This window comes from Leiobunum rupestre, chromosome 7, assembly GCF_980474605.1.
Source record: "Leiobunum rupestre chromosome 7, qqLeiRupe1.1.hap1, whole genome shotgun sequence".
NCBI classification, from domain to species: Eukaryota; Metazoa; Arthropoda; class Arachnida; order Opiliones; family Sclerosomatidae; genus Leiobunum; species Leiobunum rupestre.
In genome coordinates, this window is record NC_143390.1 from 54,709,372 (window position 1) to 54,781,460 (window position 72,089).

Genomic DNA, 72,089 nt, shown 5'->3' on the forward strand with positions numbered 1-72,089 from the left:
ATGATTCAACTCTAATAGAAATGAGGAATAAAATAAACATTGAAGAATTAGAAGAACACCAAAAGTATTTATAATTGATAATTGACGAAATTCAAGTCAAACAAGATCTAGTATTCAATAGTAACACTGGAGAATTAATTGGAGCAATTAATCTAAACACCTTCCGAAATAAAATTGCAGAAGCCGAAAGCAGAATAAAAGGCAATGCTGAAGAAACTAGTTCGAAAAGACCCTTAGCTTCTCACGTACTGCAAATAATGGTTAGAGGACTTACAACCAACTTCAAATACGCATATGCATATTTCCCTTGCGGTAATTTGAATGCAGATGAATTATATTCCATAGTCTGGGAATCAATTGGAAATCTTCAAGCAGCTGGCTTTAAAATTCTGTCGTTAGTTTGTGACAAGGCATCCTCCAACCAGAAATTAATCAAGATCTGTACAGAGGTTGACCAGAAGATAAATAATAATAAAGTTGGTTTCAAATGCGCTAATCCCTTTAATGATGGAGAACCGCTTTTTTTCGTTTCGGATGTATGCCACAATATTAAAACGGTAAAAAATGGATTTGCCAACAGTGGGAAAATTAAAAAGCATAAAGATGGTATTTTGAGACTAGTTCGGTTATTTAAAAAAATGGGAAATGTATTCTTTGGAAACATCTTGTTGTCACATACAAAAGAGATTCTTCCTCGATGTTGAGGCTTGCCCCAAAACTGACATACATGTACAATCATGTGTATCCAAATGCATATAGCTGTATGAAGGTTAAGCTTGCCACCCAAGTTCTGAGCAGTACTGTTGCCAATGCCATGAAAGAACTAGTTGGTGATGAGGCTTCCGAGACGATCAAGTTCATTCAGCTGTTTGACCAATTTTTTGATATGCTCAATGTATCCAACCTTTCAAACTGTGTTTACAAAAGAAAACCAGCTTTGGCACCATACACAAGTCTAAATGATTGGCGTTTTAAAGTAAGTAGCATGTGAGATATAAATTATTAGACAAGTTAAGCTTATACTAAGAAGGTATAGGGGAATTACACAAACAATATGCTTAATATAACAAAATCTACATATCCAATCCCATAGCTACATGGCCTCATGAAGGGCTCGGGCTTACCTTATAATATGTCTATAGGTTGGTATTGTCATGGACTTGCTGTTCTATAGAAAAGGTCCACAAGTCCGTGCAGCTCTGCCCATTCCCCTATGCGTTTTCTAGCACATGGTTAATCTGTCCATTAAGAGCTTTAAGTTAAAGCCTTTAAAGTTATATATTTAAATTTAGTGGCTCGAAGAGGAATTTATTGGCTATTTGGATGGATGGGAGAAAGAAGTGGAGGAGTTAGATGATGAGGAAGAAATTGAAAAGTCAAAAATGTTGCTTAGTAGAGAGACAATGGAAGGACTACGCATAACTGGTTGGTGATTTACTAGAAAACCTTTTAACAGTATATTCATATATATGTATATATATATAATTTACAGTTTTATCTACAATTGGGATTGTAAAATTTCTTCTTCTAAAAGGAGCACCATTTGTTCTGACAGCACGTTTGAACCAAGATTTAGTGGAAAACTACTTTAGTAAACAGCGAGCAGCTTGTGGTGCTGGAGAAAATCCAACGGTGAATCAGTATGGACAAGGCGCTAAAAGACTAAAGCTCATGAAATCGATGTTGTTGAAAGTTACAAATGGAAATTGTTCTGCTACGAAGAAAAAGAGAGCGGCAAGAAGGAAAGCTGCTCGCGATGCTTTTCAAGATGAACTATTAAGAGTTTGAATTCCAAGAAAGAGAAAATCAATGTACAGTTTGTTTGCTATTCCTCCGCAGTCACAGTGGAAGCCTTGAAGACTGAAACACTTTTACTTTTGTGCGTTATTACTTTTAACTCCTTTCGAATTCCGCTGCTGTTTAAACAGTCCTTTTTTAGAGCTTGAAAGACATTTTTAACCATTTTGGTTAACCCCTTCAAATGACAATTTATTAATATGCTGAAGCATTTTAATTTAGCTTTGTTTGAATTTTTATTGGGTCCCCACAATTTATCCCAAGTTTCCTTAATAAACTGATCTTTATCTAATATACTAATTATATTTTTGTTCCTTATAGAATTTTCTTTAAACGGTTCACTGGGGTTGACCAAAGGAGAAATGAGATCAGAATTTTTTTTAAACATTTCAAAAGCTAGTTTTCCCAAATATAAAAGCCCATCTCTATCTTGCATGATACTCCACTTGTGATATTCTTCCGTTGCCTCACTCTTTCTAATTAAACAATTTTGCCAAAACTCAGGGCACTCGTAAAGGCCAATTAGTTGATCCAATGTGTAGCCAGCAATATGGTGTAAGGTTTTTAAATCCTTTTTGTGTATGTCAGTGGCACTTAGTTTGATAAATTCTGTGATTGGTGTGATGGGTGGAGCAGTTTCGCCTTCTATATCTATGTATATCTGGTTTATCTCATTAAATAGGCGATTTGAGAATATAGCAACTATATGATCTTGGTCTTGGTTAGATAGCTTTTTGAATGATTCCAAAACGTGAAACGACACTTTAATTTTTTTTTGAAAATCTTTGCTTGTTAATAACATGTGACGGTTAAAAGAAAATCTGGCTTTGTCCAGATGACCAGTCTTGTTATCAGCGAAAATAGAAAGGCAATCTAAAGCTTCTTCTGTCAGAGTTTCGATTTTCCTTTTCTTAATTTCTTCAAGTACATTCTTTGTAAAATTAGGCATTTATTAGTATTATATTGTATAATTAATATTGTACTTACTATGAAAGGAATTTTTCTCCCAATGTAAGTAACTTGATGCAAGGCAGATGCGTTTGATAGAATGGATTTCATGTTTTTGTTTAAAAACTCTTTATTGAAAATAATTCCTGAAAATATTCATACTGAAACATTAAATTTGAATGTTTATATAAACGTACCTGTATTTTTCTTCTTCTTTTGTGTCTTCGTTAGCCTTTTATAATTGTTCGGTGTACAATAAGTGTGGTCCATGTCGTTTCGAAAAAAAGGACGCAATAAAACAACATTCAAATTTCCCTGAAAACGTGTTTCCAGGTATGGCGGAGAGAGTGCGCCAAATAGAGAACGTACTCGAAATGGAGTACGTGCTTACCCCCTTTTTTGTCAGCCCCCATTCTCCTGCTGGCATCACGGCGACGCGTATAAATCGTTTCAGAAAACTATTCCTTACTCTTCTTCCATGGGTATATATAGTCTTTGGGTAGAAGCTAGCTTCTGAGGGCTCTCGGGGCCGACTCTTTTTCTTCTGTGTCTCTTGGTACCAAGTACATGTTCATGGTCTATTTCTAAATTCAAAGTATCGCGACACATGGCTAAAAAGGATAAAAAATTAAATAAGGAATGCGGTATTTTGCCAAATTTAGAAGGCCGCCATTAAAATGAATTTTCAGCTGATGATCTAGCGTCTGCTACAGACAAATTAAAAGGTCATAAGAACGTTTTTTCTTAAATAAACTTATCAAAATATAAGCAAACGATACAACTTATATAATATAAAAATGCTAATATCATAATTAAAGTCAAATTTACGAATAACGATGAGGAAAAAATAATAGCGTCTGCTTGAGCCGCTACCTATCTAGGTTTCAATGGCGAACCAAAGGGGGCGTAGCGATAGTTTTCGCTTAAGATGACGAATTGTCCCGAATGTGTCCGGGCAAGAAAGAATTCGAGTGAATGACGAAAAACTCCATAAACAGTAGCGAATTTTACTATTAACATAAGTGTATAGTATTTATATATAAGTGTGACACTTCCTACTCTTCACATGCAAAAGTTTTACTGAGAGCTATTCACAAGACAGACTGCATAACGGGCTTCGTCGCCGTTTTGCGTCCGCTTGCTAACGCGTCACACGTAGCCTTTGACAGCGCCTCGCTAGGGGGAGATTGTCTTCTTGTGATGACGCCACTCTGTTACTAGCTCTCAGTGAAATATTCCCCAAAGTGACAAACTTATGGAACCATATTATAGACTTATGCTATTAAATATACAAGAGAAATTTGGATTTTCCAAATTTTATTATTTGCGACCTGAATAGTTTAAAATGACATTATTGTTTTGTAAATACGATATTGCTTTGTATATATCTCGAAATTAATTATCTGTGTAAATATTTCATTTGGTTATAATAGAGTAGTATCACCTCGTAGCTGTCAATCAAAGGGATAAGCGTATGCGTTGGTTTTACCGGAAGTATATAATACCAATCTTTCTATACTGCTAGTGTTACTCCTTCGCCAAAAGTAAAAACCATTGTAATTTACCGCCAATTTTTGTTTTTCGAAATCTAAATTTCTAGTCCTTGCTACGATAATTGGGTTTTTAGAACCTGGAAACGCTGTACACTGGGCCCACTCCACCAGGCTATGCCACTGCTGCTTCCCTTCTACAATACAAGCTATTGGTTGAAACCAGTGGCGTAGTCAGAAATTCGTCAAGGGGGGTGGGTCGAAGTATGTCAATGATAAGATGAGGTGGAAATTTAGTACAGTCAAAGTGTGACACTTTTTAAATGAGATGGTTAATTAAGGTACTTGGTTCGTTATGTCTAGGGGTTAATTTTATATAGTAACAAATTGGTGTCACATTAGTAAATAAAAATGATTTCATTAAAGGTTCTTTAGATTTATTTGGTCGCTTAATTTATGGTATTAGTAAAACTTACATACATTTATCATTATTAGTAATAGGTGGTTCTGGCTCTGGTCTTAACTAATTATTAAGGTCTTACAGTTTCGAAGAGATAGGTTCATTTCCCTCGGAGGTAACTTCAACTTAAAACCGTGGTACCTTGGATTAATAATATGTTACTGGATATTGCACTACAATTTTTTGGCGTCTCTCAAAATTCGCCGTTAACACTCAGCGCCATCTAGCGCCGAAACATTGTTTTGGTGATACAGGCTTTACAGCGTGCTTTACGGTATAGGCAGAGAGGCTGCCACGTGTTAACTATAATTAATTGTTAGGACACGTATGAGGTATTGGGAATCCCAAACGCGAAGATAGATAACAGTCCCAGCTCCAAAAGAAATGCTTCCAATTCTATTATTCCTCTGGTAAGAAACCTCTTTTTGTTCTACACTCAGGAAATAACCTTTTATTATTTACGCCAACGAAATTTAAAACCGTTATTTTCGAAATCCCGCGCCTGCGCCAAAGAGTTTGTCACACCGTTTCCCCTGGAAATGCTATCCCGTCTGCGCTTTAACAGGCGACTATTGAGAGACGCCCTTAAATGCCTTAGCGAAGGCTGTAGTGCAATATCCAGTAACATATTATTAATCCAAGGTGGTACTAACGGCGTGGATCCACACTGCACTATTTCTTGATCGCGGTCACTCGATTTTGGTTCTCCGCGAACATACTTTAAACTTTGGCTTTTCAGCCCACCAGGGATCCGGCTACAAAGTAGCACCAACAGAGTGGCATACGCGTTTCGTTGATCAAAAACGTTCTGACCCGTAACCCCACGTGCCTCACTTTATAGCTTCGGTCATCGTTCGGTCCGGGGTGGAAAATTGTATCCGCAAGAGCGGAATATTTGGAGGAGCCTTGACGTCACACGGAGAAACCCATAAGGGGAAAGACCAGAGCCATAACAAGGGATAAGGAGTGCCAGAGCCAGTGGAATATATCTTTATCAGAGGGGGGGGTCGACCATAGATGTATGAATGATACAATTTTGTTACAAAAGGTAGGCCAAAGGGGGTCTGGACCCGAAAACCACCCCTTGTCTACGCCACTGGTTGCAACATGCCTTTCATTCAACAGACTGTGCGCAATAAGATAACAGCCATGCAGGCCCGTAGCCAGGATTTTTCAGTTGAGGGGGCCTGAAAAATTCCTAGGGGGCACGCTCAGTGGCGTACCGAGGGTTTGTGGCGGCCGGTTCAAAATGTGTATATGGCGCCCCCAATTAAAGTAAATTAGGAACAAGTATTCTTTACACACTACTTTAAAGCAAGTGTCGGCTCTAGTTGAGTTTCGTTCTGGCTCGACAGTTGTCGCCACCGTGCATTAGGCACCCAACATAATTTACCTATATGGCGTGGCCCAAAAGAATGCTTTTAGGTCATTGGGTATTCTTACTCACGTATCAGAAAAGACTATTTGTAATCACGTGCTCAGTCGACCTCGCTTGGATTGGCTTTTCGGCAAACACGTAATTGTGGACTTGAAAATAAACTATAAATCGTTTTTGAAAGTCGATACTAGGTGGAAGCACCTTCCCGGCGACCTGAGCAACCATAGCCATCTTCGATACATAGACCCAATCCAAAATAACGTAGGTAAATGATCGAGGGGTTGGTCACTCCGCGAACTCGGTCAGGGCTGGATGAAGACCTTGTGGGGCCCTAGGCCCAAGCTAATTTTGGTGCCCCCTTTCATTGACAAATGGATGGAAAATACAATTTCAATGTAGACTTTGCGTATATTTTCGTGACTTTAATCAATGCTTGCTTTACATGGTATCAGAAAATGTGGACGCATTTACTAAAATTAATCCGGAATATTTTTTTTCTGAAAGAAAATGATTGAATTTTTGTACTTTTAATTTGGGTAATCCGGCCCTGAACTCGGTGTACACTGCCGTACCTCTGACTGTGCTAATAAGAGTTCGTGAACTCTTTAAAATCCGTACCTTTAACAGTACTAAGTACGCGAACTCGGTGTACAGGTCATCCGAGAGTGACTTACCCCTCGTAAATGATTTAGAAGCCTCTACATCGGCATCTCTTTTCCTTTTCCGATAATAATCGCCATTCACTTAACGTTAAGACATTTTCTACTAAAATACTTTTATTTAAAGTTAGGAACTGTGTCAATAATAGTCCTGTTTTAAAAATTTTTAACTTTTTTTATAAATAGGACTATTACTGACACTGTTCCTAACTTTTACCGTTTGTTGTATTTTACCAAAACCAACGTGAAAGGCTTAGTTTTTTTTAATTAGTAATATGTTAGGCACATTGAATAGTTCTGCTATCATAACTTTTATAATAAACGATAATCATGTAACAATAGCACAAATATAAACTTACTTTTCAATCGATTGCCCCAATTTGGGTTTTGTTTTGATTGTTTGTTACGAACTTTAAAAATATTGAGTAACAGAAACGGACACCTAATAGATAAGTACCTATAATTATCTGCTGAATTCTTGATTAAATTATCTATAAAAGTAAGAGACTCCTTCTGTTAAATCTCTGTTAAACAACTAGAAATCTCCATAATGGCCTTTCGATATAGACTACATTCAAAATTGACGATTTGGACTAATTTCCCAGCAGAACAAGTTGTTTTTCTTCCTTACTTCTTAAGTCGTTGGTTCTGTTCTACCGATAATTTAATATTATATACTGATTAAATTCGACAGTGTTTTTTTAAAGCCGTTGTAAACTGGGAACTACGCGGAGGAAATAAAGTGAAATATGCCGCCATTAATAGTTGGATAACTTGGATACAACTGAATACACGACGACGACGACCACTAGCAGTTAGACTACAGTGCTACGGGGAATTAACCTTAGCAGAAGAAAATAGGGGGAAGTACGCTTCTAGTCAGCTTTGGAAAGGCGTCACTTTTCACGAATTTTCGCGCCAAAACGGTTTGGCGGGAAATCGCGGATGAATACATCGTTTAAAAAATCAATTTTTCTTAAATAGAACAATTGTAACATAATGTCCTTCTCATTCTCTGCTAATTGAGCTAAGGCGTATTTGCTTTCGTCGTTTATAGCCGAGTTGAATCAAAACAAAAGTGGAACTACTTTTTCAGTTTGGTTTATTATGCGTAAAAAGGCATTTTCGTGGGTCACACGACGACTTCTATGGCTCAAAGCTACAGATACGTACTTCCCCTATTTTCTTCTGACCTTAGTTAGTATAGTCAAATCAATATTTGTACCAGATTACGTTCCATATTATTGTTTCTGCTACAGCTTAAACTTTCAACTTGGCGCACGTGGAAAGGAACTAATATAAAAAAAGCTAGGTACACGAAAGGTAATAATATATTTTTTACAGTTGGACTGAACTAAATATAATATGTAAATTGGACATATTTTATTGATTTTGTTTACTTACTTTGAAATTTTTCTAGGGGCACAATAATATTTTTAAGGGGGCACCGATACTTTTTGAGGGGGCACCACGGGGCACTCTCGGATTTTTTATGAGGGGTACAAATTATATTTGAGGGGGCCAGGCCCCCTCAGGCCCCCTCGCTGGCTACGGGCCTGCTGCTGCCATGTTGACATGACGGTTAAAACCATAGAAATATCATTAGTGACGTTATGTAGAATGGATAATGTCGGAACTAATTTGCTATTTGTGGCTCCGCTATGGCACTTAACACATTTTCTAGTTTTCGGGATGTTAAAACAAAAACGCACTAAAATCAAAAAGTTTCGAAAATACTCCGCAGAAACGGTAAGGGTGATATGGATGACCATAACGTGAGGAACTCCCAATGGAGTACCAACGTCCCGGGTACTTCTTCCAGGATCATCCCTGAAAATAGTTATGACCTAAATATGTATTTCATGGCGTAAAATTGATCGGGAACTTGGAGAATAGCGGTGAAAAATATTATTTAAAAACCTAGTTGAAAGAGTTAGTTTAAATGGTGAGGCGTATTTGCGTTTTTTTTTGCGGGACATTTTACCCGTGTTATTGGATGACGTGCCATTAGCAACGCGAGCGCTCATGCCTGTATCAGAGCCCAAGGCGCTCATTTTGAACAGTTTCTGTAATTTAATTACTTTTATACTTTTACCTTGAAATCTTGAATATCAAATAATTAAAAAGGTCCAAAATATGTCGAAAACGTCTACACGTGTATAACACCTCCCTCCCCACCTATATAACTCCCAGAATTATCTCCTTTTATCCTCAGTGGAAATTGATCTCCCACAGAGTTACCTCCCCCCCCCCCCTACTACCCTCCTCCGTGGACCAAACAATGACGTTGGTCGGCTGCAGTCTGGCCACGGGTCCCCTCGGAGCGATATTCTAGCTATAATGCCCCTTCCGACTTATTCTCGCCTTTTCAGACCTTAGGGTCAAACTAGAGATTAAAACCCAGTTTAAGTCGGTTTGAATGCCAGTTTTGACAGCCGACGATAATTCTTGGTTCACACGTGGGAAATCGCTTCACCCCGGTTCACGTATAGCCAAGGCTTAACGTCATTTCAAAATTTAACCAGAATTTTGAAAATACTAAAATGTATCCCGAAACAATTAGTTAATCATGTTAACTATACATACAGTAATATTATTTGACATTATTTAGAATTTTATTCCCATTATTTTTGAAAATATGATCAATTTTACTTCCCCGCCTTGTCGTTTTGATTTGACAGCGATTCTAAGCGAACCGACTTGGACGAGTTGTTTCCCGAACCAACCCGAAGCGATTTCTCACTCTGGTATTGAAAACTAGTTACCTAAAACTAGGGTTGTTAATTTTCCGGAAAAATTTCCAGAAAATTTTCCGGAAAATTTTCCGAATTGCGGAAAATTTTCCGCAAATCGGAAAAATAAAAAATTTAAACATAAATTACTTTTCAAGGGTTTTTAATGTTTTAAACTTTTTATCGATTTAAAATGACTAATATCAGTAAACATACTACAAAACATTAATAGTGTTACATTTCAACCAGTTTAAACTAGTCTATAGGTTTAGTTTTACTTTTAGATTAAAAAAAATGAGGTGAAAATGCCGCTTTATTTAAATTTGCAAACAATATATTAGACAAATTATGGAATGAAAACATTTTTAATATTTTTCGGAAAAATACGGAAAATTTTCCGGAAAAAAGGCCTCGGTAATTTTCCGGAAAATTTTCCGACTTACAACACTACCTAAAACCAAGCGATTTTTGGGGTAAGTGTGAACCTGGCTCAGGTGACCCGCGACCAAGGTTAGTAAATTTTAGGCTATAAAAGGTTGCCTCGATACGTTGTGGTTGCTAAGGGCTAAGGTTGGTAACTTTGTTGCTAACGAACATCGTGACGTCACTGAGATGAGATCCTATTGAAAATCGAGGAGAAAATCAATGGGATCTCATCTGGGTGACGTCAGCAACAGACGAATTTTGGAGGCAAACCAAATATTCTTTCAAACCGTTTCTCGATCGAGACACCGTTGACCCGCGGCCGGTTCTCATTCCATAGAGTTTCCATAGGAGGTAAACGGATTTTACAACCATTCTATCTCATTCTATTAAAGGGAATGTAACCTCAGGTATTTGGTGTGGAACACCAAAGTCTGCAGCTCTGGCCGCTCTTGCCTTTGGCTTTAAAAATGTTTGGCGCCACTGTACAGGGTAATTTGGAAAATTGAAGGGGTCTTCCATAAAGAATGCTGTGCAGGTTATATTCCCTTTAAATACCACTAAAAGTTGGTAATAATATAATAATAAAATAAAAGTATTATTTTATTATTAAGTTAATATATTTTTATAAATACGAATTCACGAATTCTGTAAAACGTTTTTTTTTCCTAAATTTCGTAAATTTAAATATTACTGTTTTGTAGATTGGAACATCCGCGAAAGGCGCAACGGTCAGCGCCATCTACTGATTTTCTTTGGTACTAATAGTTCAAAATGCTTCCCCTTAACGACCGTCGGAAATTTGCAGAAATGCATTAAGTCGTTATTAAGCAATAAGAGTTGTCATTTCGTATAAATTCTTCTGCTCTAATTTCCTCAGCCGCATTCCCAGGGTCACAATCACAATGGCCGTTACTCAGTATTATTATAAACGTACAAAATGCATTATGTCAAATTATTCTGGGAATTACTTAATTATGGCGATAGTCGTGGTCATATTTAGATTGCGGACTAAAAGAAAACCATAACAACTAGTATTCAGTTACTGTAGTATTGCTATTTTTCATAAGAATTACAAAAATTGATTTATCTTGAAATGCCTTTTTTGGACATATTGCTAGGTCTGTCCGATTAGTTAGGCAATCGAATCGGTTATCGAGTACCAAATTTTTTTCATCGAGTATTCGAGTCGAGTAATATTGAAGTCGAGTCGAGTAATCGAGTAATTGTTTAAGGGGAAACTTTCTCTTATTCGAGTCGAATAACTAAAAACAAACCGAGTAATATTTTTAACGATTCGGGTTATCGAGTACTTGATTAGGAGCTGGTTTTATTCAAGAAATTATGAAATAAAATTTAAAAGGAGTAGAAAGTAACTTTCAATGCTGAAAAATATTCCTTTAATTTAAATAATCCACAGTTTCCACAACTTTGTAGGTACCGTTTGTGGCCCCCCAAAAGTGGTAAAACTCCTCTTTGAACTTTGAAGCCTCGTTTGAAGCAACGAGGATAGAAACAAGACGTACGATGGTCAGAATACACACAATCCATCTAATGTGTTAAGTTTGTTTGAGCTATTCACAGCAACCTGCAACGCCGGTATCGCAACCAAAATATATCCACGGTCACACATATATACATATTTACACTTATTTGTTACTTCTAGTCATACTTTGAAAGCATCGAAGATTCCTTCGATCAGTGTCACTTTTATTTTTTACTTCTGTTCACACTTATTTGTTACTACTAGTCAGCCGTTGAGTGTCACACTTATTTAGTTATTAGTTACTTCTGATCACACTTATTAGTTACTTCTGATCACACTTATTTGTTACTTCTGGTCACACTTATTTGTTACTTCTGGTCATACGCCGAAGACTAGGCCGATCAGTGTCATACTTAATTATTACTTCTGCTCATACGTTGAAAGCGCGGCCCACTCTGAACGGCCTTGAAAAACGCCAGAGGGAAACGGGCGCGTAGACCTCTATAAACCCGCGGATTTACAATGTTGGAAATTGCGGGGGTCCGTATACGCTGCCCAAAAAACCTCACTTAGAATTAAATTTAAGGCACGTATTTGCAATTCTAGGTTAAATGTAAACCACAGCTATTCAAAAATTTAACTTTCATGAAAATCGGACTTAAATTAAGGAACGTTATGTTGACTTTCAGGCGGAAATATAAAACCACGAACATTGGGGTCCCGTAAATAACCCCGAAAACTATACTTAAATTTAATATTTACTGATATAACCGAAGTTGTAGTTCAACTGAATCCTAACCGATCCAATAATTTTTTTTAACGTTATCGGACTTAATTTTAAAGAAAATATCTACCACATAAAGGAAATCACCGAAAATAGTAAATTGGGCAAATGCCCAACTTCTTGGGCTCCGATTTGAAAACTTTATTAAGGCTATCAATGGCGATGTCTGTACATTCGAACGAGATATCATTGACTTTTCTAGCCCTAACCGTTGAAGAGGTATGCGTGACACGGCGCCATCGGCGGCATCGGCAACGGCTACACTGTACGTGAGACTAATACACACAAATCCTTAGGATTGTGTGTAAAAACCAATACTCGGCGAGTTTAGAGAGCAGCTTATTCGAGTAATCGGGTACCCGAATATGCAATTTTTTGGTACTCGGTAATCGACGAGTATTCTCCAATTACTTATTCGAGGTCGAGTTCGAGTACTCGACCTCAAAAAAGACCGAGTACTCGATTATGTTGGACTACTCGCACAGTAATAGATAATGCGTTACTGAAACGTAGGGCAGATTACTCAGGAACCACAGGGTAATTCACAAACTTCTAGCGACACTACTGAAAAAGATACAAGTGGGGCAATACTAGTTTAAAAATATGACAACGATAAATACAGAAGTCGAAGTATCATGTTTCGTCAATGTTATATAACAAAATTACTTAAAAGTAAGCCCTAAAGGTATTTTCTATGACGAAACCATGTAAATTACGTCGCTTCGAAGTCCATGTCGAAAAACGCGTCATCAAATTCCATGATAACCTCTTCAAAAGGGCAATGAGAAAGTTGGAACTATCCGGGAGCACCATGGACCTGCGGGTGGAAGGAAAAACGTCACCTGTTCCAGTGTTGTTCCGAGTGGTACTTTTTTACATTTTTAATTCGTTTTCAAATTTTTAGTACGAAAATACGTTTTGGATTTATTTAATCGTATTTATTACGTTGGAAAATTTATGATACGAAAATACGTTTTGATATTTTTTTGACATATATTTAGTACGTTTAAACGTTTTGGAGTTAGTTGAAAGTTTTATAATGTGGTCTAATTTCACTATCAAAGCAGCTGGCTTTCTCCGAATTCCTCTCGTATCGCCCTCTATTGAAAGCGACATTCACGCTGTTTTCAAGGGCATTGCCATTGTTGTTAGCAGTTACAGTGCCGGATTCAATCTTTAAAAATGAAATTTGTTTCATAGATGGCGCACTAAGCGGAAAATCGAAAAGTACGTTTTTCCCCAAAAAATGCTTCGAAAATACGTTCTGTGATTGGAGGAAGTACGTTCCTGAAAACGCTCGGAACAGCACGTCAAGGCAGTACCAATGAGATGTGATACGGGGCTAAACAATATTAATAAACTTATGGTTTAACTATCTATAATTGTCACACCCGATTCGGCGGAAACCAGCCGCGTACATGATGGTGTCATTCACGCAAGGCCAATTAAGCGGAAGAGGGAGTTGTGGCTGTTCTAGATTAAAAGCAAGCCAACAGAGAGATAACGGATAGCGTGTAGCTTCTTCGTATCGGAGGAAGGGGAAACCACCCCGCGCGCTCGAGAGAGTTCCTGGTTTTGGGAGAACGGGAATCAGAATCAGTCACACTTGGCGTAGCCCAGGTGAGGCACACTGACTTTCGCTCGTATCGCCAACCAGCCAACAACTATCACCCTGCCCCCCTCCATGTATCCGCCCCCCTCTCCCTTCAATTTAATCTCCCGTAGCAGACGAAACTGCCTGGGATTTCATTGTTTTCTAGCGGTTAGTTCGAGACGGCTGTGTAATTTTAAACCAAAAAATATAGTAACTCTTTTAGAAGCGGTTGTTTTTGTTCGACGGCTATTTCCTTTATCGCGTATCGGTGTGCCGGTTACGCAGTTACTGTTTACATACACGACAACAGGAGGTGTTCATTTTGCTTAAAAAGGGAGTTCTAATTCTTCTATTCTAAGGTATGTTCTTGATATTTTTCTTATCTTATAAATTTAGATTGTGCGGCAGGCGGTTTCCCATAAGAACTTCTTATTATTGTACGAATCTGGGACGCCAGAACCAGTTTTGGCGAACATCTTGAAGGTTTTCAACCCAATTCGTTTTTTTTACTCGATATAATGACAGAGGCCATATTTCGGCGCGAAAACTCCTTTGGAAGAGACGATGGAAATTGTTGCTTTGTTAAAAAAAATTAAAACGACAATTAATACTTTGACATATTTAGAGTTAACCAATTGTTGTTTTTATGGGATGCTGAATGTCACGACAGTTACGTACGTCTTTGTAATTTATGAATTTATCTTCTTTAACGTTCTATAGTTTAATTTTAAAATCTACTATAGATGCACTAAGGTTTACATTAGAGCCTTTGAGGGTATATTAGAGACTTTAAAGGTATAATAAAGACTTTAAAGGTATAATAAATACTTTAAAGGTATAATAAAGACTTTAAAGGTATAATAAAGACTTTAAAGGTATAATAAAGACTTTAAAGGTATATTAAAGACTTTTAAAAGGTATATTAAAGACTTTTAAAGGTATATTAAAGACTAAAGGTATAATAAAGACTTTTAAAGGTATAATAAAGACTTTTAAAAGGTATATTAAAGACTTTTAAAGGTATATTAAAGACTAAAGGTATAATAAAGACTTTTAGGGCATATTAAAGAGTAACATTTCGAATCTGGTTAGACAAATCACTGTAAATATCATTGAATTAAATATGCAAATATAAGTTTACTTTTTTTTAATAATTAAAAGTCTTAGCTAATACATCCCATTAGTTTCAGCGTTTTTATCAGGGTCGGACTTAGAGATCCTGGGCCCAAAGGCAGATAAGGAGTCTGGGCCCCCTTTTCACGCGCTGCATTTACTCTTATCCCTGGAACTAGGCTGTGCCTGAATTTCCCTGATTCAGCGTAGAAGTCTGAGCTCTACGGTTATATTACTAAATAAAAGCTCTTAACAATCGTCGACTAAATATGCGATAATTATGCAACATTTCGATTTAAGGCTGCGTCCGTAAACTGCCAGGCAGAAATTTTGCTAATTTAAAAACAATCTTCTACCTAGGAATTTCTCCAATATAAATTACGATTGATATCATAGATTTATGCCTTCGAATACAGTAATTACGGTCACTGGAGGACCCCTTAAAAGAATGGGCCCCTAGGCCACACGGCCTAGGTTGGCCTAGGCGGAAATACGGCACTGGAACTTGTTATTATTAGGTTATAGCAAGAATAAAATAACGTTAACTATTCTTATCTATAGTAATTTGGCACTATAAAAAATATTAAATTAAAAATTAAAAATTGCATTCATCGGTTCTTGCGTCCAACGCACTAAATTCCGCGAATTAATAAAACCAAAAATGCGCTCCTCAAAATTTTGCCGTATAAATGCTGTAATTGGTTTGCAGTAGACTATTCGTATTCAGTTTCTGGTGCTTACATATATGTTAAGCTTAGCATGTACGCTAACTCCGCTAAGTAAAATTTTAATTTACAAAACGAATATATTTCTATAATTTATTGATATATTGTAAAATTTACGGAAACATGTCAAGAAAAAATTATAGCAGATAAAGTGCTATTGCTACAAATAACCGTTCTCTTAGTAATATCAGAGGTTTCGCAAGGAGCTAACTGAGTTCCTAGGACTTTATATTTAACTCGTTTACATGTAATAATGTAATACATAACTCCTTTATTTGGTTTTATTTCCCTTGTATCTCCCTCACATTGTACTGTTTCCCTGTACATACAAACTGTATAATATCTCCTCTGTATATGTATAATTTGTATTGTCCACTGTCTTAACGTGATGGGTCTTAGACCTCTTGTTGAGCAATAAAAGAACTAAAGAACTACAAGCCAAAACTTCCATTTTGCAATAAACACGCGTTTGGTATTCCGTTTACCGATAAGTATTTCAGACTTGCAGAAGTTGCAGGTGGTCTCCGTCACTTATAGAATATTTTTTACTTTCTGCGAGTAGCGGCATTTGAACATTTTATGAATACCTATTTTTGCTTGATCGCGAAATATTTTGCACACGACTCTTAATATTTTGGCGTTCAATGTTTTATGAATTCGCCCAAAATTTGTTATTTTTCATTCGTATCACAAGTAAGAAATCATAATATTATTTTTAAATTTTCTATACATAATTTAAATACGAAAAAATGTGTCGTTAAATATGTCAAAATTAAAATTATAACGAAAATGTGTAATAAATATTTAAATTTAGGTTTTGAAACTTTTGATTATCTTTTTCACCTAAATTAAAAGCGAAATCAGTAAACGTATGATGTCATGAACAACTCAGGCTGTCCGTTTTAAGAAATTTTACAGAAAATAATTGAACAATAAACATAATATTGTATTTTACGCATCCTGTTACTTATTACATTAATTCGTTTGACTGGAAAATCGACATCTGTGAAAAAGGATTTACGCGTATTGTTACTAGCCTTTTCAGTTTACTCAGAGCCAGGTAGCGGCCAACTCCTAAAGTACATAAACAGCTAAGCGAACGGTTTGCTATTTTAGAACTCAAATCGTCAGCTTAGCAAACCAAAATCTAGAAGGTTTTGATCTTCTCGCGTTGGCCGCAATTTCAATTGAATTTTATTTATTGATGAATCTACAGATTTAACGTTTTTGCCGCTATAGTGAAAAGTCAGTAGTAGCCCCTATTTCTACCACTTTATGCAAAACCCGTACGCGTGCGTTTTTTTAAAGGCGTTTGTCCGGGCTTTATAGAAGATGATTTTTTTAAAGAAGATGCTACTAAACAACTAAACTTATAAAGAACGGCAGTCGTAAATGGGATTTTGAAATTAAATTACCAGCTCAATCTCCAAAACATCATTATGCGTAATAAAAATGTGAGAGATCTCTTTTATCAGACGTTACCTCGAATTGAGGAATGACGTTTATATTTGTGTTCAGATAACGAATCTTCTTCAACCAAGGTTTCATTTCTAGGTTGTTATAATGTTTTGCATTTATCAGATATTGCGAGAATCGAGATAGATGTATTGAGCTCAACAGACAATGTTCACCGGGCCTTTCCTCGTATAATATAATAATAATAATAATAATAATAATAATAATGTTATCTCCGTAAGGGTTACTTCATTCCGATTCTAGAGCTACTCTCCTTATAAATAAGGATTTTTAGTGAATATTCGTATCCTGCTATCATTGTTTTTATGGGGAATCTTTTCCTTGTGAGGAGAAAAGCAAAAACTTGACCACGTGGCCTACTCTTAGCCAATGGCGTTTCCCGAAGTGCTTGTTAGGAGACGTTTGTTTTGGCGTCACGCGAGACGAGGCTTAGCCACCAAACAACGACACTTTGAAATGATAGACCTCGGAGTTTAGCTAGATATTCATTTATATCAAATTTATTTAAACGGGAGGAAATGAAATGACCTCTAATCATTTCTATTTTCTAATACTAGTCGGTGGTTTGTAAAAATATCTCTTACGAGAAAAATATTCATTTCCCTAGAGAATGACATAACTGACGTTAGGCAGGTTTGGTTTTTCCAAAAACCGTTGCTGAAGAAAAAAATACGTGACCCAAAAATACCACTTTTTTCGAATATTGTGAATATTACTGGTAAATAGTGGTAAATAATGAAAAATATTGATTTATGTTGTATGATAATATGTGAAATCAAGAAAATAATTAAAAAAACTAAATATATCAACTATAGATCTGAAACTTTATTTTCATTACTGTACAAGTCTGTTCTAAATCTTAGAGGTTTTATCTCTATAAATGTAGGTTTAAGTCTTAAAGGGGCTCAGGGCCGTAGGAACGTTTTAGATGTTGGAGGGGGCAAAGAGAAACCAAAAGGGGTCTGGAGAATTGTTTTGAATTTTTAATCGAGTGTAGCTTCTCCGAATGCATGTGTACCTTTTACTACTGTGTAAATTGGCGGGAAAAGACTGAAATTTAAACACAGTTGAGGTTCTATAAGCTTTTTATGCTTTTAAAATGAAAATTTGAGACTTGTGAAGATTTCTACTGACCAAAAAGTTGGAGGGGGCAATAACATTAGTTGCCCCTCCCAGCAAAATTCTAGGGAGGGGCATTGCCCCCCTTGCCCCCCTGGTTCCTACGCCCCTGAAGGGGCTCCAAAGTTCGGTGGCAAAAAAAGAAAATTGAGCAGGCTTTTCATTCCCCCCAACCCCTCACTCGGCCTTGGCAGATGCGGGCAGAGTCAACCGTAAATTTCGCACTTTACTGACTTTACACACATTTTGCCACTGAACTTTGGAGCCCCTTTAAATACTGTAAATAATTCGTGAAAATATATTAAATATCATTATTAACCACCTGTTAAATATCACTACGGAAACCGTCATATATTGATTTTCTAATTCAATTTCATGGGTAAAATATGGTTTTTATCAAGAGGTAATTTTAACATTTTACATTTTTAAGCGAAGTAAATTTTGAGCCGTAATAATGCGGCCAACGGAAACTGCGAATGTTGATGTTTCGTTTAATGGCGTGTATGAAGGTGTTCTTGCCATTATTGAAAATTTATGTTTCCTAACACGTCATCGTTTGAAAAAGATTTTTTTTTATTCACGGCTAAAGCCATATGTAACTCATAAGTATGACAAAAATCATTTTCTTTCATGAAACCTTGTTCACGGGATATTAAAGGCCTAGGTTTTCTTCTGCCTGCCCCCCTTTAAATTAGGCCAATATGTTCAGCGGTTGGCCTACCACTAGGGTATTTGTACTCCCCTAAGTTAATTTAAAGGGGGACAGGCAGAAGAAAACCTAGGCCTTTAAGTGAATCGGACGTTAGTGAAACGGATTTTGAAAACCTGCGATTTTCTAAGAGTTCTAGCGTAAGTATACAATTATGTGTGGAGTGACGTCGCACCCAAAAAGGTTAGCTCGTTTAGCGATAAAATGCGTAATTTAAAAAACAACTTATCAGGTCAGTCATCTCAAAATTTGCATAAATTAAACCGGAAATACACGCGGAAATTGTATTTTAAAACGTCAAAAATCAATTTCGGATTTCCGAAATCACCTTGAGATTCCCTCTCGTCTGACTCAACAGAGTTTCACTCGTGATTTCTTGACGTTTCTCTCGAAAAAACCGGCAAAGAAATATTAAGAAAAAACCCATTACGCTTTGGAAACACCTAATTTCGTATTCATTCAAAATTGACAATGAACTTTGGCTTCATATCATTGTTTGCATATATACTATATGATAGTAATATAATAGAATAACATGTTTAATGCGCAGATCAACAGTACAGACCTTCAAGGATATACACAGCAATTAGACAATATTTAGAAATTCATACCAAGTACAATATAACATTTAAACATTTATAAAAAATAAACTTTGTTATATGTATAACTTTTGACACTTCAATTTTTATGCTTTAAAATATCTTAGTATTTACAGGAGAGAATATCAGTTTGGTCACAAAAATTGCAATACTTGATTTGAAATGTTATTGTTGGAAAATGTTAACTTCCACCTCGTTTTTATAGAGGGTACGTGAAATTTGAAAGATAGCGTTGGATCGGAAATACAAACATTTTGTTTTCGAAATATTGATTATCGTTTTTTAGCGATTCCAAGCATAAGTGGTAACCAACTATTATTATTATTGAATTATTATTCAATTAATAATTGGGGTTAAAATGGTGAAGCTAACAAAGGCCTACAGAAATGGATTTTAATTTTCAAATAATCCGAGGGGCCAACCACTTGTGTGAAATCTGTACTTTGGTAGTACAGAGAGTACAGCCTTTGGTAGTACAGGGAGTACATAAAAATTAACACGAATAAAACCTTTAAAAATTAAAATAAATAATTCTGTAATAGTTCTTTGATGGGCATTTTATGAAAACACCTAACTAGGAGATGGTATACTCTAGGAAGGGACATGTAACTGCTGTAGTCTTCGGTTTTAATTGATTTTTCGGAAAACGTTTGCAGCTTGTTGACGTAAATTCATGCGAGCCGCGCCGACGGTTTTAGAACTGGAACGTACTGAACTGAACTCCCACCAAAGACTGAGGTTGCAGTTTTTGTCGGGGGGGAACACACATAGCCGGATTTTATGAAAACACCTATTGTAATAAATATTCAGAATTTAAAACTTTTGTTTGAAAAAGAACAAATTTAAAAAAAAAACCCGTAAAAGGGTAAAATGTATTGTAAATCTCAGGTGGAAGCTCAGAGAAGAGTTTTTTTTAGAGATTAGAGCGTATGGTTCAAGTGATCAATCAGGGGGGAGATTAGTGTCAAGGCCACGGTGACGGGGATACTTGGGCTTTCTCCATGCTTGGGGATAGGGACGGGACACCCGTGGCGGAAGTTTGACAACCACCCGTTGAGGGGTCGTCGTCACCAGGCCCAGATGCATGGGCTTACAGGACTACGCCATTAGCCGTGGCTCAGAGATGAGTTGCGCGGCTTAAAGAAAATATTCTCTTCGGTAGGTCAGCTCGGCCGGGTCACGAACACTGGCCACACTGGCGACCTCTGCATCTTGGGTTTTTTCCACGACTACTTTATCTTACCTTCTGGGATGCGCCAAAATTTCCCAGAAAACTGGAAACAACACAAATTGTTAGTCGGAGAGACTTATCCGTTATCCCCCGGAAATATTTTTTGTTGTAAATACTACTTCTATTTAAGACCCCAAACGAAAAGGGTCACTCAAAAACTCCGAGCTTCGAATGATAAATTAAAAACCAAAAACGTTTGTAGTCATTTTAACGTAGCTATCGGGGTACTCCTAGTAAGTCCAATAGAACTCGCTCTCCCCAAAAGTAAAATAAAATCTTTATCCCCATGAGCAAGAGGAGCCGGGTTCGATCCCAACTTGTGGCACTGGGTGAAAACTCGGAACTACTCCTTCCGCGTTGAGTTTGCAAGTTCTCTCCCCACTGGTTTAAGGGGTTTTCCCCCGAGATCTTCGGTTTCCCCTTCCATAAAAACTTGTTGAGGTTAACGGTAATAGTTAATGTAGGGAGCTGTTGGCTCGAACGCGTGGCATGCAGGGCTTGCCACCATCCTCCTACGCATTGTAACCCGGCCACCTGAATTAATGGCTTCAAAAGTCGCTTGACGACTTAGGCCTAAGGTGGTGCCTTGGGTATTAGCCTAGCTGATATTCTAGCATAATTCCAAAATCGGATATCTCAAAAAAGTTTGAGTAAAACATTATTTTATTTAAAAAATAGTATTAGCAATGAAGTATTTCGATTACTTTGAAAGTATATGAACATTATTTTTAATATGTTTCGAAAAACGGCCGAAAAGGGAAATTCGCTTAAGTCGAGTTACCTGATTTTGGAACTAAAGAACGCGAAATGTTAGTGTTTTATTGTAGCTCTTACTTAGGCCTTCATGTCTACGAGGAATTTTAAATTTTCTATACTTGGAAAACTAGGTCCAACTGTGACGTAAGAGCTACATTTTGCATTTCTAGTTTTTATTATTTTATTTTACAGAAATATATTTTGCTTAAATATGTCCAATATTTAAATTCATCTTATAAAAAATGTTAGTCTGTCAGCTAAACAAGATACCACAATGCTTTTGCCGATTTAACCCTAAATTAATTTAACACTTATTTTGTAATTATTTCTAAACGTATACGTAATTTACAATAACAAATAAGGGAAATAAGCCAGAATTTCGCGACGTAGTGAAGTTATTCCGATTTCATTAAAGTACATCTTTTACTGTACCAGAAATACATTATTCCAATAATATAATATAATATAATATATAATAAAAATATTCCCGATAAAATTAATCACCGCTTAACATTGTAAAATTAGGATTTTATCTAAGTTGTGGGGTGGAAAAGTGGTTAGCCTCGCAGCAAGAAGAGCCGGGTTCAATCCCATCTTGTGCCACTGGGTGAAGACTCATAACCATTAACCACTCCTTGATTTTATAAGTTTTCTCTCGGTTTTCTCCATGCTGGTAGAGGGGTTTTCCCCCGAGCTCTTCAGTTTCCCCTTCCCATAAAAACTGTTGGCTTAGTTAGTGTAGGGAGCTGTTGGCTTAGTTAGTGTAGGGAGCTGTTGGCTTAGTTAGTGTAGGGAGCTGTTGGCTTAGTTAGTGTAGGGAGCTGTTGGCTTAGTTAGTGTAGGGAGCTGTTGGCTTAGTTAGTGTAGGGCGCTGTTGGCTTAGTTAGTGTAGGGCGCTGTTGGCTTAGTTAGTGTAGGGCGCTGTTGGCTTAGTTAGTGTAGGGCGCTGTTGGCTTAGTTAGTGTAGGGCGCTGTTGGCTTAGTTAGTGTAGGGCGCTGTTGGCTTAGTTAGTGTAGGGCGCTGTTGGCTTAGTTAGTGTAGGGCGCTGTTGACTTAGTTAGTGTAGGGCGCTGTTGGCTTAGTTAGTGTAGGGCGCTGTTGGCTTAGTTAGTGTAGGGAACTGTTGGCTCGCGTGGCTTGAAACGTAGGTACTGTTTTCAAGCGAGAGTTTCGCTACCTGAGATCCAAAGTCAAGAGAATTTAAAAACCACTATTTGAGAAAACCGGTTATGGTTTTAAATCTTTAATTAGCCTAATGACTAATGTAAAAATACTTGACGAATCTTTCTTTCGACTTGATTTACACTTGCTCTCGGGTAAAGATTTGCAGTGTACTTCCTTCTGATAGATATTCTATACATCCGCTTGCACTTATCTACCTAGTCAACTGCACACTAAAATAGAAATAACGTTTCTTCGTTATTGCACTGAATATTTTTTTACTAAGAATAAACAGAAAATATATAATAATAATAATAATAATTAAATATATGAAAATAATATTTTGTGTGGCTAATTTTTAATGCAATAACATGTCAGGGACTCAGGGTTGACATTTCTATATTTTCTTGGTTGATTTATAATTATCTTTATTCTATGTAAATGATGAAACTTTGATCGTATCAGTTAATTAAAATATAATATAAACTAGGATTTTTTTAAGCTAAATTTATAAATAAACTATTGTATACAGTGGAATAACGATGTTCTATTTATTGTGTTAGTAATCCTATTTTAGTATTGCTATATTTTGAAATGTGAACGCTTGATGACGGTTATCTTAGCTATATATTATAAATATATGGTAGCCCGTTACCAACTTTTTTATCTTTTCCAAATAACCGATTAAATTTATTAATACCTCTTTTATAGAATTGTAATATTTCTTGGGAAGTAGAAATGTCCAACCCGTATTTCACTCTTACCTGTATAATCATGACTTCATTTATTTGGCAAGGCCGTTTCTAAATACCTACAGGGGGAGTAAGTGTGCTTTCTCGGAGAGTCTTTCCTGGCGCGTTGAAATAAATGCAAAATACTTTGAAATGAGGTATTATCTCACTAATGAAATATGTCGAAGGATTCCTGGAAAGGGGAAAATACATTTTCGTGTTTTCAAACGTCTTAGCTCAAGCGGGATTCTTCAAGAACGAAGTAGGACGTGACTACGTGAGCTTTCTTAGAGAGGTTGAAGTCTATACCAACAACGGGTCGAAGCAACTGAGAACAAACATAGTATTAGGGTGTAGTGGCATTAGATAGTACTTATTATTCAGGCTAAACAATTTTAAATATTAATATGTTAAACAGTTTTAACGTTTATGTTTAATATTAAGGTTTACATATTAATAACACACTATATATTAAAAATAATTGATATAAATTATGTTAAGTACTAGTATAATTTTGAAATATATAAATATATATTATTAAAATATTATTATAACTATAATATAATTCATATGACTGTTTTGTAAATTTCAAATTATCATGGATTCATAGATGGCAATTGTGGCGTATATTTCTCAATTAAGCTCCACCCACAAGATTTTAGTTTATCATGGAAAAGAAAATTAACTATGTTTTGTTCTCACTTGATTTGATCCGTTCTTGTTCAAACTGAAACTTCAAAATGCTTCGCCAACACAAGTACTGTAACTCGCAGGGCACTTAATCTCTACAATACCTACCGCGGTCTTACGTGCAATTTTCTAAAAGAAATTACTTCTATTAGCCTTTAGTTGAGAGCAAAAGTCAAGTATGTCTGAAAATTAGAGAAAAAGGAAAGTTTTAATCTAGAATAACGGAAATAATAATGCCACAATAGAAATGCACTCAAACAGTTTTAAAACGTTAAAAAATAAGTAATGATTCAGTCTGATGAAAAATCAATCTAAGATTCGTTTTTCAAATTTATTTCAAAAGTCGCTTATCTTGACTTTCTTGATTTTTTTGCTCTCGGGTAGCCTATTGAAATCATGGGCAGCGTGCTGTCTATTGAACTAACGTTTTAAAATGCGTGTGATTTCAACGAGAGTGCCATTTCATCATATTGAAACAGTTTAACCATCGTAAGTTAAGATGGTTAAGTGACTCGCTTTCGCGATTACAAGCATAATTAAATCAGGTTATTGAACCAAGTTGTGAATCTTATGTAATGGAACAATTTCGAAGTTTACCCGAATTTTATGAATGAAAATGACACAACGTTGAAATGTGGTTTAGTGTGTAAATGTAGCAATGGTTGCCAATTTGGCAATTTCATTGGCTTTCGATTGTATTTGAAAATCGATGGCTAGACCTAGTTTTGCGCAGTGTTTAGATTAGGTTAAAGTTAAAGGCAATGTAACCTGCAAATCAATCTTTATGGAAGACCCCTTCAATTGTTAAAATTTTCCTTTACAGTGGCGCCAAACCTTTCGAAAGCCAAAGGCAAGAGCGGACAGAGTTGTAAACGTTGGTCTTCCACACCAAATACCTGAGGCTAGACTGTATTAGGGTAATAAAATTAGCAAATAAGTAGATTAGTTCATTAAGAAAAGGGATAAAAAAGCTAAACCCTAAACAAATTTGAAGAAATTTAAAAACTTACAAATTATAGCTCGTACCGATAGGTCTTCGAGCAAACAAAAAGACGCGAAACTCGGACCAAACAGATCTTCGAGTGAAAAAATAAATTTAATTAAATAAAATAGCTAGAATTTCCAACGGTAGACGGGTTTCGTCCTATTTGGGACGTTACATTTCGTATATACTATTCTCCACCACTCTCCCCTATTCGGCTTTCCGTTGCTACGCAACTCGTTTTGAAATTTTTAATGTTTAGGCTTAGTTTCTCTATTCGGTGTTATAGTCGCAAGCCAGCCTTCCCGCACGGTATACTGACGAGTCCCAAATAGGACGAAACCGGTCTACCGTTGGAATTTCCGGCTATTTTATAGAGTGTTGTCGTCTGAAACCCCGCGACGTCACCATTGTAATTTGCCTATTGATAAAAACGGTAACTGTCATGGCGGCCACTATTAACAGCTGTGACGTTACAAGTTTTCAAAATCGTATCAGACGACAACACTCTATTTAATTTAATTTAGTTTTTCCCTCGAAGATCTATTTGGCCCGAGTTTCGCGCCATTTTGTTCGCTCGAAGTCGAAGACCTATCGGTACGAGCTATTTCTAAGTTTTTAAATTTCTTAAAAATTTGTTTAGGGTTTAGCTTTTTTATCCCTTTTCTTAATGGACTAATCTAATAATTTTATCATCCTTTGCCTTGCAGTCCATAGGTGGTTCCTTTTAACGTTACGATTTGTATTAGGGTAAGGCTAGGTTAGGTTAAAGTAATGTTAGACTAGGTTATGGTTAGTGTTCGTACGGGGTCAAAATAAAGTCGGGGTCGGGGTCGGGGTCGGGGTGGGTCTAACCCCGCGAAAAACAAGTCGGGGTCGGGGATGGAAAATTCTTTGTATTTATTAAGAATAGAAAAATTATAAAAATACCCCAATTTTACGGGTTAAGATTAGATAGTGTATCTTGTGTAAGCCAGCCTTTGAGCCTAGGGACTATTAGTAATAGTCTTAGTCGATAGCTATGCCGCAAAATTTTCGTTTTCAAAACGAAAACATTTGAGAGAGTTGGTTGTTTTCGATCTATCTAAATCTGGCAGCATTGCCTGCCTTCCGGCCTGTATCTCCATACCGAAAATGGCCGACGATTACGCCGCCGAAAATATTTTACTAAACTGATCGGCGGCTTTTTTTACCGTTATTTTGAATTATCGACTAGGACTATAGAAAAAATAGATAAGATAGGTAGATTTTAAAATAGAGGTCTCTAGCTTAGGCATTGTAATTGTTTAAATAAGTTGTTTTATAAATTCACAAGTTATTTCCAAACGTTGTAACTCCACACTCCTTAGCTGAGACTGAGAGAATCTGAAACAACGGCAATTATGAAACTAAAACTTAAAAAAGTTACTCAAGTCGGAGTCAAGCGTCAGGCGAGAGCTACGTCAGCGGCATCAGCCGAAGGTCATTCGGATCATTCTATTGTCGCCCACGAAAAAAAAAGAGAGAAGGAACCTATCTATTTTATATTTTTAGGATTTTAGCGGGGTGCGTCGGCGCGAAAATTTAAAATTACACTACGAAAACATAACCCCGAAAAATGGAAAACCCCGACTTGATTTGCGACAGTCGGGGTCGGGGCCGGGGACAAAAGTCGGAGATCCCCGACTTTCGGGGTCGGGGTCGGGGTCCCCGTACGAACACTAGTTATGGTAAAGTTAGTCTAGGTCGGGTTAGGCTAAGGTTAGATTAGGTTAATGGTAGAATAGCTGAGAGAAAGGCTAAGTTAGGTTAAGGCACGGTTAGACTAGATAAGGTTGTTGGACTATGTCAGTTTAAGGCTAGGTTAGGGTAAGGTATTACCAGGAGTCATGTCTCCTGGTATTACTAGACTAGGTTAAGTTAGGTAATGTTAGACTAGGATAGTTTAGGTGAAGGTACTGGTCCTGTAAAGACCAGGTCACGCTAGTGTTTAAGCTAATGTTGTTAATTTTCCGGAAAAATTTCCAGAATATTTTCCGAAACGCGGAAAACTTTCCGCAAATCGGAAAAATAAAAAACTTTTTATCGATATAAAATGTCTAATATCAGTAAACATACTACAAACATTAATAGTGTTATATTGTTTATCAGTTTTAACTAGTCTAGACGTTTAGTTTTACTTTTATATTCGAAAAAATTCGGCGAAAATGACGCCTTATTTAAATTTGTAAACAATATATTAGACTAATCATGGACTGAAAATATTTTAATTTTTTTTCGGAAAATTCGGAAAATTTTCCGAAAAAAGGCGCCTCGGTCAGTTTCCGACTTACAACACTAGTTTAAAACCTAGTTTAAGTTGGTTTGAATACCACTTTTAATCAATGATATCATATGTAACATAATGACTCATAAGTATGCCTCTGTATAATATTTCCATTGAAAAAATTCAATGAGACCTTGTTTCACGCGGGACATACATTAAGCGAATGCAAAAATGCTTATAATCCTTGCGCCATTGAAAAGGTTACCATGGAAATGAAATCTCGTGATCGTGAGATACGAGCTAAACTTGACATGGGCAAACCCAGAAACGCGCGAGGAATTATCACTAATTTCCGTTTCCCATCAGTAAAGTTGTTGACGCGTATTTCGTCACGGAATTGTAAGTGACGTAATCTACGTCATATCCCGTGAACAAGGTTTCATTAACGAAAATACTTTTATGGCATACTTTTATTATGTTACATATGATGATATTGAGCGAAATTTGCAATGAAAACTGGTTTCTAGCTTTAGACTATAGGACATAGGATTTATGTCAAATGCATGCTTGCAATATAATGGGTGGTTAAATGAGAAATATTGAGTAGAACCTTTATTTGAAAGTAGAGTTTAAGGTGTATGTGCAAAAGGAATTGTTTCTAATTCTTTATCTCGAGTCGCTACAACGAAAGTAAGTCTCTTCTCACGCAATTAAAATGCGACAATCTTGCTGTTAGATAACGTTGTGGATAATTATGATAATAATACGACATTGATTACCATTTTGAACTTATCAACCCCTTTGTGTTCTTTTCGGTACTACACCAATGAAAACCACGTTAAGTATTTTAACGTCATCACCAGGCCATTACTCAGTTTTAACACGTGAAGAAAATTACTTCATTGTGTACCTTTTAATATTAAAATTTACGATTACTATGTGACGCTAAGCCTCGGCGATAAGACTTGAATAGCGACGCGCACGGCCCGTTGCAAAATTACGCCATTCATAAATAAATAATAGATTAATAATAACAGGGTTGCCACACGTCAGGGAAATCTGGGAAAAGTCGGGGAATTTAAAAATGGGCCTAAAAAGTCAGGGAAGGTCATGGGACTTTAAGAATTTGTAAAAGTCAGGGAATTCAGTCTAATCTGAACACTTTTTTAAGGTAATTTTACTCTAGATTTATGACAAATATTGCAATTATTATTTAGATCTTTGAAAGGTTTTTAACGTTGAAATAACTTTGGTACTGAAATATAAGTTTATTAAATTTATTAGCTTCTGATAAATGTAAAAGTTAACAAGTTGGCAAGCCAAAATATACCTCTCCTCGGTAGAATTGTCCCTAGTGGTATTAATTTCTCGAGATAACCCTTAAAGATATATCTCCGCAATTTAGAGTTATTTGTTAAAAATATTAACCCATTTCTATCCCGCCCGGTATAAAATTTTAATTATAATATAAAATAATTGAGACGAAACGACCAATTTTAATTTATTCAGAATATCATAAGTTAAGTAGTTACAACAGTAAGTTAGACGTACTATAACAATGCACAATTGAATTAAACCCTTTTACAGAACAAGTTTATCAGTTAAATATAATACGAAGCAAATTTTAATGAAAGAAATATCTACAGAGGCTTTTTGGAATTACTCGCTTACGAAATACTTGCCGCATCTTTAACGCTCATTTTATTTCAACACTCGCCCTTGATGAAGATACCGTAGATATCTGGTAGTGGACGACTCGTTCACTTCCTGTTGACGTTGTGACGCATACCACATGAAAAAGACCAATGCCGTCCAATTTCCAATATCATATAATGACTCGCACACCCAAGAAATCATTGACTGCGTTAGAAATCGTAGATATCCAAATATCCACACCAAATGTATTTACAAGAAGCAAAAACCTTACCATCAACAAAGCACAGAGAGCCACTTGACTAACCGCCACCTCTTAAAGCAATTAACGTTAAATTATCTCCTTTGAATTAACAGAACTATATATAGGTCGTTAAGAAAGTGGACCACCCACAGGGTCTACCCTTTAACCCTCTAATGTCGGCTGACTGCGCTAAAACAAGATTTAACCTTTAAAAAATACCAGATTAGGCCTTCATAAATTCATTATTAAAAAAAGACTTTATTACCTATTATGCTTACGATGCCTGTCTTAATTTCAGTGAATCTAAGCAGCTATCGGTGGTTCTGTGGTAGAGCGCTCGACTGCCAAGCCGAATGGTCTGGGTTCGAAACCTGGGTGGCGCATTTGTTTTTAATCAATAGAGAAACGCTAAATTAGATTTTCTTCGATGCAATAATTTCAATTTCAATTCTATTTCAATTAAACCAAAATTTCGTACTCTATTAAATACGCTTCCGATAAAGCTGAAGGTCTAATTTTCAATAAGGCGTAACAAGTGTCGGTGGTTCTGTGGTAGAACGTCCGCCTGTCAATCAGGAGGTCTCGGGTTCAAATCCCGCCCGATGCGATCGCAAATTGATACTAAGACGAATACCGTGTACAACTGGTGGAAACCCTGCCATTGGACGTTGAGAGGTAGCATTACACTCAGCACTCGGTCCGTCCCAAAGTCATTAAGAAGAAGTTGGAGAGAAAACGCCCATATAAACACAACAGACTCAACATGCACAACCATCAGAACACAAACACAACAAATTCAACACTCACAACCTACGCATAAACATTACAAAAACGTAATACACCAAACCGTCACGACGGTGAGCGAAAAAACACCATCCAAACCAAACCGCAAATGCATCCGTTAACGCTCACCGTCACACGGTGGTTTTGCCAACCCTTTGAGAAACTGCGTACGCAGTGATTACACTTTGCACCGAAAATGCGAACGCGTTCGCAGTCCTGACAGACAGACAGACCCACCCACAGACCCACCCACAGACCGACCCACAGACAGACACGGTCGTTGTATAACCCCTCCTAGGGGACTTTGTCCCCTCGGAGAGGTAAAAACTGTCTAATTTTGGCCTTAAAAGTCAAGGAAAATAACTTAAAATGGTCAGGGAAACAGGGAATAGTCAGGGTATTTGAATCTGAGAATATTGTGGCAACCCTGAATAATCAGCTCGGCTAATACCCAAACTTAGACCTAATTCATCGAGCGAATTTTCAATCCATTAATTCAGGTGCGTAGGAGGGTGGTGGCAAGCCTTTCATTCCACGAGAACCTACAGCTCCCTGCACTAACAGTTATTTAGTCCCCGTTCGTGACGGTTCGTCAGCTTTTGAAACTACCTAAACGGGCCTAATACTCTAGATTGGAGGAACTGCCGAGAACGACATCTACACTATGATAATACGTAATTTCCAGTTAAACCGTGTGTTTTTTTCAAGCACAGATAGTGCTAGTAATGCCAGAAGAAAAATAATATAACCCTATAAGTTAAATACCGACATAGTCTCATAGACGTAATGAAAACGGCAATTTCTTCCGCCAATGTTTATAGCCGTTTGTGGCGTCATCTATTAGCGGTACAAAGTACTACATTATTATAATTTAATAAAATATTTTATAATATTATAATTAATTCTTTAAATATCTTAAAGTAAATTATATGACATTTAAAATTAATTTAATGTTAGTTAAATAATGTGTGAGTTTTATGTATATTACCATAAGTGGCAGGTCACTTCCATTTTGGGTGCGTCTTAATCATAGTAAAATGATTAAATCAGGGTAATCAATATTAAAAAATCTAATCAAGATTAGTAAATCTAATCACGATTTAAACGAGATTTAATCATTCTAATCATGATCCAGTCTTTTTAATCAGGATTTAATCATTTAAACGAGATTTAATCATTCTAATCATGATCCAGTCTTTTTAATTAGATTTAATAATTTTAATTAGATTTAATCATTTTAATCACGATTTAATCAATATAATCGGTCGAATCGATAATTTATCATTAAAATCAAAACTAAAGTACGATTTAATCATACTAATCACGATATAATTTTTTAATCATGATTTAATCATTTTAAACAGATTTAATCATTTTAAACAGATTTAATCATTTTAATCAGATTTAATCATTTAATCATGATTAAATCAGATTTAAACATTCTAATCATGATTAAACGTAATTTAATCAACTTAATCGTGATTAACTTGAATTTAATCAAAATAATCACGATTAAATCGGATTTAATCTTTTGAGGGGTGCGTCGTTAATCAAGGAAGTGACCTGCCCCTCGTAATAAACATATGTATGACACTTCCTATTCACCCGATGCAATTTTTTTAATGATAGTCTGTTTCGCCAATGACAATGTAAACCATAACGTATCGACATACTGCTCCTAGTATTTGGAGGAAGCCCGAAAATCGCCGGAAAGGCCTATTTAAAATTGCAATGCTTTCAAAAGTGTAAATAACGCTTACTTTTGGAAAATAATGATGAATTATTGAATCGAAAGATAAAAATAACTATTATAATCATTAACTCCATTTAAGAAGTTAGTTTTTTTCGAATTTCCAACCTAAACGCGTGTACACTCGTATTTCTCGCCATCAAACTAACCAACTATTTTGCCAACGGAAAGAGAAGGAAGGGACGAGTTTCCTATTCTGAAACTTCCTATTTCGCAATCACTCCCCGACAGACGATCATTAACCGAATTCGTTCTGTGTTATATTTATGTTAATTATCAGATGTTACTACAGGTGATAATTGAATGGCCCTTATTATGAACCTTTGGGTTGTCTTGTCTGCTGCGATGGTTTCCGAATACAGCTGACGCGATATATTTGTAGCATTGATTGGCTTTTAACCTAAATAAATACTATTTTTCTAATGTTTAATCTAATTACTGAAACCGAAGTAGGGATAATGTCGTACTTGTTAACTTAGTTTTTAATACCAATGCCTACGTTATTATATATGACTTCTATGGCGAAGTGGCGAAGTTTAACTTATAGGGATTGTTATTTTTCTTATGGTGATACTTTTACGAAGACCTTTTAGTGAGGTACCGTGAATCTGGTTTCACCCACTTCTGGTACATTTTTTGGGGAATATTTGAAACCTCGGGAAATCCGAAGAAATAATGAAACTATCTAAAACAAAGAAAAATATTTGTGAAATTTGGGAAATATTTGAGAAGCATCGGTAATGTTTGAGAAATGTTCCGAGAAACGGTGCAAATATTTAGAAATCAAAAATCCGGCGAACATTTATTTGGGGTGCTAACCGTTTAGTCCAAATCTAACTTCGACTGTACTTCAATTTGTTTAAACATATTAGAAAATGTTTTCATTTTACGGCCAAAATCTGGATTTCGCAAATAAGCACTTCACTATGACATTTACGATTAGTGTCAGTTTTCGCTTTTGTCCTTAGAACTAAATAGATACGGCTTTAGGTACTCGCGAGATATTTTCGAATTACAGCGATAACGCGAAGGTCGCGACTACCAACTTTACCAAGTAGGCCTAGCTGGCCAGATCAGAAATTGCTAAACTTTCGCGAGGTCTAGCTAGATTATCTTATCGGAAGAGTTTGAGTAGGAAAGCAATAAAGGAAGAATAATTGTAAGTAAATATTCCGAGAGGGGAAATGTTTGGGGCGTCAAGCTGGCATGGCGAGGTGCTAAGACCCACTCGAACGAAGCATTATCGCCACTGAAATAAAAACTTTGACGTAATTGGATGGTTTCGTGATTCTGCATTTTCTCGACGAAATTATTTCCCTCCTGACGATGTCGAAGCTGCCGAAAATAAATAAGTCGGAATCCAAATAGCAGCGTTGATCCTAGACGGGTTGAGCGTAGATTGTACACGATAAAGACGTCTACACTCCTACATGCGATTTTAATTATTTGTTTTCATATTTGATTCACCTTTCTATTAATGTCTATTGTTGTTTGTAAACGGTACATTCATGCTAATACCTAAATATCGATATGATACGGATATATCGATGCTTTAATCGATATCATATCGATATATCGATGCTTTAATCGATATCATATCGATATATCGATGCTTTAATCGATATATCGATGCTTTAATCGATATATCGATGCTTTAATCGATATATCGATGCTTTAATCGATATATCGATGCTTTAATCGATTTGATATCGATATATCGATGCTTTTATTAATATATTATTGAACAGATGAGTAATTTTCGAATAAAATCAGTATTAGGAAAATTAATTTTTCTCAATCAATAATATAATTTATAATCGGTAATAAATGCTTGAACGTATTTTGGAGATTTTCTTAAAATAATATTTTAAAATAAAAGGATAAATACAGGTATAGGAAATTTTATTAATATAAAAATCTATTTAAAGTATTTCAAATAGTACTTGAAATACTAGCCAACACTATTTACCTCATTCGACAAAGCTTTGAGAGGTCCGATATTTGCAAATCAAAGTGATTTCAAAAGGCAGAAACTGATTTTGATTTTTTTAAAGAACCATTTTCAGGTGGATTTTTGGTTTTTACGGCTGATTTCGAGATTTTCTAACTGATTTTTGCCGGGATTTCACGATTTTCAAATTGATTTCAAGTTTTCTAAAATCATTTTTATCTGATAGTGTTCGCGATTTGTACGAATGTCGGACCCCTCGCAAAGTTTACCATTGAAAAAATGACCGGATGAAATCTTTTATTTTAGTGAAAATTATTTAATAAGCCACTAATTGTTGAATTAGGAATAAAGTAAAACAATGATAATAAGACCGTTAATTTTGTAACTATCTCGATGGCATATTCAGCCGAAGTGCTGCGTTTTTTTTAATTAAAATTACGTTATTCGTAAGGCCATAAGTTAATGATACCTCTAAGTACACAAATAAGCCCTTTCAAGGAGGAATCTTTGTCCAGAAAATGTGATGTCAAATCTTGTCCCTCCGATTCCCGCAAAAATGAAAGATTTGAAAAATATCTCTGACCCAGCGCCGCTGTGCGGTCGAGAATGAAACTATATTGGGAGGGGCTACTTTTACTAGTCGTACCTTAGTGGGGGTGCCTTAGCGGTGTGTAGGGGGAGAGGGAGAGGGAGAGGGAGAGAGTTCATTCGTTATAATTTCAGTCACATGAGAGAAATAAACCAATAGCAAAAAAAACGTTTTTCTGCCTCTGCGGGGGGAACGAATTTTCTAAGGGAATATCGAAATTTACCTCTTTTGGGGAAGTTCAAGCTAGCCTTGCACCAAACAGGATTAAAGAAACGTAAGCTTCGGCAGTTCCAAGTGTATGTTAAGGCTACTTTGATACGCAGTACGGAGATACATAGGTCGATTTGGACAAGCATTTCCGCCATAGGCAGCATAGCCATTTGTGTACTTAGAGGTATCATTAACTTATGGTAAGGCCAGGAAACTATAGAGGTATACACTTGGAATATCTAAGGTTCCATTGGGGCGGTGATACGAAAGCGCGTCGAGAAAAAGGCGGGGCTTAACTACGTCAAGTGTAAAACGTAACACGACATTTCAAATTCATTGGCTCGAGGTTTGACGCGAAAAGAATGCGTCGTCATGGTAACAAATAGGCGATCTTCCCGCGCAAAATAGGCTTATAAAACAACAGATTTAAAAACCTCAATTTGTTATCGTTCTTAACATTTTAAAGTAATTATAACGTTCTTCGCGAAAGAAGTGTAGTGATACCTAATTTCAGGTATTTGTATGGTTATAAAAGAGATAATCAGGTAAGCTAATAATATAATAACCATGACTAGGCTTAATGACGAGTTTTCGTCGAATTAGGGTAGCGAGGCGCGAGAGTTTTTCTCGTGAGTTTTCCCGCTTTAAGACACGCCTATTTCTACAAGCTTCATCGCGGCCGTAAAAATCTTCCTTAGACATGCCAAGTGTATACCTATATAGTTTCCTGGTAACACTATATATAAGCCAGGGATGGCTAACACGCGGCCCGCGAATGTAATCAACAATTAATGGTATTGCCGCGTGTAAGACAATGCGATTGTCTTTCATAGACAAAAATAGCAGGGCTCCCACCAAAATCTCAAAACCAAATAGGGAAATAGGGAAATAGGGGATCTTTCAGGCTAGATAAAGGGTGAAATAGGAACCAAATTTTGAAAAGTAGGAACCAAATAGGGACCATTTAAATAAAAATGAGATCTTTATTTAAACTTCAATTTTTACAAAAATGACTTTTAAAATAGAATATTTCTATCACTGAATTAGTTTTAATTTGCAAAAATATTTTATCACAAAAATGACCTATTTTAAGTCATTATGAATTTTAACGAATTTTTCAATTTAGCCGAGCTCGTGACCCCACCTAATGTACATTATAGGAAACGTGAATCGATACAATTCTGGTTCAATATTATAAGCCGATGGTACTTTCACCAAATTGACTAGAAATACGATGATTTAGGAACCAAATTCCGATTTTAAGGTGCTTTAGGGACCTCGAAAAAAAAGTAGGGGCTTTTAGGTATTTTAGGGACCAGGTGGGAGCCCTGAAATAGGTAAAAATCAGGCATCGACGGAGCATCAACTGAAGGGAGATTAGCTTGGTCTTTGTGGTCCTTGCTGAAGTTATCTGCAAATGTGGAATGTCAGTTGTTTTGCAATCAGGTAGTTTGATGTTAAGACACGAAGGTGTTGTTCGTAGTTTCTTATTAACAAAAAGATAGAGAGCCCTGAATTTTTTTTTAATAAATTTTTGAACATACGATGGCGAGATTTTGAATTGGCACTTGAGATAAGGACTTTGACCAGATTTGCTTGATCTTTGGAGAGAGATTGAAGAGTGTCATGAGAGGTAGTATTTTTGGTGGGAATGGCATGTTGCTGTTTTTTCCACAATCGCTTTTTTTCGGATGCCACACTTGGTGGGTATTGAAACGATGCCGCAAATAATAGTACAGTGGCTTCCACAGATTGAAAAAGAGAGTCCTTGAAGAACGGCCAGGCGTCTTCAATCCCCAAAACCATCAACGGGTCCCAATTAGGTTCAGCAAGCTTTTTACTTAGGGCTTAATAATAATAATAATAATAATCAGCTAGGCTAATACCCAAGGCACCACCTTAGGCCTAAGTCATCAAGCGACTTTTGAAGCCATTAATTCAGGTGGCCGGGTTACAATGCGTAGGAGGGTGGTGGCAAGCCCTGCATGCCACGAGATCGAGCCAACAGCTCCCTACACTCGAGTAATCATAGTTAAGTTGAAAATCAGTCAAAGCGGCACTAGCCGTAGAATCCGGGACGGTATAGCTAATTGCCGCGAAAATATGATTGCTACCCACGAGGGGAGGAAGATCTTTAATTGATGGGAGGATATTAGCTAGGGATGTACCGATATATCGGCCCATTTTATTAATATCGGTATCGGCCGATATTGGCCGATACCGGTATTAGAAAACAATTTTAAGTAAAACATTTTAAAATAAGAAAATTCTCGATAAACTAACGAATGATAATATTTTATTTAATTAATATTTATTGATTATATTTATTACCATTATTTATTATGAATAATAATTAATAATATAATAATATATTTTCCAAAACATTTGACGTAGCTTTGGCATCATTCTAGACCGAAGAAATCACGCGTGACAAAAATGACAACTCGACAAGGGCAAATTTGAAATTCAAAAATGTCCAGCTCAATGGCGAAATGTGAAACGCTTTGAATTTCACATGGTTTTAAGGACGACTTTTGTCGAAACTTCACGATCGATCACTAGAAAATAGGGTTTCGTAAGACGCGCTATTTTCACGGTATTTTAACAGGAGCTCCATTTGAATATTATTTGATTCCTCTGGAACAAATGCTTCTGCCCGTGTATCGCGTTCCACTTGTGTTGTAATATTTGTGTGCAAAGAACAATACGAACGGTATTGTCATATTTGACTTGTCTCTGAAGCTGGATTTGTTTGCGTAGTTTTCGTGAAAGGAGAGTGTTCTCGCGAAGGAAATGGCGCAGCTTGAATCAACAAATTTCACTGTCGATCGGCGCCGGCGGAACTCGTACGGGGCCACGGAACCATCCAAGTTCTCCAATGGTATTCTTCATATTATTGTTAAAACGTAAATATTGAAAAGTTCTTTTATAATATACGATCTTCTTTAAACTTTTCTACGAGTACGGTCCTTGTTGGGTATGAAGTGTTGTTGTTCCACACCAAATACCTACCCTCGCCTACCAGTGATTGCAGGGTCGTCGCTAGGGGAGGAAGATATTTTGCCCCACCTTCAATTATTTGTGCGCCTTTTTGACCTACAAATTATTTACTAATAGGATATTGACTTAGTTATGTTTACGATTACGAAATAAATAATTAACAATCTTACACTACAATAAAAAAATTGTGCCCTACCAAAGGTTTTGGGCTGGCGACGGCCCTGACAGGGTTCATACAATATTTCAAAAACCATTTTCCCTGATATTTCCAGGTTTTCCAGAGTAGTTTTGAATATTTTCCAGGTGAACTTTTTAAAACAATAGGGGTCTCTAAAATGTTAAAAGCATGACTATTACACTTTCTAATATAATATAGTCAAGATTGAACGTATGAATTCAATACTAAGTAATAATTTCAGTAATACTAAAACAAATTGCACATAATTTGGAGTTCTCATAATTATTTTCCCTGAATTCCCTGATTTTTCAGGAAAATTTTTAATTTTCCCTGATATTTCCCTGACTTTTTTGCTTTAAATAAATTTCACTGATATTTCCAGGTTTTCCCTGATTTCCATGTTTGTATGAACCCTGCCTGAGTGATTGTAGCTGGTGGATAGCGCTACGCCACTGGCTAAAGTGCTTCCCCACTTTTAAGATTAAAGGCGCGAGGGTTTGGAATTTTTTTCTTGAAACAGGGATGCGAGGAGATAATTAAGCAGACCCGCAAAACTAGTTGTTTGGTTTGAGAGCGAAACTTTCCCAATTGATCAGCAAAATGATTAAACCAACCCTTGGGTGCGTTCAATACCTCTCATCGAGGACACCCTGTAGTCATCGCTGACATCGGTTTCAGAAGTACCGTTCAGATTACACAACTTTTAAAGGCCATTTAGTTGGGCCACCAAACGTGGGCTGCCAAGGTTATTGGTAATGAATTCGAGGGGGTAGCCCCTTTCAAAATATTCTATACCAGATTTCTGATTTCCAAATACTTTCTAGATTTGCGGAAATAATTATTTCGATTTACGTACACCAGATTTATCAAGTGGCTACAACCACGAGTGAATTAATAATTATTATAATCGGCTAGGCACCACCTTAGGCCTAAGTCATCAAGCGACTTCTAAAGCCATTAATTCAGGTGGCCGGGTTACAATGCGTAGGAGGGTGGTGGAAAGCCCTTCATGCCACGTGAGCCAACAGCTCCCAACACTAACTAACTATTACCGTTAACCTCAACAGTGGCGGATACAAAAAAAACTCAAGGGGGGGGGGCGCTAAAAGACATCTTGAGCTATGGGTGTAATAACAAATCATCAAGTCACATGCAAAGTTTAAGCGCCCCCCCATATGTATACGCCACTGAATATCTAAGCCGTATAAACAGCAAACGTTTGTTCACTTTTTGTTAAAACAATACGCAACTTTTTTCGGTGAGGTGACCGATTTCTGCGTGTACAATTTGTTTGAGATATACAACTATTTGAAATTCAACCAATGACGTGGGAATTTTTAAACATTTGACCCATCGAAATAGCAGACGTAAATAATTTTGACATATATATTTTATATAGAAAACATTATAGCAGACGACAATAAGAATACGAATAACTCCATTGAAGGACCACCAAACGTTAGTATTGATGTCAACATATGTCGTACGGTTGCGACCTACAAAAATTCTACATAAACGCAATGTTTGGGGGGAAAGGTGGACCAATTATTGGTATATCGGATATGAACAACTAATTTGATACCAATAAAATAGCCTGGTTTGAACGGTACTTTACTGAACGCTTTTTGAAGTTTCGACCCCCATTCAGCAATTCAAAAATGCACAAAAAGATGTTTAGGTTAATAATTTAATATCTCATTGTGTTGATATTTTATTTGCGATTTTCGTCTATTTTGAAATCTAGTAGCTTAAAGTATGCTACGTTAGCCATATACCAAAAACATTTACCTTCTGGCTGGCGCTTCAAAAAAATAACCATAATGAAGTAAGGAATAAAATTTGCATTGCTATAACTTGGGTTCAAATAAAATGTACTGCCTCCTAGTACAGCCAACTTTGATTTCTCGCATCTCTCGCGCTACAGCGGCCATCTCATTCGTTGACGTTTCTGTGTTAACCTATGAGCAAAAGATGTGTATGACGTCAGCGCCCCTAGCGGATTATTATTTTTAGTATAGTTTTTACATTGAAGACTATATAACCACCGAGCGTGGCGCTGACCTCCTACACATTATAGTACAGTTTATAGGGGGAAAATCCTTGATCGCGGAATTTCGACGAATGTGTTGGCCGTAGTAGCGCGAACAGCGCGTGATCAAAGTTGGCCGTGCTCCTAGTAAACGAAACTTGAAAGCAGTGTTGCCACTTATGGTTTGTACAAAATGGCGGCGACCACAGTTGGAGTCAAACAGTCTGTTACAATAATATAATTTGATTCAACTTTATCTATCGGCGGAAGCGGAAAATCCACCGATCATTGGCTCTCCCGCTAAGCCTACTTCCTATGGATTATTTTCACTATTTCGTCATTAATGAAATGCGAGGTGTGTTACGCTTTCTTCATTCCAACAATGACGAATTAAAATCTGTTTGAAAGCGTACGCACGTTCAAACCGTAAATATAAAATTAGTCACCGAAAAAAATAGTTTTAAGTTTATCGTATTATCCGATTTATCACGTTTTCTTATATCATATGTCGTGTTAAATAAACCTCTAAGCATCTATAATTTGATTCTTCAGTACATAATTACTTTACTTAAAATTAAACTCAGTTACAAAACAACAAAATCCGAACACGGAAAAGGTTTTTAGAAGGCTTTAGAAGTAACCAGACTTTCGCGTTATGAAATTTCTTAAAATCGGAATAGTGTGCTTTCAGTTCGACCTTGAACTATTTAATATAGGGACGTTTAGGCTAGGAGGATTGAAATACTGGAGGGGAAATATGGGATTCATAGGCCTGGTAATGTGGGAAATTCGGACAAAAGATACTAGAGACACCTAGCGGACACCGTAGTCAAAATTCCATCCGCGTGTTCGTTGAGACTTGGTTAGAAATGTGTGCCGGTTTTAAAATCGTGTTAAAGATTTATTTATTTTTTCTTCAAATTAAATAAACATCTCCGAAATTAGTTGCGTAGAATCCAGGTACAATATTCGTGTTTCAACTTGTACAAAAAATCCTTGTGAATAGCATGAAAAGAAGCAAAATTTATAGAGACAAAAAATTCCGCCTATTTATACGAAATTGTATAGCTCTCGCGTTGCCGAAGCTAAAATAGCGAGTCCGTGATGGGGGAATACAAATTTCTGTTCCAGGTACGTCGTATTATATTCCTAGGTTTAGGCGCCACTGAATTTCTTTAGCAAACTCCAATTCTCTTATTCCTATCCCTCTATCGGGATAGATATGCGTAACTCACTCTGCGCAAGAGCGAAGTTATCACAAGGATCCGTCATGTTTCAGCCAATGAGGTAGAATAAATAGAGATCCAAACAAATCTGGGAACAGCGGGACACGTTTTATTTGAGTCGGAGAATTAGGCTTAAGTTTCAACTTTATCCAATAGTGTTGGCTCCATCTGTTTCTATAAGCAGACACTCTTGCAAAATATGTTAAGGTTTAGTTTTCCAATAACACGGTAGATAGCGCCAACACGATTTGATTAAGTTCATTTCCTAGGCCTAACTCTCTAACTCAACAAATACTGTCCCGCGGGCCGCGAAACGGTAGGTACTGGAAGGCGGATTTGGATCTCAATTTATTATACCTCATTGGTTTAAGCAGACACTAATTCTAATTTTTAAAAATGGCCGGTTCTTGTGCTACTTTCGCGCAGAGTGACTTACGCATTTCTTTTTTTTTAATAATAATAATCAGCTAGGCTAATACCCTTGGCACCACCTTAGGCCTAAGTCATCGAGCGACTTTTAAAGCCTTTAGTTCAGGTGGCCGGGTTACAATGCGTTGGAGGGTGGTGACAAGCCCTTCATGCCACACGAGCCAACAGCTACCTACACTTACTATTACCGTTAACCTCAACGAGTTTTTATGCAAGGGGAAACCGAAGAACTCGGGGGAAACCCCTTAAACCAGTGGGGAGAGAACTTGCAAACTCAACGCAGGAGTTGTTCCGAGTTTTCACCCAGTGCCACAAGTTGGGATCGACCCCGGCTCCTCTTGCTGCGAGGCGAAAGTGCTAACCACTCCTCCACCCCACTAAATCCCAGCATTCAACGAAACGAAATAACGAATACGGTTCAAATGGAATTTTAACACTTTTTAGATATACTGCTACACCAGGGTACACGGCGAAAGAGTAAATGATGTTTAAATAGTACTAAAACGCGCCTTATATGTGACCGTGAGCATTGTGTAATGTAATCCTTTAGGTTCACATACTTAAATTTTTTACTGGTCTTGACCTCCTTGTTATGGTTATATTTGTTAATATTTCATCCATTTATTAATAGTTACTCTTGAGTATCCCTAAAGTTCAATTTGCCAAAAGTCTTGGAATTCGAAGATCTAATAAATAAAAATCATACCCACTCGTTAAATATCATTAAAGTTAACGTTAACTTAAAATTAAAATAACTTTTAAATGACAAAGGAATTGAATATGACCGTGGTGCAATACATACTCCTTCAAAAATCCCAGATCTTTCCAAAAACTTTCCCGATGTATGCGCGGGACAAAAGACAAGACCAGCTCACAGCGATCCCATGAAACCGTTGTCATGTTCGCGGGCGTCAGACTTAAACCCAGGTAACGAGACTCCAACCAAAAGCGCGATTTTCCAATCCTGCAAGGTCAAGACAACGTCACTCGCGACAGGGATAGTTACAACCGGCTTCCGCGTTCTCCCCCGGTTAGACTCAATGTCAGAGACCAGGGTGCGTAACGAGTTTCCGCTTGGAAACGAAACTAAAAGTAACCGCCAACCCTCTAAACCCCCCGCAACCACGTAGCACCAACCACGAGCGACTTTTCCCCGGATCAGACCACGTCATCAGTATAGCATCAGAAAACATAGGTTCAAAATTAACCAATGACCCATGTAAAAAGAGAGGTCACTAATTGTTTTTGTTTTCAACTCCGCCCAACAATCCCCGGAACAAAACAGGAGGACAGACCCCAAGGGAAGTCATGTCGGAAGAAATATAAAAGTACTATTCATAGCAATCATAGTAATTAAATATAGATAATAACTTTAGTCGTGGTGGCCTAACCATCACGAGTTACGAAGAAATAGAACTGTTCCCCTAGGTTTAAAGAAAAACTACAGTAATTTTGCCCCATTTTTTGTGTATTATTGTGTATATTGTTTATATGGTGTTAAATAAAGATTTTGTGATTGGTTATGGACAAAGGGTATTCTGAATTCGAATATCTCCTCTTTCCATTTTATGTAACCCCTCTCTTTGATTTGATTCACCACTTGAAGGCCACGACTCGCATTTTGTCGCCATCTTTCCTTCGTTGAGCAAGGGCTAGGAATATGGTCCATAACGTAATCGTTATCCCCACCCGATACGATTCGCGTTAGGAATTGTTTCGTTTTCGTGTACCCTGCTTTACGCCAAATGTATCTCCTTGTGTAGCAGATGTAAGAAGTTCCCGCCCCTTTTTTGGGGGACGAGGGGCTAGTTTCGTCAAGGTTGTAGTTGAATTGAATCGCAACCATATTAATTTATACCAGTATAGACAACATGTTGCTAGATAAAGAACAACTTCACATAACTCTCTCTCGATTTGGTTGACCTGATGAATGGTAATATCAGAGAGTGTAAAGATTATGAGAGGCGTCTCTTCCTATTCCCGTAACGTTAAAATTTCGTACAAGATTTTGAGAGCGCGCGCCCATAGGAGAGGTTACGATACTATCCGACACACGATGTCGCTACTGGAATTTTTTTTAATTTTGTAAACATCCGGAAAGTATTTTTCATGACTGTTAAACATAGTTGAATTATGCTAATTTTAATTTAAAATTAATAAAATTCAATTCCATGAAAAATAAAGAAACGTAAGTACAAGAAAGCGGACTATTTATAATATTTTGATACTAAAAGAATTAATTTGTTTGATTAACCAAGGAAATTCATTGGAAATTTTATGAAATGGCCGAGGCTTAACGAGAACAGAGCGGTATAAAAAATAATACGAGGAAACATTGAAGTTGGTAAAATGAGATTCTGATTAATGTTGTATTTTTAACAGTTTCCTATCTATCTTTTCTGGGTTTTCATGTATTCATGGTTGATATCTTGTTTTTTAAGGGAACTATGTATGCAGAATTCTATGAAAAAAGATATCATGTTTTGGTATGCAGTTGCACATGGAGAATCTTCATTAGCTTTAAAATATTTCTTGTCAATTCTTTGAATGATGAATCTCTCCAAACGTCCTTTAATATTTGTCATGTGCGATAAAAGATTAAAACTGGTGTCAAATACTTCATTTGTCTCCATTACAAATTTGAAGAAACTATCAGTTGGTACGATGAGGCTGCCGAAAGAAGAATTCTTTGCTGTTTTGAAAGCTTTAAAGTAAAAGAGCAGATTTGTTGGGTCAACAATTGGATTGTCTTTTTTGAGTTGACTTATGCAAGAAGAGCATTGAAGGTTTGAGTAGCAGCGGTGAATTAGATATCCTGAAATGTAACTAAGAACATTTTGTTTTAGCAGGTTTGGACTTTCAATAGAATTACAAAATTCTAAGTCTTCATCGGAACATTGCCCCTGGCTTTGCGAGACTACAAGATTTTCAAAATTGGAGAAATCTTCATCCGGTTCTGGAGCTGCAGTTTTAAAAGTGTCAATGTTTAAAATCATCAATGCAATTAGAATCCGGTGGTTTCAAGAGATTATTCACAGAGGTAGCCCGGTATGCAGCTCGAAATTGTTGTGGATTGGGATGATCACGGTTGCCTCCTTTCTGTCTTATAGATCCAAGAAAATTAATTATCTACAAAAGATTGGCTAATCCTGTCCGATAATAAAAACTTAAAACCAAAATTATCCTTTAGATCTTCCCAGAGGAGTAGCAAAGCTTGAATTGAAATTACCATTTTCTGAAATTTCCAATGTTGTAGAGTCTTTAAAACTGAAAATTGTTGGCACAGCGGATGGTGTGAGTCTATTTTTAGTTCTAATATTCATGAAACTGGCATCAATGAAATGATTCGCGCAAATTCTATGGTTAACGTGTAAATATTCCGTAGTTTTATTTGTAAGCCCATCATTATTTACATTTTTCAGCCACAAAATAGAACTAAAATTTATATTAAGTTAATATGCCAATAAGCCTATCTAATGAAAATGCGAATTTACCAGTCTTTTTCCTTTGGAAACTTAAAAAAATATAAACAAGGATTTCTTGTTTTCGATATTTTACAATTTAAAACGGAACAATATACCCCAGACATACTAAATTATTTAAAAACCTTGTAAAACTAGCATTAAAAATCTGGAAAGTTCTTGCGTCTCTTTTAAACCTAACATCGAAACGCACGCGCTGTGAGAACGGCGCCACTGGTGGCGCCATCGCTCTTACGGTAGTAGTGGACATTATTGAGGAAAAAAAAGTTAGTACGCTTTTTTGAAAGTAAGACGCCTCTCATAATCTTTACACTCTCTGGTAATATTCAGCATTTATATATATTTTTAACAATTTGTATTATACGCAATGTTCACTAACAAACCGCCGTCAATTTGCCGAAAAAGGTTTCACGGAAGATATTTTTGAATACAGCAGAACGCACGAAACTCAAAAAAAAATTTATTCGAATGTTAGACGATACTAAATCTCGTATAACTTTCATAGATGGCGCCAATTTAACTATTCAAAAGCAATTAGAACTAAACTAGCTTCATATAAAAACAAAATGATTAAATCAAAGCCTGTATAACGCAAAAACTATGAAATTAACAAAATAATGCTAAACAAACTTTACAAATATTTAAACAAATCTTTGTTCTTCATACAAATTGGTTACGTAATTGCGCGTCATATTTCGCTAACGGCCAAGTAGATCTCTTCCGCATTAATATATGCTACTCTACGCTATTAAACCTTTCGATTAAAAGCAAAACTAGGCTGGTAACTCTTATATTTCTAGAGAAATATCGTCTTAAAAATCGGGGAGAAAAACGACAAATCTATGTTTTTTTTACGTAACCAATTTATATGAAAAACATAGATTTGTCGTTATTCTCCCCGATTTTCAAAACGATATTTCCTAGAAATATAAGAGTTACCAGCCTAGTTTTTCTTTTAATGGAAAGGTTTAATAGCGTAGAGTAGCATATATTAATGCGGAAGAGATCTACTTGGCCGTTAGCGAAATATGACGCGAAATTACGTAACCAATTTGTTTGAAGAACAAAGATTTGTCGTTTTTCTCCCCGATTTTCAAAGACGATATTTCTCGAGAACTTGGGTGTAATTAATGTTAATTCGTTAATATTATCTTTTCATTATATTGTTCATTTCACTTTTTTGGTATTATTCAGTTTTTAATTTTATCAATTTCTGTCTGGTTTCGTGATATTTAAATATTTCTCAAGTTTGTTTATCATTATTTTGTTAATTTCATAGTTTTTTGCGGTATTCAGGCTTTGATTTAATCATTTTGTTTTTATATGAAGCAAGAATGTATTTATTTATACTCGGGGAGAATGAATATGTCGAGATTATTTTTAGCGTTTCTCCAATTCCACCCGTTGGGGCCCCGGTATGCTGCAATCTCATTGGTTCTTAAAATTTACGTTTTTCGACGCGATGAACGCTGCTGCGAGGACGCAAAAAATAAGACCGCCTCCTTTTTTCCTCCCCCCCCCCTTAGCGTGACGGGGCTAGGGCCTCAACATGTCCGTCGATAGTCTCGACATATTCATTCTCCCTGAGTATAAATAAATACATTCTTGATGAAGCTAGTTTAGTTCTAATTGCTTTTGAATAGTGAAACTGGCGCCATCTATGAAAGTTATACGATAATTAGTATCGTCTAACATTCGAATAAATTTTTTTTGAGTTTCGGGAGTTCTACGGTATTCACAAATATCTTTCGTGAAACCTTTTTCGGCGAATTGACGGCAATCACTAAAAAATATACGGCGGCCATTATGAACCTTGTACGGCGGCGTCTTCAAGCTATAAAAATTTTCGACTCCTAAGCATAAACACGAAACTAAATAGTCGACTCTCAATGCTGTTTTTCAAACCTCTAGAGCGCTCTAATAAATAATTAATTAATTTTCGTGCGTATATTACTTACGAAGTAAGCATTCACCTCAGGCCCGTACATGGGGGGGCGCCAGGGGATGCTCAGCGCCCGCAAATGAGTACTTGAGCATCCCCAATTTACTAATTTCATAGGTGGGGAGATAAAAATGACTCAAGGCATTGGCACCCCCAAAAAGAATTTGAGCGCCCCCGAGTTTTGGCGGCTATGTACGGGCCTGATTCACCTAGGCTTTTAAAGTTATAGATGTTTTTTACTTCTGCCCCCAAGATATTATTGGGAGTAGTAGGCGACACGACTTCGCAAATTTTGTCTGGATAATACTGCATTGAAAAGTACGTTAATATAGTAATTTCGAATGTCATTTAGAATGTTTGTTGGCAAATTTGTTCGTTCGATATACCATTTCACTAGGTCCCATATCACAATTTCCACTGTGAATAGCTAGGGTGCGGTTGGTATGGGAAGCGACAGACTCCTCTGATAAAGGAAATACACAACTCTAGCTTAAATTTGGAATGTCTTCGTGTATCCTACTACACACCATTATATTATGGGGCAAAAGTAAAGAACTTCCGAAGTGAAATATGTAAATTCGCTGGTTCAAGAAAAAGACACTGTAAACCTAAGTTTAATTCCCAGCCCAATTCGGAATCACGTCGGTTACGACGCTTCACGGTGTAAAACGTTAAAATTACTCTACGAATAAGGGAAATTAACTTACACCATTCCAACACTAGTATTTTGAACTGAAATGAACTATTTTTGTAGATGTTACGGTTAAAAAGTGACTGATATTGAGAGAGTTTTAAGGTGCATGTTACTTTAAAAACTATAATGTCTCCATCATTCTTGGCACAAGAAATTCATCACAACAGTAGTTTAAAGCCACGGTCACACGACTGGCTAAATAGGTTCAGTACTGCCGCTACTGCGTAGGGCTGTGTGATTAGTGTTTTTAGGCAATCGAGTCGGTTATCGAGTATAATTTTGTTTTCATCGAGTATTTGAGTCGAATATAATTGAAGTCGAGTCGAGTAATCGAGTACTTAATTTAGAGGAAACTTTCTCTTATTCGAGTCGAGTAACTAAAAAAACCCCCGAGTAATATTTTTAATGAGTCGGGCTAACGAGTACTTGATTAGGAGCTGGTTTTATTCATGAAATTATGAAATGAAATTTAGAAAGAGTATAAAGTAACTTTCAATGCTGAAAAATATTTATTTAATTTAAATGAACCACAGTTTTCAAAACTTTGTAGGTACCGTTTATTGGCCCCAAAAAGTAGTAAAAACCCCTCTTAGAACCTTGAAGCAACGAGGATAGAAAAATCAAATACTCGACGAGTTTAGGGAGCAGCTTATTCGAGTAATCGGGTACCCGAATATGCAATTTTTTGGTACTCGGTAATCGACGAGTATTCTCCAATTACTTATTAGAGGTCGAGCTCGAGTTTATTCGTTAATAAAGCAGGATACACGACGACCATCGACAATCAAGTAGTGAGAATGGACTATACACCTATGATATGTCTTTTAAACATTGTTGCAGTAGTGTCCAATCCCTATTTTCGTCTAGTGTAGAAATATAATCTTCGCAACTAGTTTAGATCACACTATAACTAGTTTAAGTATCATATCCGAGGTACCAATAAATTGGTCACCCTACGCTGTTCACACTGTTCCACCACACAATGAATGTGTTTATATTAAGTTTTTGTGGTTCGCAATAGCACGACAATTCTTCATACGAGGAGTAAAGTTTCTAAAATGGGATTATTCGTATTTTTTACTGTCGTCGGCTATAATGTTTCTTAGCCTTTGTCTATTACTTCGATAATAACAATATTATAGTATAAGCAGTCGAAGGGACAAATGTTTAAAAGTTCACGCGTCAGTGACGTTACGAAATAGCTTAATTTCATTGGTTGAATTTCATATAGCTGGTTTTAGCCCACCAAAAAATTAATCAACGTTTGCTATTTACAAGGTTTAATTAACAGTCAATTAGTTGGACAAGTTTGGTAGTTAACTAAATTAAGAGTTGTATATTCTGAACGCCCCTTGAGCTATTTTTACATTTTAACTTTGTGAAAGCTAAAATGTAGAAAATAATGGGAGGGTATTTAATATTATTTAGCGACTTGCACAAGTTATAAGTTAGAACAATGAGTAAAAACAACGATATTTAAAAGTGCACAAAAATTTGTTTATGGGAAGAATAAATTTAAAACCCGACTAGTTTCGGCTGCATTATCGCTCATGTCTGCACATTCGTAATTATACCCAACACTACTGTTGAAAGTAAAATATTATTTTATGTCTACTGTATATACCATTTTAATTTCTCTAGATACGACGCGTTAACCAGTGTCATTCCGAAATTTAAATTCAAAAAACATTTCATCACGTGGAATATATACGTATGGCTTTCACGAGATATTAGGCGGCTATATCCCATGGACGCATTGATGGACGTACTTAAAGACAATGTTTTGCACTGCTCATCTCATTGTGAGCGGATTTGTTATTATGAGCGAAAATGAGCGGTAAAATATTTTTTTAAAAGAGCGCCAAACCAAAATGAGAGGAGCGCCAAATTTACAGCCCAAAAAAAGAGCGGAAAGAGAGGAGCGCCGATTTTGCCGCTCAAAAAAAGCGGAAAGAGGACCGCCGATTTTACCGCTCTAAAAGAGCGGAAAGAGAGGAGCGCCGATTTTACCGCTCGAAAAAGAGCAGAAAGAGAGGAGCGAAAATTATACCGCTCATAAAAAGAGCGCAAAGAGGAGCGAAAATTTTACCGCTCAAAAAGACGTGAGCGTGAGCGGCTCTTTGACGAAAATGCCCAACACTGACTTAAAGTTAAAGGGCAACGCAAGTTCTGTGGCAAAAAAAAGAAAAAGCATCGTGCTTTTTAACCCCCTACACCCCCACTCGGTACTAGCGAGACCACGCAGAGTTTACCGTAAATTCGCACTTTGCATACATAGTCACACAAATGCCAGGTCACTTGCGTTGCCCTTTAAAGAGCAACGAAAGTGGCGTGGGGGGAAACTAAGCGGCAGAATCTGCTCTAACTGACACTGGCGAAACGGGGAAAATGTGGCATGATCTAGCTCAAATGAAACGCGCCTTTGGCGTTGTACTAACTTTAGTGTCACGGTGCAGTTTGAGCAGGTTCTGCCACGTAGCTTTCCCCACGCCATTTTTGCCCTACAAATTTGTAATATCAATCGCTTCTAGTTAAAAATAGGTTTCTAAGTTACGGGTGAGGATAAAATGCGTTGTTCAGTAAAAGACCAAAGCCAGCCTTTTCAAATATAGTGCATGTATGAAGTAATTTAACATGATGCTTTTTTCGCGGGGTAATAGGTCTCAAAGTACTAAATTGCGTTTACGCTATTTTCGCTTCTCCTATTGCATAAAGCATTATATGCGTTTCTGAAAATAAGTGGATTCTTTTCGCCTGTTCACGGACTAAAAGGGTACTCTTTTTACCCTAAAACGTTTTTTTCGACTGTTCCGGGGATGATAATTACTCGGCCCCAGAAATATTCGCTTTTCCCGGAGTATTAGGGCTACTCTTTTTACTGAAAAGGAGGTGTAAAGGAGTAAATCAGATTTTGTCGTCTGCTAGCCAGAATTTATCTGCTAAAAAGGCCAATGGCAGCCATTTTGAAAAAACGTTTTTACTCCGACTCAACTATTCGCCACCACAAAAGCGGAGTAAAATGACGTCATAGCTTTACTCTTCTTACCCTACTTCGAAATCCCGGAACAAGCGAAAAGATACCCCCTACTAGCGACCTACTTGAGCAGACGAATTTAAGTAACTATGCGTTTTTGCAGATTATTTTCGAAATTTTTCGGTTATAATATGTTTTTACATCCGCGTATCTCAGGGCTCTAATTAAATTGATTTAAGATTAGAAATTTGTGCTTATTTAAACTCAAAATGTCAACATTAATTGATGGATGGAGGCAAACAAAGAACGTTGATTAAGAACAGTGTCTTTCAATTTCAGGAATGAACGACGCGGAGTCGCAGATGGCGGGCAGCCCTCGCCACCGTCGATCAGTTCCGGTTCCGACGCCGACATTCCCTGTTTCGGAAAAGGGATTGGACGGCTCTGGCGGAAGCCGTAACAAGTGCCTGCGTTTCATGATGCACAACTGGCTGACGATCGCCACCTTCTCGTGCGTCTTGCTGGGAATTCTGGTCGGTTTCCTGGTGCGGAACTCTTCGGACGAACCCTTCAAAGCGCGGACGGTCATGTACATTAACTTCCCCGGAGAACTGTTCTTGAGAATGTTGAAGGGTCTCATCTTGCCCTTGATCGTGTCCTCGCTGATTTCGGCCATCGGGAGCTTGGACACGTCGCTGTCCGGTAAAATCGGAGCCCGGGCCATCGTGTACTACATGGCCACTACGGTCATGGCCATCATCCTCGGGATCATCCTGGTCATCACCATCCGGCCTGGGAAAGGAGGCCACAACGAGGACTCCGAGAAGCTGATGACCAAGGTCGTCACGACCGCCGATACGTTGCTGGATTTGTTAAGGTAGGTTTTATTATAGTATTTAGTGCAACCCTTTAACGTTATTTTACTCAAATAGGCCTTTCTATAAAATAAGGTACGCTTGCTGAAATTGTTTTTTATTTAGCTCATTCGTCACGAAATACGTAGAAGTTCAGTTCAGTTAATGCTTAAAAACAGGGTGCCTCGTCAAATTTACTCTGTCCACAGATTTTAGTGGTAAAAAGACATCGATACATCACCCGTGCCGCAGCAGCAACAATAAAACAATATAGACAATATTACTTTATAGGAAGGCCTATTTTGTCCGTGGGGATAGTTTGTGTAATGTAGCTGGGATAAAATATTAACAATAAAGAATAAGTAGATACAAAATTCTTTTCGCCTGTTCTGGGATTTCGAGTTAAGGTAGCTTGACGTCATTTTATTTTAATTATGTCCTTACGAATAGTTCAGATTGGTGTAAAATGGTTTAAAAAAAGTTTACACTTTTTACTCTTTTAAGCAGATCAAATTGAATGATGCCTCTTCACTTTTGCTGTTGAGGAGAATTACCAAGTATAGCCTTTGGCCAATACTTTACGGTAGTGTAATTTTCGCCATCAAAACAGGCAAATTGTTTGATGTAGCGTAAGAAGTGTACACTTTTATTTCCAAACAAACAAAAGGTATCCCCCTTTTTCGTTTAAAAAGCACTCAAAGAAATTAAGAAAGAAACTTGTATGATTGGTTTGAAATTTAGTTTGCTACTTAAATTAGTCCGCTGCATTAAACAGACCGGCCTATAAATTCATTTCCGAGTGCTTTCACCCTTTTTAGTATGAAGGAACGAGGGTTTGGACAGAATTTTCTTCAACCAAGGAGGCTCGAAAAGAGATAATCTGGCAAACCTGCAAAACTAGTTGCTTGGTTTGAGTGCGAAATCTTACCGATTTATCTGGTAAATTTATAAACAAACCATAGTCAACAGTGAAATAATGATATATGATGGATTGTTTTTTTTTATTCGATTGTAACGTGTGGGACAATTCAGTCCTCTCGTCCATCTGATTAATCAGGGCGAGATACTGTAACGGCCACGGCAACGGGGGGGTACGTGGGGACAGGGGTTGGGACACCCGTGGCGGAAGTATTCCGACCACCCGTTGGGGGATTGGTGGTCGTCCTCACACGGCCATCCACAAACTCTGCCTCCCGGACGCGTGGGATTACAGGAGTGAGCCACTACTCCCGGCTAATGGATTGTGTTGGCAAATCCCGCTGAAGTTGCGTTAGTCTTTGTGAAGGGTTAGGCCGACTTAGCTCAAGGTTCCTTAAGAAGCTAGAAATTTATAAAATTTTCTATTGATATACGATTGTGTTTATTTTTTCTTTAGAAACATGTTTCCTCCAAACTTAATTGAAGCTTGCTTCGCTCAGGTATGTTTAAGACATTTTCAACGAACGATTCATTATTTTCCATAAGTGTGTCAATTACTTGAAAGAATTACTCGTAGCTATGTGTGGAGGGACGTCATACCATGGATTAAATAATTTAGTCCCGTACGCATCTAGCCAGAGAAACAAATTACAAATTATTACAAGCCGGTGGCTAAGTGCACGTATTAGGGCATCCGTTGCCTACGTTATTATACACTCGTTTTTGCGCCGTTTGAAGAATGGGGGTTAAAGGGGAAACTAAAGATGGAAGCGCCCGGCGATAAAGAGTGTATAGAGTAATGACAGTGCTACCTCGCACGACGTCACCCATGCTTTTTCCTATTCGTAAAAAATTCGCGCCGACAATGGCGATCACGGCCAAAGCTACTACTCAATAGAGGCCCGGCACGGGATAATTCTAAAATTAATTTCTGTAATTTTAGTTCAACAATTCTGGCCACTAAGGTATCTCGTATCTGGACCCCGTTGCCTAGGCAATAGCAAGGTTCAAGATCCAAGACCCACAAAAAATATGGCGTTGCAAAGTGTAAACTTGCATTGTAACAAATTTGAGATGTATTTTACTTTTTTAGCAACTTTAAAGATTTTAATTCTCATATCTCATTAAATTAAACGGTTTTAATGTTAATTGTTGTTATGTCTCAATGGAAAAGGTTAAGCTTTACTTGTTGAAAACACATTATTAGGTCCAGATCAGAGAGCCCTCTGTAGTGAATCATTAACAAAAAAAATCACGTCGGGCGTCATCCCGGTGGCCTTTAAAATAACGTAGGCAACGGTTAGGCTTAATGACTATCTCTGTGTGGTCATTCTAGAAATGACTTCTTACTAAATGGGTAACACTCGGAAGATAGGGAATTGTCACACTTATGTGAAACGAAGTTATAAATTTATGAACCAATTTACATTTGCTCAAATTTTAGTATTCAACGTTACTAACGATGCCGAAACCCGGAGTTAACGATACCGATAATTTCACTAGTAAGTGTGCGAAAGTTATATATTCGAATTCAGTATTTATTGTGGCGCCATCTATAACAGTTTTTCAAAAGTGGAGGGAAGGATTTTACCAAGAATTAAATGTATTTATTCCTACTTCTGGCTAATGATTATATGTTGAGACCAACACAGGATATTGAGGGAGAAATTTCACCAACCAGGGTTTTACATAAGGCACTAGTCACGGCATTTGACTACTAAAATAAATGCCCTGATTACTAAAATTAATTTAAAACTGGGCGCTCACTAATCAATTTGACTAGTAAAAAATTTACTTAAATATTAATAAATAATGGCGAATATGGCGTATCATAAATTCATCATTCATCAATCGCATTTTTTAAAAATCACAACATTATCAACTCAATTGATAATAAACTCCTATTTTAATTCTGACGAGTTAAGCAAAATTTGACTGTCATTCGAGTTTTTATACCCCCACTTGTTTGTGACTTCTAAAATAAATTAGGATAGGAGGCTCATTAGACAGGCTGACTACTAAAAAATATATCCTTGTGTCCAACCAACGTGTGCGTCAATGGCGTCGAAAGATGACCGTTTTGGGGAACCAATGAGATACGGGGCCGATTTAATTTTTTACGGGGAAGGAGCTTACTCTTCGAGCATGATTGGGATATAGTCATTCTCCCCGAGTAGAAATAAGAACATTCTTGGTTTTGGTGCATTAATAAATAAATGAGTAAATGAAAATGAATTTCAGTGCCAGTGAACGATTGGAAAATCGGTTCGGAGATCGGAGGAGGGACGAACATCCTGGGGCTGGTGGTGTTCAGCGTTGTGTTGGGAATCGTCCTGGGCAAGATGGGCGCCCAAGGAGAACCGCTGTTGAACGTCTTCACCTCGCTCGGAGACGCCATGATGATGATCACCAAACTCGTCATTTGGTGAGTTTGTCACCAAAGAACGGGCACGGATTATGTCCAAGAGATAGACAGCAAATTTGAGAAATCTCGGGAAATCCCGATAAATAATGATAAAAATCTGAAGAAATTTGGAGAAATAATGGGGAGATATTTGGGGAAGTAATGGGGAGATATTTGGGGAAGTAATGGGGAGATCTTTGGGGAAGTAATGGGGAGATCTTTGGGGAAGTAATGGGGAGATCTTTGGGGAAATAATGGGGAGATCTTTGGGGAAATAATGGGGAGATCTTTGGGGAAATAATGGGGAGATATTTGGGGAAATATTATTGTCTTCTGGTATCAAAACTTGATTTTACCTTCATAAAACATTTTCCAGGCTATCGCCAGCCGGTGTGTTTTTCTTGATTACGGCTAAAATCGTCGAAATGGAAGATTTGGGATTTTTGGCTGGTCAATTGGGAATGTACACGCTGACCGTGCTGATCGGACTGCTCATCCATGGACTCATTGTCCTTCCCATTCTCTACTGCATATTCTTGAGGGGGCTTCCATTCAAGTACCTTTCCGGGATCATCCAAGCTTTAACCACAGCCTTCGCCACTTCATCCAGGTAATCAAACTCATCAATGCTAAAAATTTCGAAGTGAAGGAATATTGGATTTATAATTCCAATTAGCCTTTTCATTTCGCTTTGAGCCACGTAGCGGCCAATGCGAGATATTTATAAACTGCATAATTTTTGTCTGCTAAGGAGACGATTTGTTAGCTTAAAACCAAAGGCATCTGCTTAACAAATGCAAATTCAGTAGTTTACGAACTTCTCTCGTTGGCCGCTACGTGGCTCTAAATACACTGATAATTATTATTGAGTTTTATTTATTGAAAATGGCTTATTAGTACTGCGGTTATTCGTTGGATGCTCATAGCGTCGTAGCTAAGCTCCGCCTCGACATATTTCTACGTCACAAATCACGAGGCAAAACACCACACGATTCTATTGGGCAAATTATTACGTGACCACGATGGACCTCTTAAGGTCATGGCCGAAATGAATCTGTTACCATGACAACGAAAAAAAAGGCCACCGACCACGCGGTCTAGTTTTCTTCCAGTTTAAGAGGGAGAAAGAAAAACCTCACCGCCGAATCCTGATTCCCGTAAGAGCCACCACGCCCTTCCACCTTTCCGAGTGTACTCTAAGAATATCTGGAAAATAAAGGCTTTAATTTAACATTCTATAAAATCCCAGATAAGCTGTCGAAACCCTTGGCAAAGACTTTAAAGCTATTGCTATAGGACTGCAACTTTCATTATTCTTTGGTTTTAAGAATTTCGCTGGGAACCAGAGTTGCATGTTTGCCAGATAAAAGATAATATGAGCCGCCCTGGTTCATGAAAAATCGGTCCAAACCTTCAGCTTCTCTATGTACAAAAGTAAATAACTACATAAGTAGTATTTTATAGAATAGTCTATCGCGACACACACTCTGTTAACTTGAATAAGTTCTATGTTTTAAGGAACCAATGAGATTATTGTGTTTTAAGGGAGGAGCATACTGACAGACCGTGAAGTGAATTGGAAGAAACATTATAAATCGCCCTAACCAAAATGTATTTATTACTACATAGTGAGAATAACTATGTGTAGACGATTATTAGTGATATTACCTCTGCTCCCAATCGCCCTCATGCTCCTTCCCCTTAAACAAATTCCTTAAAACTGAATATCCCGCGGATAGTTATTCTCTCTGAGTATAAATATATAGAATCTTAGTCCACCAATCTGTTCCTCCTCAGCTCGGCGACCTTGCCCGTGACCTTTTCGTGCTTGGAAGAGAACAACGGTATCGACCGGCGAATATCTCGTTTCTGCCTGCCCATCGGAGCTACCATCAACATGGACGGAACCGCACTGTACGAAGCCGTGGCCGCCATCTTTATCGCCCAGATGAGGGATGTCCCCATGGACGTTGGCAAGATCGTGGTCGTCAGCATCACCGCAACCGCTGCCAGCATCGGAGCCGCTGGAATACCCCAAGCAGGTACCCCTCCACCCCCTGAAAACAGAGTTGCCAGTTTGACGAAAAATTGCCTAAAATTTAAAAAAAATTCCATCAAGAAAGGAGCCTATTTTATAACCAATATTAAAGACTCCACCAATTTTTGTGGAAATTTTTTAAAGTTAAGTAGGAAGCAGCACTCAATATAGGTATCCTCTAAGGGGGGGGGGCAGCAACACTAGAGCAGGGTGCCATTTTCAAGGCTGACAACGCCCTGTTTATCGACGTTAAGCAAAATTTATAGAAGTAACTAAGAACTACGAAAATATTAAACAATGGCACCATGAAATTATACTTATCAAACTCTGGGAATTGACTGGCGCCCTCTAGGGCTTACATTTTCATATAGTCATCGAAAATGGAGTTCATAAATTGTAATTTAATATTTTAATTTTAATTTTTATAATTGTAACAATTATAATAATTAAAAAGTTATCTTCCCATTTTTTAATTTTCAATCCGAGTTGGGGAAAATTTTCTCAGTTTCGCATTTTCCAGATGTCGCTTCGGACAGGGTATTACGCCTTCGCTCCGCGCGTATCGTTTGTATTACGACGTTGCAGTGCGTTGATGATAATAAGTAAAAGAAAGATGATGATAACGGACAGTAATTAGGATACTCAATGAAATTCTCGATTGAAATGCTTTTATTGACATATAATAATAACACAAAAATGGCAATAATAAACAAAAAATTAAAAATGGGACTTCTTACGTAAATCTGGCGTATCCTCGGGATACCTGGCAGCCATGGTGAGGGTTATACGCTTAAATTGGGGCGGTAAAGAAAAATAATAAAGAAAAAGAAACTTGCGTTAAGCGCTTAAATTTACTTGGAGATTTTATGGGGAGAGTAGCTCTAAATTTAAACTGGCGTCGAGAAGGTAGAAATCGTTTAAGATACAGTTCGGGGCTCTCGACACGGGGCTTTTCTCGTTCTCGGAACAGGAAATTGACAAAACACTCCAACTTGGTATTAGAGGAATTATTGGGGAGTATCGATTTAACATGGTTAGACTCAATCTTTTAACCTGTCGGGGATTAGCGTATATTCTTCAACGTAGTTTTTTCGTTTCAGGGGATAGTAAGGGGGGGTTTTCAAGGAAATTTTCAACGTTACTGGTTCGCTGTCAGGGGATGTTGTCTTCTTTTCGCTGGCTCTGTTTCTTGGTGTCTCGAATATCTGGATACTGCAAAAGCGACTTGGACGACTTATTTCTCGAAGAGAAGGGGACGGACGCTCTTTCTTATTTAGAACTGTCGCCTCATGGTGCAATCTGACCTTCTCGGTGGATTTTCTATTTTTTTCCCGGCGCCGGATTGTCTATCTGGGGGAAGGTAACACTAAGGTGGGACAATGAATAGAATAGGTTCGCTAAATTATGGTTTTAAAGAAATTTTTCCGTTTTATGGGTTTTTTAATTTAATTTTAATATTTAGAATTTTAAATTATGTCTATTTTCTGGGAATTTTTGGGGCTTTCTAACCATACCACGCATGACATACCAAGTATAGTAGGGGTTAATTAAGTGTATTAAAGGCTTTTTATTAATTGGGGATTTTTGATTAAACTTAATGTATACTATGGAAAATTATCGTATAAAGGATTATGGGATACACAAATGAGAAACAATCTTAATTCTATTAACATTCATCAATGGGATACATAAAACGAAAAATTTCATAAAATAAACAAATATATAAACCAAAAAAACTTTTTTTTTCGCCATATGGCTCCACAGGGGTAACAAGGGTTAGGTCGTTTCCCTTCTGAGAAGTATAATCATGAATATATCTAGCTATGAATATCTAACCCTACGATATAGCCCTTCTATCATCTATGATTGATCACGTGACTAGATAAGCCCAACCCAAATTTTAGCGGGAGGTTAGAGAGTCTATTGCTATTGTATATTCATAGCTAGATATATTCATGGTATAATGGCAGCATGAGACAATGTTATACATAGTTCTTAGTTGTTTCTATGCGTTCTTGCAGGAATTCATACCTCTACTTGGAATGCTTATCCTGGCGTATCGCGTATGGTAAAATCACTGACGACTTTGGCCCCGAGTACGGGAGAAAAAAATCCCCTTTGCGCGCGCTTCCCTCTCACGTAGTTGTTTGCTAAGTTAACATAGTGACGTCAAAAAAACCGTCAGCCACATATAGACGAAAATCTGCCGCGATAAGCATTCCAAGTAGAGTTATGGATTTCTGGTTCTTGGTATAAGATATAATATATTTTCGAAGTGTATATTTGGAAAGTAGAGGAGGTTAAGATCGTCCATTTGGGCATCCCTGTACTAGAGGGTATTTTACCATTTAAGAAATGGATTAGAAACGCTCAAAAGAGCCGATCTGGCAACCCTGACCGCAAACGCGTCTGATGATTTTCCCGCTTCTTATGTTGGTCTTATGCCATTGCAGGTCTGGTGACGATGGTGATGGTTTTGAACGCTGTGGGACTACCCGCCGACGACGTCGCTTTGATCTTCGCCGTGGATTGGTTGCTGTAAGTGCGCTATTTATTTGGGTTCAGTGTTACAGATTAAAATTTTAAGACTAGGTCAAAAATAACAAATACTCCCCTGATAAAGTTTAAAAAAAAATAGGTGCTTCAATAAAACATCTTCAAGGATATCGCCTAGAAGTAATGTTTCCGAGAGCCAGGACCTGCAAGTTAATGTTTATATAGTGCTTGTAGAAATGATGGAAATCTTTTTTCGCTGTACGGTATGCAACTAGTGTGTCCTAGGTATCTTTTTTTGACATATTAAGGTTAGCGAAAACATGGCAGGTGAAAAGTTTATATTATTTCAATAACCATTATATAAACAGTAGCTTGGCGATTCATTAGATGATGTTTTATTTAAGCCCCTTTTTGGAATTTCAGTTTACATAGTCACATAGCGGCTAACGTGAGAAGCTCAAATCTGCTGGATTTTCGTCTCCTAAGTAGGCGATAAATCAAGAAGCGTCTGTTTAGCAGACGAACAACCAGCAGCTTTTGAGTTTCTCGCGTTGAACTCTAAGATCTGCCTCGAATTGTGTTACCCTGAAAGGATCCCTTATGAAATATTAAACCCCTTTTCAGTTTATATTTAGCCACCTAAACTGCAGGATTTTCGTCTACTAAGTGCATAATTTGCTATTATAAAACGCAATGCGTCTGCTAGGCAAATTGAAAAGGCTGATTGCCTTCAAAGATGGACATGATAAAATATGATATATTTTTCTTTTAAAACAGAGATCGATTCCGAACGGTGGTCAATGTCCTGGGAGACTCAATCGGGGCCGCCATAGTGGCTCACTTAAGCAAAGATGACCTGAACAGAATGGACGAACAAATGCAGGAGATATCGGACAAGCAAGCGAGAAATGCCTCGATCACATCTTCCGGTTACGCGGCGGAAGAAAAATTAACAGCGCTACAAAATGGCGACGATAAGCCACAGTAAAGACAGAAAACGCACGATTTCACGCGTATTCCATCCACATTGTTTACTTTTTTATTCAACGTCGAAGAAGATAACTTAAAACTAAATTATTTACGATTAACAACAGAATATTTTCTCTTGATACTGATTGTAGCCGTTTTAGAACTTGTAAATAAATTTGTGCAACCAGTTTTTTACGTTTTTAATAAGATATGTAATGTTTTTGAATATTGACAACGCCTAAACTGTGTTAGTTCAAAATTTAAGCGCGGATAGCAAGGTAATACAGTAGTTACCTTTTTAGCCTCATCCCCTCTAGTTAGGTGGTGGTGGTGATGTAAGTCACTACAGCTTTGATTGTTTCCCCGCTAAACATTAAATTATCTTTAAAAGCATTTGCTAGAGATTTAGTTGGGGTATTGTTCTGTTGGTAATAGTTCCCTCGATCTAACCATGTCAGTGCGGCGGCGCGCAGTTTCATATAACCAAAGGGGAGTTTTCTTCCATCAAATGAAAATGCGACGTAATAGCTGAAAACTATTCGTGAGTTCTGAACCGTTAAGAGAACGGCTTAGGACTAGGCTGTGACGTCACGCAAAAGTTCTGGATAGTTCAGAACTTTTGTACGAATAGTTGTGATTCGTACGATTTGACGTACGCAGCCCGATGTGCAGACGAATTTTAGAGATTTCAACCTTGAGTTCCGGCCAGTACTTGCTCTTGAGCAGGTACCATTTAGAACGGCTCCGAACGGTTCAACAAGAGGTTCTTGTCTGCGAATAGTTTGCATTTGGGTAGTTCTAGAATTTTTTTTTTTACGAATAGTGCGCATAGGGACTGGTTGAACGGTTCAGAACTCACGAATAGTTTTCAGCTACAGGGGTCCGAATGGGACGCCGCTAAACATTCGAATGTCCTCAACGGCAATTGCTAGAGATTAAGTTGGGGTACCGTTCTACCGGTATTAGTTTCCTCTAACTAACCATGTCAGCTCCACTTTACGTCACATTTTCATTTGGGGGAGAAAAATCATCCCTTTGGTTATTAAAAACGGTGCGGCACTGACATGGTTAGTTAGAGGAAACTAATTGATATACTGATAGAAAAACTAGTTTCTGAAGTTATACACGTTAATTAAAATACAGCCGAGGCCTAGTGGGTTTTTTCGCAGTACTTGGTTCCCCTTTGAGACATGGCATTTTAAACTGATATATTGATAGAAATAAGAAATCTGAGGTCTGATTCTACACCTCTCCTAATGATTTGTATGTCGTTAAAAAATGAAATTATCTTTATACTCGAAATTTCGTTTTCTACTCTTATCCTTAGTAAGGAGCGAAAATAGTCTTCAAGATCATAGCCCCCTGAATGAGAAGGCCTAGAAATATATTTTGCTTTGGAGGCGGCACTCTAATTCGAAGAGATAGCGATAAACACCATAGATGGCGTACGTTATTTTAGCGCGGGATATTTAAATGTTCCGCTAACCGTTCTGGTAGTTATAAACACAAATTAATGAAAATAAATACATTTGTACAAAATAATGCGTTCAAAAAAATAAAACATTTTAATCTTATTTCACTAAATATAAAAGACTAGTACAGTCTCACAAATCATAAAACTAATTTTTGGTTGAATTTGTTCAGTATTTACTTTTTAAAAATATTTTAAGTTCGTTCTCATTTGGGAATTTTTCATTATCTTTTTGGAATTTAAGACAGTACAGCTGAGTGGTTTATTCGTAAATATTTTCAGGTATTAATTTGCATTATCACAGCATTTAAGCTTGACTAACATCAATAAACTGCTTTTGAGTTACAAAACAATTTAGGTACTTTTTCTAAAAATTTGAAGCACTAGTTTAATACATCAGAAAAATATTTAAATTAAATCTCGTTTTGGAAACTAAGATAATACAGTTGGGTGGTTCATTCTTAAATATTTCCAGTATCCATTTAGATTATCACAGAATTTGATAAAAAGACTGTTATTTGAGTATGTAAAGTTACAAAATTTTATCAGGTACTTTTTCGTAAAACGTTTAATACACAAGCAAAATATTTAAATTTTATTCTTGTTTCAAAAAATAAAACAAAAGAGTTGGGTGGTTCACTCTTAAATATTGCAACCATTTATTTTCATTATTACAGCAGTTAAGTTTAACAATCTTCAATAAAATGACAATTCCGGGTATGTAAATTTAAAAAATTTTATACAGTACTTTTTCGTCAATCCTTTAATGCACAAGAAACGATAATTTCCCATTGGTCCGAAATCCCATTCGACCGAATCCCATTCAACCGAAATAATTTTAAAATGTAGCCCATTTGGCGGTATTCGAAAATTTATTATTATTATATTTATAGTGCGCGTCATTCTGTTCATTGGGACTTTTCCTATAATTAATATAAAAATTTATTTAAAAACCGAAAGAGAGTGGATTTCGAACCACCGTGGCGTCGAGGAAGAGCATCGGACTATCAATCGGAAAACCCTGAATCGAATCCCCGTTGGTCAAAGGTAAGTTTATGAAATATAATTTAATATTTTATAAAGCTTTGTTTATAATTCAGTGTAGATGGAGGTTATTACATGCAATTTAAGCGGGACCTGGGTTACAAATAGGGGTATTGGGTCGGAAAGTTATTACTGTAATGGAAATTTCATGATTTAAGGGTTGAAATACCGTATTTTACTAGGAATAGTACGGTTTTTTAGGGCCAGTAGTAATTTTAGTGGAAAATGCGCTTTGTATTTCACCAACTAAACGGGGACCGGGGTCAAAAAGGGGCTTTGGGTGGGGAAAAAGGCTGTGTTAGGTTAGGGTAGGTTAGGTTAGGTTAGATGGATTTACTATTTCATTTTTAGGTTTAGTTACTTTTTCTTTGCTTGATTAGATGAAGTTAAAAGTACAATTAATGCAAATTCCATTGTGTTTTCAAAATAAATAAATACATTCTAGATAACACTACAAAGATATTAAGTAGACATTGCTAAATTCATAGCTACTGCATCTAGCAGCGAGAGTGCTACTTCTTTATGAGATTTCAAAGTATTCTTGCGCTCTTCGTAGTAGTTGAAATTGAAAACATCGTACAACACAATTTATAAAGCATAGAAAATGAATGCAAAATTCAATTCGCATTAAAAAAAATTATATAAAAAACAACTTCAGTGAAAAAAAAAAGATTTACGTCTAATTCCGAAGTCGCAATTTTGGGCGGCGTTCGGTTGAATGGGACACATCAAAAACCACCGTCGGTTGGATGGGATTTCGGTCGAATGGGACTAAAGCCAAGAACCATTTAACTATTTTCCTATATTTTTAAAAGTTTCCTTGATATTTGCTTTTTGTAAATTTTATTTTACAAACTCTTCTTTTGCCAAGTTGTCCAACATAGGTCTAACATACTTTGTTAACATTATGTCAGCTAAATTGACATAGTTATTGCAAGTGCATTTTAAGACACTACAAAAATATGGATAAATAGCTTGCTTGAGAATTTTAAGTGTGACTTTCCGAGGAAAAAATGGTATAGCTGCTTTTACAAAAGCCGCAACTGCCGATAATAAGTTTCTAAAAAAGCGTGTAGGGTATCGAAACCCACCATTATCTTGGATTCTAATTAAACTTAAAACAGGTGCTTTGGAACGGGAGAGTTTCGTTTTTCTGACTTCTCATTTGGCCGACCACAAAATACTCGTTACGCCGACTGTCCATTTGGTCGACTGCACATTTGTCCGACTTCTCAGTCGGACAAATGGACAGTGCATTAGACCGACTGCTCATTTTTCCGACTACTCATTTGACCGACTGCTCATTTGGCCGACTGCTCGTTTGGCCGACTACTAATTTCACCGACTGCTCATTTGGCCGACTGCTCATTTGGCATTTGGATGATACTAGGTGCGTTTGGCTAGGTACTGTACTCTAGGTCGCGTTTTAGAAGGCCCAGCTTGGTTATAAAGAACGGGGCTGGGGGGGGCGCTGGTCTGGCCCCCCAGAGCTCGAGCGAAGTGAGTGCGTGGCGCCAATACTTAGAATACATTGCCCGTTCTATAAGTCAACCTAATACTAAAGGATGGTCAGGATGGTATTTCGCAAGACTAAAAATATTACATGGTATTTTAATTTTCGCGGTATAGTTGGTATTTCGCGCCACCTATCAATTAGGTCTTCCAATCTATAACAATTTTATGGCGTAAATCGTAAAGGCGTCAGTTTTGGAAGCGGAGGGCCATGAGTTCGAATCTCGGTGACGATGGTTTTTAAAAAAATTGGCCTTTCTGGTAAAATCTGGTAGGGGATCCTCCCTTGTGGTCCCCCTTTTCCCTTCCTGCCCCAAAATCGGTCCTACACTGGGAGCGGCGGCGGCATGACCCTCTCTAATATTTCATTGCCACATATGTGAGGCAATGAAATAAAAAATGTGTTGTAATGTGTGTTGGCATGTTTCGTTTATTTTCTTTCTGTACTTGATTATTAGAGCTTACAAATGCTTAAAGACATAAGATTGGAATATAATTTAAAAAAATTAATTAAAAAAAGCAAATAATGTTGACCTTCCTTCTAAAAAAATTCACCGCAAGTCCCCATAAGGATAAATTTTGCAAGATCTAAGACCCCTCAACAGCTTAACTAGAAGGGTGTATATTCCCATAACAACTAATATTAAGGTGCCTGTTAGAAAATGTATACAAATCCGTAAATCAATTTTTAAAGATAATATTTACTTTCAAATCGGGTATTACGTAAAAATCTTTACAAAGTTGATATCAAAACCAATGTAGGTGCCGGAAATAATACTTAAAAAATTAACAATTAGGAGAATGCATTATATTAGTTTTATCATGAATTTTTGTGCATGTTTTTTTAAACGCTTTTAGTTCAATTATGAAAGTTACTAGTTTAAAATGAAAGAATTGTTTTCGTATTAATTAATTTTTTTCTAAATTTATAATATATTACATCGCCCTTCAATACTAGAAAAACCGCAAATCCCCATAAGATAGAATTTTGCAAGGTGTGAGTCCCCATAAGATAGAGGTATGGGGTTTGAAGAGGGGAAGCAGAAATAATCTAGTTATCGCGGTATGGGGTTTCAAGAGGGGGGTCTGGGGGAGCATATATAATCTAGTGATTGCGGTATGGGGTTTGAAGAGGGGGTATGGGGTTTGAAGAGGGGGTCTGGGAGAGCAAGTAGATTCTGGTAATTGTGGTATATGGTTTGAAGAGGGGGAAGCAGAAATAATCTAGTGATTGCGGTATGGAGTTTAAAGACGGGGTCTGGGGGAGAATATAGAATCTAGTGATTGCGGTATGGGGTTTGAAGAGGGGAAAGCAGAAATAATCTAGTGATCGCGGTATGGGGTTTAAAGAGGGGGAGTCGGGGGATCATATAGAATCTAGTGATTGCTATATGTGGTTTAAAGAGGGGGAGTCTAGGAGGAGAAGAGATAATTGAGTGATTGCGGTATGGGGTTTAACGAGTGGAATGTCTGAGTGGCGCAGAGATAATCTACTGATTGTGGTATAGGGTTTAAAGAAGTGGGAGACTGGGGGAGCAGAGATAATCTAGTGATTGCGGTATGGGGTTTAAAGAAGGGGAAGTCTAGGGGAGCAGAGATAATCCAGTGATTGCGGTGTGGGGCGAGGGGTAAGTCACTCTCGGACGACCTGTACACCGAGTTCGCGTACTTAGTACTGTTAAAGGTATGGATTTTAAAGAGTTCACGAACTCTTATTAGCACACTGTACACCGAGTTCGCGGAGTGAACAACCACTCGGTATGGGGTTCAAGAAAATATATTAGACTGATAATTTTGTACCTAATATCGTAATCCTTCTCTCTAAGGAAATTCATAGGGTGAAGATATTTCAAGTCCAATATGCTATCTTGATTTAAGGATTTTTTAAGACAATTGATGGTAATAGACCCCGACGCCACCGAAGTACGCGCCGGCGCACCGCCGACGCCGATTTTTTTTCAACGCCGCCGCTGATTTTAAATTTTAGTCGGCGTGCCGCCGCCGCCGATTATTTTCCAGCGCGACGCCGATTAATTCTGTCTAAAATACTTCCACGCAGTTTTTTGGTTTTTCAGCAGTAGCGAAGCTTGGAAATACTTTGGACAATTGCAACGTTATGAAGACGGAATTATTATATGCTGTTAACATATGAAACATAATTACTCATAAGTATGCCACTAGCTCTATTTCTTCGCTAACGGGGTACGTTCAGTAACAGTCAACGGAAAAAACCCGATGGATTTATATTTTGCACCGATGAGCTTTTTCGTCGTAATGACGTCGTAAGTTGCTGAACGCTTTTATTCAGTCATCGGTGTTTTTTTAAAATGGTGTTGAATTTATAGTAGTTTTACTTCAGTAATGACGAGCTAAAATGATCTACAATATACTTTCAAGTGCTGTTAAAGCAATTAATATGCAAATTAATGAAATTTTCGGAAACTCAGCTCTAAAATATAATTGCATTGTCAAATCTGGGATTAATAATCCAAGGTCAAATAAAAAAGCAGGTTTACTGGAAAAAATAGTTAAAATTCAGGTTGAGCTTTTCTGGGGCATCTACAAGGTTGGGGGTCTTTGCAGATTCTTTTGAGCCTAGGTATAACTTTTCTAGACTTGGTATGGGCTTTAATAAGGCTGGTGGAATCGACTTGTTCCATTTTCGGAAAGCGATCTCTAAACCGTATTGGTCATTTTCCCCAACATTTTCTTTTTCTAAACTACTCATTATTTAACTTCACCCGCACAAACCGAGCGAGTTTATAAATTTCAATAAAGCTACATTGAGCTGACTAAAATTCCGACGCAAAAAATTCCTTCTCAATTTAGAGGTTTTCCATTGGCTTAAATACATATGTCAGTAGCCAATAGTGTGACTCCCAAAATTACTTGGATGAATAAAAAGGTTAAAATCAAACGTACTCCACCTTTTTACTGGTTCGTGGTGAAACAAACCGTTAGTGAAGATTTTTGAATGGAATAAAGGTACAGTGGCATACTTATAAGTAATTATGTTACAGATGCTGTTTATTATTATTCTAAACTAGCGTAAATAAAATAAGCCTTTACTCGGAATAAATTAAACCAGGAGCAGGACTACAGGTAGGTTGATTTCTACTTTCTAGTATAAATAATTTTTTTTATAAATAAACGCCGGCTCACGCCGCCGCCGCCGATGTATTCAAAGTCAACGCCGCCGCCGACAAAAAAATCGGCTCACGCCGTTCGCACCGCCCGCGACTAAAATTGACCAGCTAGCCGCCGCCGACAAACATTTCGCGGCGTCGGGGTCTAGATGGTAATGGGCTACGTTCGTCGAAACAGGTCAGGTCATTGTTTATATTATTGTTTTGTTAATATAAATATGGAAATGTTAACGAATTCTTATAATAATGTCCTTTATTATTAATATAATATGTTAATAAGAACCGCCTTTTGACTTTAGTGAAAAATGTACTAGAAACTTGAAAAGGTAGAAAAGTACTTTATTAAAATGGGGCTAAGAATCTTACGAATTACTTTAAATTGGTTAAGCTTTTTTGTCCCCTTTTATTATGTATTTTGTTTAATTTCGTGTATTACTTAGTTTTTAGAATATTTAGAGATTTTTTAATTTTTCCATATCCGTCCTACTCAGTGAATTTCAGTGTTTGCGTTTTTAGTAAAAACTTGGTGGACATATAACTCGTGTATTTATATTTAGTTTCGTTTGAGAAATATTGAATTCATAATAAGAACACGGAATTTTGTACACAATACCATATTTGTTTTTAAATTAATCAATTTAAATAAAAATGTATACTTAATTGCTACTGTTTATTAATTGTATATCAGTAACTTATTTATTATAGTGTTTGCTGCACGAAATTTGGTATTTAAAATTACTAATTTATCAGAAAAAGCATTTTATAGCAATTAAGTACAGAAAATTTCATCAAAATCGTTTAAGCGGTAACCGTGACGTCAGAAATTGCGAAGCGTATCATTGGCTTATTGTCTGTAATACATTTATTTACATCTGGCATGAAAATCAGGTGGATTTATCACCCAGGAAAAATTCCTACGCAATTGTAATTGAAATAGGCATACAGAAGGCTACGAACATGTAGTTTTTTTTAATAATAATAATCAGCTAGGCTATTACCCAAGGCACCACCTTAGGCCTAAGTCTTCATGCGACTTTTGAAGTGCTTAATTCAGGTGGCCGGGTTACAATGCGTAGGAAAGAGGTGGCAAGCCCTGCATGCCACGCGATCGAGCCAACAGCTCCCTACACTAACTATTACCGTTAACCTAGACAAGTTTTTATGGAAGGGGAAACCGAAGAACTCGGGGGAAAACCCCTTAAACCAGTGGGGAGAGAACTTGCAAACTCAACGCCGAAGGAGTTGTTCCGAGTTTTCACCCAGTGCCACAAGCTGGGATCGAACCCGGCTCCTCTTCTTAAGAGACGAAAGTGCTAACCACTCCGTCACCCCACCAAAGTTTCCTCGCGCAGCACGCGCGTTAAAACAAGATTTTTTTCGATAATAAGCCTAATTTTATGATTAAAAATCTCGGGTTTCAAAACTTCTACAAGTAAACAGAAAGAGGAGGATTCAGGGGAAACCGAAGAGCTCGGGGGAAAACCCCTAAGCCAGTGGGGAGAGAACTTGCAAACTCTACGCAAAAGGAGTGGTTCCGAGTTTTTCACCCAGTGCCACAAGATGGGATCGAACCCAGCTCCTCTTGCTGCGAGGCGAAAGTGCTAACCACTCTGCCACCCCGCTTTTGCTGGTACTTTAGTCTTATTACATAATGCACCGAGAGAAAATTCTCGAAAATGGCCAGATTTGAATTTAGTTAAAAGCAATAACAACTTCAGCAATAAAGAGTGAAATGGATTGACACAAGCTAAGGCAGCGGCTGCCACGGATCCAATTAAAAGAAAGAAGAACGAGAAAGCTAGACCTTTAAATCTGAGAGGCTCTTGCTCGTTTTTATTCAAATAGTCTCTATTCAAATCTTGAAATCTTTTCAAATCTCTGTCGTAGATATGAAAAGCAACTTTCGAATGAAACATGATTGATGTCCTAGAAAATAAATATGAGGTTTTATAAATAGTTTATTTCCTACAAGTAATTTAATGAAAATCTGCTACCGTAAAGACGATTATATCATTAAGAGAAAAATATATAATTGAATATAAATCAAATAAGGGTCAAGGGCTTTTCTTTAACAATGGTTTCCAGAATATTTCTCCGCTAATGACTTAATTTTTTAAGTAAGTGAATATTTGAAAACTGTTACATTTGCAAAACTGCAATCAGTAGATTTAAAACTCGCAATTCAACCTCACACGGTTTTACATTTATGTTAATTCGAGATAAACGAAAATCATAATGACTACTTATTAGTTGTCTCAAAAATTTAAATTAAGAAAAATCACTTCATCCTATAGAGCAATAGACTCTCATTTTGGTACCGTATACACCAATCTTATCATCTTAAAATTAAAAATAATAAATTGATCTTACATTCTTTTCAGACCTTCCTTTATACTTTCTGAAAGCTGTCGACTAAAAACCATATAATATTGTTGATTTTGTATATCTTTTTTTGGAAAGTATAACGGAGTCTCCGGGCCTATTGCAGAACATGCTGTCAACAGCATAAGAGTATAGTCGGCGTTTGCTAAGAAAACGGTTTTTTTATGTTGTAGTGGTTTATAGATGTCTATGTACTCAATCCCTGTGATCCAATGAAGATGGTTATTTTCCAGCATTTTCGACATCAACGTGTTTCTTTTGTTCTGAAAAGAAACTTAAGTACACTTTGATCGAATTCACGAGAAAAATATTTCATCTATTTGTTGACTTAGTTTGGCGAATTCAGGAAAAGTACCACAAGGATTCAATAAAATAAATCCACGGAATGGGGCCTTGGTTATTAGCCTAACTGATAATTATTATTATTTTTTTCATAAGAAATTTTTTCGATTTCAGCATATGTATAGAACTGTAATTGGTTTTCCGTTTGACGAGCTGGGTGCTGTGATCAATACCAAATCGAGTGAATGAATGTATACGTACTATAACAGAAAATTGAACAAAAGAAGAGACGAGATACCCTTTGACAGTTTTCATAATTTAAAATATAAGATAATTGGTATGCTATGGACGATTACTTAATATTGCCGCCTACTAAACTTTCCTGAAACGCGTCTTTATAGATGGTTAAAAAAGGATAGCACATTTTTCGAGTTAACTATGTTTACCGTCAAACCGCAAAAAACACACCCCGTCATGAATCAACATTTACCGCGTGTATTAATAAGAAGGGGTAAATATTAGAAGCCAAAGGGATATTTTTACCGTACTTTTCTTTTAAAATAATATTACATTTTTGTCATTATATCCATTTCTTGCAATAATATGTTGTCTTCTGTAATACGTTTTGAAAATAAGAAAACCTCAACATGATTTAAAATCTACAACACATAATAGCCTATATATCCCACACAAAAAGCACTTAAATAAACTGCTGCTTTAAAGACAGCGAGATTTAATCATATAAAACAATGAATTACCGCTGCCAAAATTATAATAACACTTAAATTTAAATGCTCATGTTTAAAAAATTAACCCTTTTTTTAACACATTGCTGTTTATGACACGAAGAAAACCGATTGGTAAACTTTTCGCGGCCTATATAGTGGTGAAACTGGAAAAATTATTTCCAACGGTTTTTTAGCATATCCAACATTTTAAAAACAGTTACAATATAAATTCTTACAGCTATAACGTAGAGCTCGGGGTTTGGATAAGAAATAACCGTTTTATTTGCTTTTTCCACAACCGAAATTATCCGAATTAAAAGTTATTTTTCACATATCAAATAGTTTTATAACCGCCAATAATATCCATAAATATAAAGTTAACCGAAATTTTTATGAATAACAAAATCTTCACAGTTAAGCAATCTGTTCCGCTGAGCTCTAAGCTAATAATTATTTGCCGTAAGTTGCACAACACACTGCTATTAAACACGTGAAATTGCACTTTTCTGTAATTTAGCAGATGCTGCTCTTGCGACGGTATTCTTTGAATGTGTTGGAAATTTAATAATTTTACCAAACAAATATTTTATAGTTCTAATGTTATGAGCTTTGTTTTAGAATATATGAATCTTAAATGCATGCCTCAGTTTCAGTGGCTTTCTTTTGAATTGTTGTAGGATTTACATTTATTACTACGGATTGAAATTTCCGTTCGACGAAGCTTTGCAACTGGTTTTGGAACTGACAAAATTCCGAAAAATTGTTAAAATACTTAAAGCACTAATTTAACATATACATTAAATAATTAGTGGTCTACTTTACCATAACCACTTGATTTTCGTTTGAACCGGAGCAAACAAATATTTTACAGTTGGGAAAATTTATTAGGTCCTCGAGAGTTTCGTAGTGTCGGAAAGCACTTGGTAGAGTCAACTTCGAAAGCCAAGCCCCAGAGAACGCAGCTAGAATCCAGAATGATCCCAAAATATAAGTCATCCAGCCAAATCGTTCACCATTCCACTCTGGTTTGACCAAAATACCTGATGGAGTATATTTGAAGTTTTGATTATTATCAAACAAGAATATTTTTGAATGGCATCTATTGGATTTGCAGTTTATATAATTTAAGTATTAACAAATACAGATGGAATAAATAAGGCTTAGGAATTAAAATTTTCAGGTAAATGGTGATGTGTTTCGAACATATTAATCTTTTTGTTTGATTTATTTTAAATTAATCTTTAAAATGTCGTTGGTGGTCAGGCTTTTACCGCACTTGCATTTAGTTAATGAATTGAAAGAGGATAGAGATAAGTGAGTGCGTATACCTATCCGTGATTTCCCCCATCCCACTTTGGGGGTGAAACAGTCCCCCTTTGGGGATATACAGTCCCACCCGATAGCCCCCCATTTGCGAACATT

At 36.9% G+C, this 72,089-nt stretch overlaps 1 protein-coding gene and 1 long non-coding RNA gene across 4 annotated transcripts; both read left to right on the forward strand.

Annotated features, from left to right (window-relative positions):
• Positions 1–13,695: 13,695 nt before the first annotated feature.
• On the forward strand, positions 13,696–60,309 carry Eaat1 (Excitatory amino acid transporter 1). 3 transcript variants are annotated; one of them, XM_090181657.1, is made up of 10 exons: positions 13,696–14,110; positions 37,230–37,350; positions 50,763–51,300; positions 52,653–52,695; positions 53,640–53,697; positions 54,437–54,620; positions 54,976–55,209; positions 56,397–56,641; positions 59,091–59,175; positions 59,911–60,309. In XM_090181657.1, the coding sequence occupies exons 2-10, from the start codon at positions 37,263–37,265 to the stop codon at positions 60,119–60,121; spliced, it is 1,686 nt and encodes a 561-aa protein (XP_090037783.1). In that variant the 5' UTR covers positions 13,696–14,110; positions 37,230–37,262; the 3' UTR covers positions 60,122–60,309. The 3 variants fall into 3 exon arrangements, with proteins under 3 accessions (XP_090037783.1, XP_090037785.1, XP_090037784.1); XM_090181659.1 differs by lacking the exon at positions 37,230–37,350; XM_090181658.1 differs by lacking the exons at positions 13,696–14,110; positions 37,230–37,350 and adding an exon at positions 37,359–37,375.
• LOC149937479 (uncharacterized) lies at positions 43,327–44,827 on the forward strand. Its single transcript, XR_016472238.1, has 4 exons — positions 43,327–43,519; positions 43,590–43,675; positions 43,773–44,117; positions 44,181–44,827. It is a non-coding gene; the product is annotated as an uncharacterized LOC149937479 (long non-coding RNA).
• Positions 60,310–72,089: the final 11,780 nt, after the last annotated feature.

Excerpts from the sequence above, each read along its gene's own strand:
- Eaat1 (XM_090181657.1), top strand. The coding sequence starts at position 37,263 with ATGGCGCAGCTTGAATCAACAAATTTCACTGTCGATCGGCGCCGGCGG. Across the intron at positions 54,621-54,975 it reads ATCACCAAACTCGTCATTTG|GCTATCGCCAGCCGGTGTGT; the intron begins GTGAGTTTGTCA and ends AACATTTTCCAG. Across the intron at positions 59,176-59,910 it reads TTCGCCGTGGATTGGTTGCT|AGATCGATTCCGAACGGTGG; the intron begins GTAAGTGCGCTA and ends CTTTTAAAACAG.